A 57974-nucleotide genomic window follows, 5' to 3' on the forward strand; every position below is an offset into this window, starting at 1 on the left:
CTGCTTATTGGAAATGCGAATGCAAGGTTTAACTACCCCGTGTCACGTTGCGTTGACCGTTGCCGAGAACAGCGGCAAGTTCTCTGCGATTTTTTTTCTAGGCATACGTTACCTAATTGTAATTTTTGTCACATTTATAATCGTATACTGTAAAAATGAAAAAGCAATCTGTTTCTTTGATGCGGAAGTAAAACATAAAACATTGTTAACATTCATTGCACATCGAAAGAAGGTTAAGGAAGGATTAAAAAATACATGTTTATATGTCTGAGATCTTGCGTAATATTTATTTTGGACGTATGACGGTGGGTAAGGTTGGTCTCAATTGCAAATAAACATAAAAAAAAACTGACCATGTTCATATTTTTAGTTTTGTACAATCAAGTTATTTGCAGGTACTCAGAAGTGTCTTTTAGACTCTTGGACTTTTTTTATAAATTCTAATAAGGTGTTATAAGAAGCGGTGATAGTTTAGTGTCAGAAAGGACTAGGGTTTCACTTTAAGGAGGTCGAGTTTGATTCCCAGCACACACCGCTAAATTTTCCAAGTTATGTGCGTTATAAGCAATTAAATTGTCACTTGCTCCAACGGTGAAAGAAAACATCGTGAGGGAACCTGCATGCCTGAGAATTCTCTATAACCTTCTCAAAAGCGTGTGGAGTCCACCAATCTGCATTGGGCCAGCATGGTGGACTACGGTCTAAACCCTTCTCTTTGTGGGTGACCCGTGCCCGTGCTGTAGTGGGCTGGTGATTGGTTGATATGATGATGATATGTAATAAGTATTTAAAAAAATTTTGGAGGTTCTTAGCCAAGGTACTAAATAACATCCTTAGTGGAGTCGGGCATTTCAGGCCTTGATATCCACGAGGTTTTAGTTAGGAGATTTTCCTACTCCAAATTAGGAAAAAAATAATAACAAGGTATATGAAATACATTTGTCACCTAAGTTGTTCGAGTAGTTTCTGTGAGGATTCAAAGCGCTGCGTTCTGAATTCATCTTCATCAATTTCATACAATCATCTCAATTTATACTTTTTTAGTTTTTATTCGATAATTTTATATCTAACCCGCCGCCAAATTGTATACTTTTTGTTAAATTTTTATTCATAATTTTACTATATGTTTATGCGGTGTATAATAAAAGTGTATTCATTCATTCATTCATTCTAAATTGCATCGTGTAAGCCTCTAGCAGGAGACAATAATAATTATAGTCTTTGATTGTATCCCCCATCACGGCCCACTACGGGCACGGGTCTCATCCTACAAAGAGGTTAAGGGGTGGACAACAAGAGCCGATAAATAAGACAGCACTAACCAAGGCATCCAAAGAACTCGCCAGCAATATGCCGTCTCGTGTCTATCAACCTGAACCTGAGGTGTTAAGCCTTATGAGCCTGTAATTACACGGCGGTAGTACTTCCTCGGACGAGGTCTGTCACAAAAATCTAGCTCTACTACAGCTGTGGAAGAAGATACAATTCAATCCCTTCCCTAGGGAGGAAAATGCCATGCTAGCCGTGCTGATAACTTATCTGAGTGATAAGTCCTTATTCGTACAAGACACAAATATTATATTTCGTTCAAGATGCAAACACAATTTTTTTTAACTTTTTTTATACTTGCTTTATTTATTTTATGCTTTGATTCCGTGTATTTTGATTACGTCAAACACACGATTTTTTGCCCATACAACTTTTGAATCCAAACTGAATTGATCATGCATATTTGGGCAACTTAATTGTATTTATTGGTTATAAAAAAAAATCTCTTACGTCAATCTCGGTCATGTCACGGTCATGTCTATTAGTAGTGTCTAACGTTAGCTCAATGTCGCTAATGTTAAGCTAAATGTCGCTAAAGATGCATTCCGCATCATAGTTACAAAAGCTAGAAAAGATAAAAGTTACTCTTTTAACAAATTTTTTTATTATGAAAATTCAGCTTATTTTTTCATACTCCGCGAAAAGCAGGAGAATCTGTAATTTGTTAAATCTTTATACTCTACATCAGCAGATCTTCGGCAGTGTACCCTCCAGAGACCGCGTGTCGGTAAACGTAGTGTCGGGCGCCCCAACTAGATGAAGCGACGGCCTCCGAAAATTGGCAGGCATCGACTGGATGCAGAAAGCCAAAAAAAGGGAAAGTTGGCGCTGCTTGAAAGAGGCCTATGTCCAGCAGTGGACACACATTGGCTGATGATGATGATGATGATGATAAATCAGCATTTTAGCAGTGCTGTGTTCCAGTCTGTAGGGCGTTGTGGCCAGTGCACAGACACATGAGGCTTAACAGTTAGGCCGCAGGTTGATGGGCAAGGCAGGAGGTGTTCCTTGCACGCTTTGTGTTGGCCACCATTGATTTACTCTCAGGTGGCCATCTGCTTGGCGGCACATCTTTGCCAGTAGGGTGGTAAGAAGCCTCGTAGCCATCAAACCAGATTTGATCAGAGAAAATTCGAACTCACTGCTGCGGCAGTAAGGACAGCAATTTTTATACCTTCGTTAGATGAGCTGCTTTAAGAAGAAGATGAACTGGTTATTTTATTGATAAGCTGTAGCCCGCGACTTAGTCAATATAATATAAATCATATTAGTGTAGGGTATATGAAAACTACTTCATAATGTAAAAAATGCAACAGTACTTATGTTTAAGAAAGAAAAACAACAAACTCATTGTCGTATTTACAATATTTATGTATATGGTTTGTCGGGAAAATAAGTATACTGAGTTTTACTAATAGTAAAACCTACCAAAAAAAAAACCAAGAAACACGCTTGGAACAAAAAACCAAACTAATTTCTACCTTTTATTTTAGGTTTATTTATAAAAGCGCGTTTTCTTGGTTTCTCTTAAACTATTTTAGAGCAAAATTAATCGGTAACCCATTCACCATCAAATTTGATAATTGTAGTGAAATTGGCTAAAGAGGTCGCAAATTAAGATTAACATTCCTGCCTTATCGACAATAGAGGAAAATATAGATGTGTTTAATTAAGCTGAATTTTTATAGTAAGTGGGCCGCAAAGGTGTTGGTACTGATGTGAAAAAGGCAATTTAACTTTATAGTTTTTTTTTCGTAGTTATCCGAAAACCGGGCTTTTTAAGTGCAAAAAAAAACATTTTGTTTAACAAAATAATTGCTAAAATATTCACTTTCGTTCTCGATTAACGCAACTATCGACTTTTTATAATAACTTTTAAATGGCCGCTACCTCAAAGCTACACAGCCATGTTTACACCCATCATTTGACATGGGCGCGTTTTCCTCCCTGTATCACATATAAAAGATGGTTAGACGATATTGCACGCAGTATTAGCACAACCTAGGAACAAGAAACTTGAAACGTAAGTCTGAATCGTTTAACAAAAACTGATTGTTATTTATTTAAATTATATTATTGATATACCTATTATCTTATTACATCTTTATACTAAGTTAGGTACACTTGTATTTTCCCTCAGCTACGTTTGCGTTGGAATCGGTGTTTTATTTTGTTAATCAACGTATGAACTTAATCTAAGCTAATAAAAATGTAAACATAATTAATAACAGTAGTGAATAGACTTCGTGTTACACAAATATCGTGCACTATTGTGGCGTTGCAGTGATAACCTATTGGGAATTCGGCCCTCCTTTCGGGGGGATAAAGTTCGGTTCCTGATCTCATTAATCCTCTAACGTTTCGGTCTGTTTTACAATTGAATAGCACTTGTTAGAACGGTAAAGGTATCCTCGCGAGGAAAGCTGCATGCCTAAGAGTTCTTCACAATGTTCTCAACGGCGTGTGATGTCTACCAATTCGCACTTGGGTACCATACTGGTGGACTACGTCTTTAAGCCTTCTTAATTTGAGAGGTGATTTGTGCACTGTGATGCGTTCGTAATGGATTAATGATGAATGGCGTTTTTAAATTCAGAATAAACCGTTTAAAAAAAAATTTGCAAATCAGTCTATATATGACGGAGTTATGCCCGAACACCCATATAATCATAATTCATTGCTCTAGCTTCATAGCTTAATATAAATAAACTGTGAGATGCTGAAAACAAAAAAGTTTACCCGGCTAAGTTTGTTGTGGGCTCTCCTTAGACCAGGGCGCGTTTGGAACCCTCGTAGCTTTAGGTTTAAGATGGCGAACGAAGTATACCCATCCCCTTACAATTATGTAAACATATATGTATGAACGCTTCATAATTGAAAGTAGAAAATGTAGAAATTTTAGAAAATTACGCCTGTATTAATGTTCATTGAATATACTTATCGTTTTCTATGAAACCCGCATCGCGTTTTTGTCGTTAACGCTTTGCCGAAATGCGTGGTTAGAATAAACATCACGTGATAGGGTTAAAAAACCTAGGTAAGAAATACGTTTTTGCAGTTTGCAAATTTTATTTCGAAAACACTTTTAACCGGTTTACATATGTCCTTCCTATAGTACCTACTCTAGCGGCGGTTAGTGGTTTTTCTATCTATCAATATTATTTTGTTTTTTATCATCATCATCAATATTTTAGTATTTATGTATATATAGGTATATATGCAAATATATTTGTTTATTTATTTGCACCTCTTCTTGACCTGTGTTTTACGCCTTTGGTTGCCTGGAAGAGATCGCTATAAGGCCGCCAAATTGTATACTTAAATTTTTATTTACAATTTTTCTATTTGGTGTTAAATAAAAGTGTATTCATTCATTCATTCATCAATAGACTATAGCAGTTCCACTGCTGGACAAAATACCTTAAGGGAGGGTTTGTCTGTTATTTCGGTTTTCATTAATAAGTTGTATATAAAATGCAAAAATGATTTTTAAAATCCAACTGGTAGTTCCAGTGACTTAGTCAGTGAGTTTAAACTGCCAAGCAAAACTAAAAACTCTTCTGCATTAGTAACAGTTTATTGGAGTTCACACATAAAAAGACGGCGTAATCTTCTGGTCTGTTCTATCCTGTACGTACTCTACTTTACACTTGGACACCGCTCTTTGTCAAGGACCGTTTCATATTCCTTAGCCTTGTTATAGTACATTTCTTGATTCTCAGCGTTTCTCGAGGCAAACTAAACTTATGGTTAAATGTAACTTCCGGGATAATTCGGGTACAATTAAGTAAAGTAAATTATCTCATCAAGCTATAATTATAAGCTAATTGTATACATTGTTTCGTTATACTTTTCTTTTTGTTCTATGTACTCTTTGTGGTGTGCAATAAAAGTATATTCATTCATTCAAGCTATGTTTACTTAGCCTAGTGGGAGGGACTTGGGTTTTCTTTTTGAGGTGCTAAGTTCGAACCCCGGCACGCATCTCTAAGTTGCGTGCATTTTCAGAATTAAATCTCACTTGCTTTAACGGTGTAACATCGTGAGGAAACCTGAATGACTGGGAGTTCCCCATAATGTTCTCAAATACGTATAAAGTACTCCAATCCGCCTGCCACTCTAAGAGGCGACCCGTGGCCTATATATATATATATATATAGGCCACGGGTCGCCTCTTATACCATACCTATAATAAATTATATATACCATATAAGTAAACTTTAAATCAATCATCCCATTACCGGGCTGCTATATATATATATATATATAGGCCGTATATAGGCCGCGTATATATATATATATATATATATATATAGCAGCCCGGTAATAGGATGATTGATTTAAAGTTTACTTATATGGTCATCGCCATCATCTCATTACCATGTACACATTTCTCATGTAATGTACTAATCATAAGTGTCATCTATAAGCCTTCTTGCAGAAAGATATTTTCGACTTTGACTTTGCCTTTAAAGTTTTGTTTAAACGTATACATTGTTTGACAGGGTTTAAGGTTTAATACTAAACTAAGTAAGCGTTGCTTGTGTTATGGGTACTAAGATGACTGTTGAATATTTTTATGAATAATATACATAAATACATATAATATACAGAACACCCAGACACTGAAAAACATTCATGTTCATCACACAAACATTTTCCAGTTGTGGGATCGAACCCACGGCCTTGGATTCAGCAAGCAGGGTCACTACCCACTGCGCCACTCGGCCGCCAATCGGCTTTGTAATTATGAAATTAGAAATCATCTCAAATTCAAGTAATGTCATAGTTAAAATAGTTTAACTTGCGTGGCTAACACCGCTTAGCTTTTAAGTCAGAAGAAGAAGCTAGGCTGTGTGTAGTATGTAATGGAATGCGAATTGACATCTCAGATTCTAAATAGTTTTTAATGCTATTATTTTTCTTTATAGGATGAAGACTATCGTAGTATTTGCAACATTGGTGGCAGCGGCCATGGCTATCCCTGCAGACACCTACAACCCTACATACGACCACTTCAATGCTAAGGAATTGGCGGAAAATGACCGTCTGCTCAAAAATTACTTACTGTGCTTCCTCGACCGGGGACCATGCACGCGTGAGGGAACTGATTTCAAAAGTAACGACAGTTTTTGTGTTTTAAAATTTTATTTAAGTTCTGTAATGCCTGTTGAAAGAATGCGTTCCATTCAGCACGACCGACAATGAATCTTTGCAGTGGCGTTGCTTTTTTTTGTATTTCATAAGCTAAGCCCTTAACTGTAAACTCTCTTGGTGGTAAATTATGTCTTAGATGGTAGCGATCTAACCCGATAGTGGTGCGATATTTATATATGTAATCCTAATCGATTTCTACGCGGTATCGTACTAGAGTGGTTTCAGTTACAGAACGAAAACACATTTCTGAATGGATGTTGTCAGAAAACCGCTTGCCATACATATATTTGAGAGCGGTCCCAAGCAAGTACATGGGAACCGAGTATTCTTGCTTAGGGAACAAAATTTGGTTCCACATTCATTGAACCCACGAGTAGAATGAGTATGATCGTAAAAGTGACGCTTTTTTAATTGTTTACCAAAACGGATTTCGTTCAACTACAGACGGGAAATTTAAAATTAAATTGATTCGAGTATGCACGCCTACCTATAAACATTGGGAAAATATCAAGTCTTTCCGTTATTAATGACTCTACTAGCCTCCATTTATGTATTTGGAAAAACAAGAACACGGAATGCACTCAGTATTTTGCCTTTAATGAATGAAATGCCCTGTTCGTATATTGGATAGAAGCAGGCGTTACTTTGCGGAAATCCAAAATATATTATGAAAATTAAGCTTAATTTGCTATACCTACTCAGCGAACAGCAGGAGAATCTGTATGGTGTAATTTATAATTTCTTCAATCCGTATACTTCACACCAAACAGATCTCGGCAATGGACCTGAATTAAAACGAATGGTACATTGCTGGTAGTATACGGATTGAAGAAATTATAAACTAGACCATACAGATTCTCCTGATGTACGTGGAGTATAGCAAATTAAGCTTTATTTTCATAATTCCCCGATCGAGCGCCACATTGTAGCATTTCAATTAATAAGGGTGATGCTAAAGTGAAAAAGTACAGGCTTTTTAAGGGCAGCTACAATCAAAAGTACTAGACTTTAGGTCAAGAGCCATAATTACGCTAAGCTGGATAGACAGCCAGTCGTTGCAATGCATTCGGACCTTTGGTTCTAATGAGGTTCATTTACGCTGCATATTTTATTCTTAAGTCACTTTATCCAAAAAAAAAAATCATGGCTATTGAATTAATAATTGGACTTGCAGAATACTAACTAAGCTAAAGTCTAGCTCATCGCTAGTCTTGGGACGCCCACGCCGCAACATGAACATCATAATTTAGCTACATTCATTATTGTATTGTATTCCAGAGGTGATCCCTGAAGCACTCAGAACAGTATGTGCCAAATGTACGCCTAAGCAACGTGAGCTGGTCCGCATCGTAGTACGTGCTTTCCAGGAGAAGCTGCCAGAATTATGGGAAGAGCTTGTTAAGAAGGAGGATCCTACAGGCCAGTACAAGGAAAGCTTCAACAATTTCTTACAAGGAACCGATTAATTATTATTTATCACCAAAGCTGTAATGCAAAGGTTTCAATAAAAACTTTTTGAATAAAATAAATATAACCTTTTATTTATTTGAATAACTAAAGGAATATATAAGTAGGTACTTATATATTTCTTTAGTGAATGATCTTTCTCTGTCTATCCGGTTATCTGTTAACATCAGAAATCTAAATTCTTACTAATATTATAAATGGGAATGTGTATTTGTTTGTATATCGTTCACGTCCAACTAAGCGCCAATCAACTTAACTTTAAGAGTATATGTATAGTATTAAAGACCTGAAGCTAATCTGGATAAAAAAAAACGTGTGAGCCGTCACGGGACGCCTGGCAGATGTGAAACATCGAAATTTTTATTGTTACAAACGAATTACAAAAATTCAATCATATAGCATGGCGAAGCGGCGCCACGGCCTGTGTCGCCACGCCAAAAATCAGGTTTACCCTCCGCCTATAGATGTTTCATTCACATCAAAAATAAACTGATTGAACACAACATTGCAGCAGTTTCGTAACAATAGAGTATATATGCAATAGGCATTGAGTTAGTTGAAAGGAACGAGAATTATGTAAACTACTTTTTATTCCGGGAAAACGAATGGTTTCCACGAGATATGCCAAATAACCGTAATAACCGCGGACGAAGAACAATACTAGCAGACGGGCAATAGGCAACAGCTCTATTTCTGGTTTTCAAAAAATCGTTAATCAAACCGAAAATATTTTGTGATTGTTGTCTTATACCTATGTTACTATCGTTCCTATGAATTTGGTTTGATACCCTTCTTTGCAATTATGTGTAGGTAAAGTACCATATGTACTTTTATATATATTGGTATTGTTTAATTGCTAAATACATACTTTTAATGTTACTAAGTTTTTTATATAGTACTAGTGTCCTTCTGGGGTTACCTCATAAAATTCGTTGTGATTGAAATGATTTTTGCTATCGACTTATCTATAGTAAAATATCATGCTTAACCACGTCCAGTGGAGTGCATAGAGGGTATGCACAGGGTATGCAGGTGATATTAAATGAAGAAAACCTCCAGTACGAGTTGTAAAAAACTTACGGATAGGCATTGTAAGAGTTATAAAAAGCCTACCCATAACTATTTATAACTCCTATTGGAGATTTTCTTCATTTGATACCACCTGCATACCGTGTGCACACCCTCTATGTACGCAACTGACCACGGCCGTGCTCACCACAACGCCAGGAAGGTCAAAAAGCCTTTTGTATTTCAATCAATTGATAAGTGTATAAAGTAAAAATAAAACTAAAATTTATACTTAATGTTTCATTTTTAAAGCCGTAATATCAGAGTTGTCCAAAAATTGAGTGAATGCTTCTCTAAACTCGCCTTTTGGGTCCTCTTTGAGAACGAGTTCTTTCCAAAGATCCGGGAGTTTGCTTTGGAAGGCTCGAGCCACAGTGCGCACCAACTGCTGCTGTTTGGGCGTGCATTTTGCGCAACTCGTTCTTAGGGCTTCGGGGATTATCTCTGAAAATATATATGTACTCATTAATTTAAAAAGAGGAAATCTATTACAAACATATTATTCTATTACGCTTTTATCAGATTTGCCATCCAAATGCTTACGCATAGGTAAGGTAGCAGTAGAAATCAGCATGGCATGGCGGTTGTACTTCCCCGGAGCAGTTCTGCCATTAAAAGCTCTACTATTACTACGAGTATAATGCTGACTTTCTGCTGCCAAGCAGCATTGCTTTGCTCTGGTATGAAAAGAGTTGTTGCCGGTGTAATTAGAGACACATGAAGCTGCGCCTCAGCTTGACACACACAGGGTGGCAATTTATAGGATGTGTTCTTTACATGCATTGCGATGTGTAGCTCTGTAAGGCGATGGTTTTCCATCCGCTTAGTCTGTCAATTATAACTATAAACGAAACTTGCTTCAAACTCAAATTCAAAATTTCTTTATTCATGTAGGCCTATGAAGCACTTACGAAGCGTTCATACATGTATGTTTACATAATTGTAAGGTGATGGTGATAACTCCGTTCGCCAACTTAAACCTAAAGCTATGAGGGTTCCAAACGCGCCCTGGTCTAAGAAGAGCCCACAAAAAACTTAGCCGGGTGATTTTTTTTTTTTGTTTTCACCATCTCACAGTAAAATTATATTAAGCTATGCAGCTAGAGCAACTAACACCCAAGCTTTTTTATCCTTTAAGTAACCCTTAATATTATAAAAGGATTTTTCTGTAAGCTTACGTTTTATATAAACTTTGAATTTATTGAGAGACAAAGATTTCATTTGGTAATTTGTTATAAGATAATAATATACAATTGCCCTTGAATGATTTTGCAATTTTGTGTAGCACAACGAGTTTATTTTTGCTTCTAAATTTAATATTGTTACAGTCCATTTTCTTTGTGAATTTTGTTATATTTTTAATGGACATAAATTAAATTTTCAAATATTACCTAAACGGTGAAGGAAATTATTGTGAGCAAACTTGCATGCATAAGAGTATTCCATAATATTCTCACAGGCATGTGAAGTCAGCAATGGGCCAGCGTGGTGGACTGCGGCCACTGCCTTTTCCATTCTGAGAGTGGAGAAGTCTGTGACCGTACTACTGTCTGTGACGTGCCCTTTTGTGGGCCAGTAATGGGTTGGTAAAGATACTGATGAAGTTACCTTAAATATAATACCGATCATGACGTGCCCTTTGAGAAAATATGATTCCATGTTTTGTATAAAGCTATACTATATGTGAGCGAGGTTTTGATATTATAAGCCTTTATGTCCTGGCTTTTAGGAGAAACTTATATTTATATATGTTATATGTTATATGTTACCTCGTCAAGGTCTGTTTAATGACTTCAATGGAACTGTCATGCCGGTAAACTCCGTTTAATGGGGTTCTAGCAGTATTTCCACTGTCATGTATTTAATAATGTCATGTATCTGGTAATAGGAAGCTGGAATAAGCTGAACACAACTTAAAATTACTCTCTCAGTCCTTTAATTGGTTATAATAATAATAAATTTGTTAAAAAGGTATCTTACTTTTTATGTCGGATCCTTCAGCAGTGCACGGTCCCTTTTCGAGGAAGCATTTTCCGTAGCTCCTGAGTAGACGTACATTCTCCACCAGATCTTCAGCGTTGAAGTTATCATACTCCGGGTCATAGGTTTGCGAAGGGATGGCGAGCGCCATCGATAATAATGTCATCAATATGACGATTGACTGCATACTGACCTTTAAAAAAATACGCCATTATAACATACATTTCACAACTTCGTCTGTTGCGAGACTTCGGCTGTGGCTAGTAATAAGCATATCGACAAAGACATGCCAATGCATGCGAAAATTAAAGATAGCAGTCATTTGCCCCTAACAAGTTAACCTTTTGCCATCTTAGATTGTACAAAACTTAATTGTTTCTTCCACGTAAAATGTAGTCAATGGCTAGCTTGTAATTAAAAAAAAACCTTGATTGCTCTATTCGATAGGTACGGTACAGAAAATCTTACCTGGCCTGGCTAAAGTTGGTTCAAGTGAGGATACAAACACTGCGCTAGATCCTCACAATTTTGATTCACAAGTTAAAAATAAATCTACCTCACTTTATACTCTCTTACTATGCTCACTTTTAATTATTTGTGCGTGCTTCCCTGAGTTACAATTTAATAATAGCTAAAATTATTAGATTAAAATCTTTTTATTTACGTTAAGCAAATGAATCAAGCATTTTATCACGTACATATAAATTAAAATGGCCAGTAAACCGAAAGTAAGAATGCAAATATCTCCGATATCAAGTTAGCTGACACAGCACGATGTTTGCATGCCGGACATACTTACTTGATGTACGTACGCGGTTGATTCGAATAAAAATAGTTAAGTCGCTTTAAAAAGTTTATCTAATTAGTTGGGCATAAATAGAGTTGCATAAGTAGTTAGATAGTATGTCTTACAATAGATCACGAGGACCTGGATCTATTCCTGGGTCAGTCAAAAATGTTAAGGTTTTCTGTTAAGAAATTCTCATTTCTCATTATCTCGATTTTACTTAGGAAAGAACCTATATGCCGTCGGTCCCTGTTGTTATCACTAATATGGCGTTATAATATTCCGAAAAAAACTCTGTGATACAAGAAAGGCTTTTATAGCATAGAACCGACATTGGCTACTAATTGGCTTATCACACATTATAAGTGTCAATAACCGCCGGAGCTTGATGTGCTCTTTCAGGCACGGAGTTGGACACCACCAATTTCCAAACTCCGGGGCTGACACTATTTTTTTTTACCTGACCTGCGCATATAACTCACGACTGCGAGATCCGTGTTTGAACATGTCATGTGAACCTAGACCAGCAAGGAAGTACACGCTTTCCTTATTGGCCGGTATAATATTACAATGCCTCGTTGGTCGTTGGTTCGAATCACGGGTCAGGCCGATACTAATGTAAGGTTTTGTGTATTTTTTTTATAAAGAATTTTCTTATTATAAAGAATGTTCCAGTCTGGTAATTAGGAAATTAGCGGTGCGTACCTACCGTGCCTCGGAGGGCACGTAAATCCGCCACCGGTCCCTATTATTATCATTTTCCTTGCAGTAATGGTTTTAAAGCCCACCAACCCGCATTGTAGCAGCATGGCTATGCTCTAAAACCCTATGCCCAGCTGTGAGACGTTAAAAGCACTGATGATAATATTATTAAGTGATCCTGTCTTGCACCTATAGGCCACAACAAGCGCATCATTTCCGTCTTGCTACTCACTAAGTTATTTTATAACTATTTTCATGGTATTTTGATTCAAAGTCAAGATTTTCGTTAGGTACATCTAAGGTTTTTGAATTTGTTAATTTTGTATTATTAACTCATACCGTTAAAATAATCTGGATAAAAAAAAAAAAACTATGTCCGAACGTAACTTTGATTTGAAATAAATATAAATAAATAAATAAATAACTTTGCAATACCCCAAAAGTGGATGTGTATACTCTGTGTCCCTACGTACCCATAACTGCGCTTCAAAGTGGAGCAATTTTTTATACGTGACAAGCGGGCGATGACGCCTTCATGGCCGGTTAGGTTGCCTTTAGTTTCCTTGTGGTGCTGGAATTCCTTGTTGCACGGCTACTTAATACCTTATTGCTAACATATTTACGTACTTACAGTCTAACGTGGAAGGCTGGTAGGGGACGTACGCATCGCGCCAAACATCACGTGACGCGATCGCGTTACCTAATAATTAGCACGAATGCACAAAAATATACCAATTATGCTACGGTACCCATGCACGCTGGCCATATGCCAAATCGCTTCGCGCAAACTTAAGGCTAGTCGCGTCGCCGGTCGTCGCTGCACGGTAGCATGCTTGGTATATTTCCATACATTTGTTTCATTCTGTTTTCTGAGTCCAAGGCCGTGGGTTCGATTCTCACAACTGGAAAATGTTTGTGTGATGAACATGAATGTTTTTCAGTGTATGGGTGTTTATCTGTATATTATAAGTATTTATGTGTATTATATTCATAAAAAAAATTATTCATCAGCTATCTTGGTACCCATAACACAAGCTACGCTTACTTTGGGGCTAGATAGCGATGTGTCTCTTGTTGTAGTATATTTATTTAATTATTTTATATAATAAAAAGTAAAGTACATCTGCAGTCGTTGAAACGCTGTCGCTGACACATTTGCAACTTAAATTGGTGGACGGCTACCGTTGATATCGTTGTAAAGAAAGATTGAAAACAATAAAAGATAAAACTTTAAGTCTACACAACAATTAAAAGAACGATGTGATCCCAAAATGATCTTCGCTCAGCAAATTTGCTGTGTCCGTTGCCAGCACTTATCTTCCTTGAAGCCAGACGTGACGTTTGGACGATAGACACTGACAGAGCACTGCTTAAAATTGAGTAAGACTGTTTTCCACGTATATATACGATATACTAGAAAATACAAGTATTAAATATTAAAAATAGATGTACTTAAATGTTACTATTGGCAACTCTGGTATAATGTTTAATGCTTTCTATGAAAGAGAAAACTGCCCACAATCGTTACATCAATCCGTCCAACCCCGCAATGTGTATTGTCAGGTCCATTTTGCAACTTGCATACTTGGGCCCATATAAACCACATACTAGGGTACGTGGCCAATTCCCGTTAGGAGATAAGTTAAACAATCTTCATTTTATGCAGTAATAAGTTTTATTATAAACTAATTTTATTTTCGAAATTCGAAGACTAAAACAATTGAAAATAAAATAACACCAAGAATACTAGGCACTAGGATTTAGGTAAGCTATATCGAAGTATTTGGTGTCGGGGTTGTACAACCTGTTAGCTTCACTAATAGATACACCTCTCTTATATGCGTCGATCCACAGTGCCATGTTGTTTTTCTGCTCAGAACTACATTTTGGGCAAGCTTCTTCGACAGCTTTTCTAAAGTTTTCTGCGGAACAAAGAAAATCGATAAAATATTTATACACAGTGTTTATGTTTGTTGGTCATCCATAAGTAATCGGTTGAATGACTGCACCGATGTCGATGAAATTTTGTATAAAATAGCTTCTTGCATTCTGAAGTGACGTGGTGAGTTTGAGCTCTAAACCCAGTTGTCCTTTGAGTGAGGGGGCTTGTGTCTTGGGAAATGCTTCCTCCCTCAGTTTGAGAATGATGATTTAAGCTTTTAAAACTGGGAAGAATAGTAGTAGGTAGTAATTTATTATGTCATTTACCTCTGGTAGTTGATATTTTGTTTGCGCAATTTTCACCGGGACGGCATTCAAAAAGATATTGCAGAGAAGGAGATTTGGCAAGCGAATTAAGGTCCAGCGTTTGTGCTGTTACGAAAGCAATTAATCCAAAAAAGATAATGGATTTCATTTTGAGCGACACCGTATCTCCTGAAAGACGATAAAATGAATAAATTAATAACTACAACATTTAATAAATTAAAAGTATAAGTTACACTGGACCCAAACTGATTTAGCGAGCACTTGAGTCGAACATACCTTGCGCATCAGTAAAATGAATTCTCTATCACTGTCTACTCTTATATTTTGTGAGATTTGTTGGAAGTCTTTGTTGTATTTTGTTTTTATATAATTTTATAAGATAATAATACTAATTCACGAGACGATAATGCTAATTGCACAATTAACAATTAATGTTTAATTTAATTTTGTTTATCAAACTTAATTAGTAGTTATGTGAATGGGTAGTTCACACTAGCACAGTATAAGGCCGGGGACAAAGATCGTATCCAGTATTGTAAGATTGACAAAGATTGTAGATTGTAACACTGGAGAAGTTTACCCCTGTTTGATATTACACGTATATTATTAGGATATTATTTTCACCCGTGCTCTGTAGATAAAACTATTGGATAAACTATGGGAGAAGATCATCATTTTGTACTTTGAAAATATCTCATGCCCATGCCGTACTATTTGTAAAAAAATGTCTGTTTGTGAAAAAAAAAATCCAAGCGGATAAAGGTATCGAAGATATGAAAAAGGTTTTGGTTAAATAAGATAATATTCCGTAGTTTTTTTTATTATTAATAGCGGGCAAACGAGCAAGTGGGTCACCTGATGTTAAGTGATCACCGCCACCCATAAACATCTGCAGCACCAGAGGAGCCACCGAGGAATTGGTTTATCCGCCCCTTGAATAAACCCTAAATTGTATTTTTCAGGAAACACATCAGATGGGAGATTGTTCCATAATTTGCAAGTGGGCAGTAGAAAGGATCTGGTATTTCGAACAGTATTAGAATACCAGATGATGAGGGTGGAATTTATTTCTACGGTGTGAGGTGCGGTCAGAGAATAGGGAATGAGGTATCAACGCAAACGTAGTTACGTAATATTGTTAACATTAATCGGATAGACACCTAATAGGTTTACCATTAGCCAGTATCTTTGTGATTGGCCACCCATAAGATTTTTACTAATATCGTCTGACGTCATTAAAAAATAAAACAAAAAGAACAGACATAATTAAAAAAAAACATAAACATCCTAATAGTTAGAAATTACCTCGGTATGGTAACTGTTTACACCAAAATATCGCAGATCTGGCATACTGTATTTACCCGCCAGACTTTTCCTGCACCAAATGAACCTTTGCGGTCTATAACCTATGAGGACTTTATCAGCATCTTGAAATATTTACTTAAACTTAGCGGAGCCAGCAGAATTGCTCAAAAATTTGCATATATGGGCGATATAATATGATCTAGTCTAACGGGCGTTTGAGAATATAATCAGCTAGTTTAAGAATTTCAACGCCTGGATCGCCTATTGCCAACCGATCCATGCGATAAAATCTGTAGCTGTGACTCATTGTACGATCTATATAAGAGATATACTTTTTTGCTAACACTGCATCCTGGAGACTTTTATATACAAAGGATACTGGACTACCAAAAGAAAAAGAGTAAGAAAAAGGGGTTTTAAAACCATAGAAAGTAGTGATCTTGGGTATGGTCAAGTATTAAAACAGGTCGATTTTGAATCCAGTTTATGATGTATCGAAATATAGCTATCTCTTTCAGGCAACCATAGACAAAAATAGTTGCCAATAAAGTTACAAAGCAAAATAAAAAAACTGCATTTGCGGTTCACTAATAGTTGGCTCTTTTTCACACACTCATTATTAACCACCAATTGGTCACAGGTAAAAACCTTGGTCAAGGTTTGTGATTTAGTCGAATATATTATTTTATTTTAACTTTGTTTATACTTCGTACGAAAATAAGTCAACTATTGCCACTTTATTGCTAATTATAGATTTAATATCCTCCCCTGTTTAGACGTATGAAGTTCCTATAACTGCGGAAAAATTCTGGGTCACTAATTTAATAGCTCCCGAATAAAATTACTATAGGTACAAACAGATAGGCATGTGATAAAACTTAAAGGGCTCTTTGCACTACTGTAGATCGTTAAAAAGTGGTACCCAATGAGGAGACTAGTTAAGCTAATACTGGAAAAATACTCGGTAGCATACAAGTTAACTAAGCGCTATTTGGTGACAACGCAAATCTGTTTCAAAATTAACGTAATATAGGAGCAATTAGTAACACATTCCTATAAATATCTGGATAGCATTTAATTGTCTGTATTAGACGAGCTGTTTTCTCGTTACAACAAGCGCGGGTATGTATTTATATTTGTAAATAATTTATTCATCATAAATAATTCTTACGAGATAAAAAATCGTTAATATAATTATTATTTTATATTACATTTCAAGTTAGCCCTTGACTGCAGTCTAAGGTGGTTACGGGCTCACATGTTAGGAGTATAACAGGCGAGGGTACGGTGCCTAAGGCGGACGAGGAACGATACATTGGCAGCATTTTTTCGTTGGTAGTGTCCACCAGCCCCGGCCGTAACCTCCTACCAGACGTATATTATTTGAATTTGTCAGAAGATATCCTGTACTAAATTTCAAGAAGTTCGGCGGTTGATGACCAATAAAAAACTATACTTTAAGAATGCTAATGTTTTAATAGAATACGATATAAATTTGCTTAACCTTAAAAATCGATAGGTATACTTAAACAACTATAACAAAATAAAAATAAAAGGACATCAAAGTGATGGTAAATGGTTTTAATTATATCGCCATATAACACAGATCCCTAAAATACATTAATGATTTAGCAAAAAAACTAAGTAATATTTATGATTTGCTCCAGATCCTATACTAAAATGAAACTCGTACTTATACTGTTGGCGCTTGTCGGCTTTGCGATGACTGAGGATTTCTATACTACCGGCGATGACAACATTGATGTGGATGCTTTTTTTGCCGACCAGCCTAGAGCAAAGCAGTTCTTAGACTGCTATATGGATAGAGCACCTTGTCCCGAACTGGCAGATAGCTACAAAAGTACGTATTGTTAGAAGTTTGGGTTCCGGGGTTTGAATACTAACACTGAAGTTTGGTGCTGTTATGCCGAATTCTGTAGTTTTACTACTCCTGGAAAGAACTCCACAACACAAGTTACAGTTCCCCAAGGACTCCACTAATTCTTGGTCAGGTGTTTTAGACAAATTTAAATTTAAATTTATGATTTTGTATATTCAAACAAGTGATGTTTAAAATTTTTCGAGAAATCTCAGATTTCTGTAAAAGTTTGAAGGGTTGTTAGACCCATTCTCACAAGGATCCTTGTTATTTTCTTCTGATGACAAAATTTTTCTGAGCGTAACTTTTAAGGAAATTCTAGAATGTTCTGTATCTAAAGATTTCGTAATTTATTTTAAAACATTTCTTATCTTAAACAATACAATTTTATCTTTCCGAGGACTAACAAGATGTGTTGCAGCCCGATTTGAATAGCCTATAACGGTACACTGATGGACTAAATGCGTCTACCAAGGGGAGAGATAGCCCATAGTCACCCCGCTGGGCAGATTGGTTGATGATCGCAGTAGATGGTAGTAATAGCAAAGAGGACACTGCTACCCGTTCTCTGTTTTTTTCCCTTAGTCGTCACGTGCGACACCCGTGGGAAGAGAAAGGGGCGGTGGCAACTTTATTATGATCTGCCGTCATCTCGCGGCAAATATTTTAGAATATAACTGCATGTTATTCCGATCCAAGAATATTATTAAAAAGTTCGACACCAGCCTGTGCGAAGTGATTTTATTCAGAAAGGATACAAACACCCAACTTCCTTATACTCATTAAATCAAGCAGACACTGCGTATAAAAAAATGCATTTTTTCAGAAATATTTCCTGAGGCTATTGCACAAGCTTGCAAAAGATGCAACTCAGCTCAAAAACATATTTTCTGGAAGTTCCTGCAGGGATTAAAGGCCAAGTATGCTGAAGAATACCAAACCTTCAGACAAAAGTATGACCCTGAAAGCAAATACTTCGAGAATTTGGAAAAGGAGATATCTAAATATTAATTTATTCATAACAAATTGTTATGACCTATAAACTTGTAAAAGAACGATCGCAACTTTTTATCATTCGATATTATGCCTGCTAACGGAAGTCATTTTGGGTGTACTAGTTTTTCTAATAACTGTGTTCAAAGAATTATATGCTTAAAAAAAAATTAACATTTTTTTATTGTTGTCCCAGAATTTTTATAGACCTAAGTCCTTTTCATAATCGAAACAATAAATTTTAATTCATGTTGTAATAATATATTAAACCAACTTCTAAATGTGGAGAATTCCTCAATTATTTGCGTAGTTTGGTTTTGTTTCTACATGCGATACGTCTCACCTTTTGCAGTTTATTAATATTTATCATGAAACTAAATACTTTATACTATCATAGGCTGTTTCTCGATTTTAATGAAAAAAAAATCAAAATAAACCCTGATGTGACCAGGTAACATTTATTTAATATTAACTAGCTGTTCCCCCCGGTTTCACACGCGTATACAATGGGAAACGAAGTTTAATACACAACCTTAGTCGTAGACGAAAACTCCTCTCACATACATTTATTTAACTTAATTTATATTGATAAAGAAAACTGTTTTTTATAAAACAAGTATTTGTAATGTTTTCACCATTATGGATTAAATACATTTATTATGATTATTATTTTAATTGTTTAATATCTCCTAAACTAAACGACCTAACAACATGAAGGTTTATCAACATAAGAGCAAGGTGTATCAAAAAAAATTGCCTTAATAATAAAAATAGTTTATTTGTAAGGATTTAATAATTTATGCCTAATAATGACAGTTGAAAATCATATCTTTATAAATTGTTTTCCACTTAAAATTGCTGTTTATTTGTATTAGACAGGTTTATGGCTACACGGACTCCAGAAAAGATCGATTCAAGAACAATATTTTTGTTCTACATGGAATCTAATTTTATCAGAGCAAGCGAATAAAGCAGTACGTTAGCGCGTTTTGTTCGGGCTTGCTATACACGTATCTACTATTATTCCAGGCTGAAATCTTAATAAATAAAAATAGACAATAAGGAAAGTAGAAGCAATCAAATCTATTTCTCGTTTTCAACAAATTACTCGTATATTCTATTTTAAAAGTGGATATAAACAGTTGAAATGATCATAAATTAGTGTCATCTGCATATCGTCTGCGAAAGGTACAGAAGTCATTTGTGAGATTGAGCATACTCTTTTATAATATGATTCCTAAGGACCTTCTTATGCATAAGTTTATAGAATATGATAAAGCACATTTTTTACAGTGAGGTTACTATACAATTGATGGATTTCTTACTGATTAGGTTGCCATTCGGCTACGTTTTATCTCTTACAAGGTTGTAAAATGAATGTTAAAATGTAAAATGTAAATAGTTGATCAGCCAAAGGCTGTTGTAGAAAAGAGCGACTGCTGAGTTTCTTGCCGGCTTTTTCTTGGTAGAATCTCCCTTTCGAACCTTGCTTATATTAGGCCTACAGGAAATAAATGCATTTTTTTATTTTAAGACAAATTAAAGTTAAACTTTAATTATCATTTAATTTTTGAAAAGCTTTTTATATATTGATGCAGTTTTTATAGCCTATAAAATGGGCACCTTACATCTTTTCAACAAAGTCATCTTTCTCAAATAAATAGATTTAGGACAAAGTTACCCAAAAAGCGACTCCCCACATAAAATCCACTAAAAAGTATACTAATGCGAATTATATGATGATGATGTAAATTTGCTGTAAACTGCAGAGCATTTTTGAGAAAATATTTATGATAAAAGTTTAATTATCATCATCATATCAAACCCATCAACCGATCATTGCAGGGTACGGGTCTCCGCTCACAATAAGAAGGAAGTAGGGCGTATTCCACCCAGTGCGGATTGGTGGACTGCACAAGCCTTTGAGAGAATTATAAAGAAATCTCAGGCATGCAGGTTTCCTCACGGTGTTATTCTTCACCGTACCAAAAAGTTAGAGGTGCGTGTTGGAAGTTGTAACCATAATAATCTATATTTAACTATCTATATTTTTTGCTTCCTTTCCATTGATATCAGCCAGAATTTTAAACGTCTCACGCACTTGATGCTAGCAAGACATACTTTAGTCCAGATGTAAACTGCGCTGACGGAGGCCAGTCTACCAGAGATAATTGTCTAGCAAAGTGGGTAGTAATTATATAGCTTATACTATTATAGTCGAAGCGGTGATGGTCTACTAGTAAGGGCTTCGACTTCACTTTCAGGGGGCCGAGTTCGAATCCCAGAACGCATCCAACTTTTATAAATGATGTGCGTTTTAAGCAATTAAAATATCACTTGCTTTAACGGTGAAGAAAAACATCATGACCTGCCTGAAAGTTCTCCATAATGTGCTCAAAGGCGTGTAGAGCCCACCAAACCGCGCAGGGCCAGCGTGGTGGACTACGGACTAATCCCTTCTCAGTGTGGGAGGAGACCCATGCACCGTCGTGGGCCGGTAATGGGTTATTGTGATGACGATGACAATTATTATTCTGTAATTATTCACAGAAAGACAGATGTATCTTATAATTTCAAATGCTGTTTGATGTGGAAAAGCAATAGGCAGTAGGTAGTGTTCATTCTGTTTTACAAAAGGACTTAAATAAAATTTTCATGATTAAAGTTTATGCTATCTTTTTTTGCAGAAACGATGTGATCTATTAGACCAGTGAGTAATTCAGTTTAAGTTTCGTGTATATTTCAATTATCTGAAAACTCTTCCAGAAATCCTCAGAATTGGACGTAGTTAAACGAAATGGATCCAATGAACATTAAGATAGTGTTGAGGAATTTAGGGTCTTACAAATTAATTACGCAATAATTCACAAAATTATAAAAAATAAAGTTTTCTGATTTTAATGAAACCTATTTTGGATACGGTGGTCGAACTCCAGAGAGATTTTCTAACTACGCGTGAGTTATTAAAGTACACAAGTGTGTGCGCAAACACTGTATTGTACTCTGTATTCCCTCACTCACTTAGTCGTTACGGCACTCTTAATACATTTTTGAGAGACTCTTTTGCAGATAATCAACCAAAGGCTGTTGTACCGGAAAATTAAAAGGGTGAAACGACTTACATTTTTTAATCCTTTAAAGGTATATTTTGTAAAGCTAAATATTTCATTTCAATGAAATAAAAGATTATACCTATTAAACGTTGTTTTTTAACACATTTTCGAAATAAAACATTCATAACATACCTAATGGCCGAGATTTAAAAAAAAACATCTATTTAAAATATGACTTACTTTATTTCTAGTGATAGTGATGAAATTGACGATAATGACACTAAAATAGCTTTAGTGATTAACGAATTTAATTATAGTTATTAAATAAATGTCAAAGGAAGTATAAATTGAAAGGCAATCTGATATATACGTTTAGAATCATATATCTCTTAAGAACCGTGCAGTTCTCCCGTAAGTATTTTAACAGACTTTCAAAAATTTTATACTCGGTGAATTTTGAATATTGATTAGTGTTACTATGTGTATCGGATAGATTAATAGGGCTCTCGATGTTTGGCGATTAAAATAATCAGTAGGTATATTTACAGTGTATATCACATTTTAAGACGGGTTAATCTGTTATGGGTATATATTAGAGACCACGGCTAACTAGTGTCTACGCGGCATCGTAACGGAACGAAAATTCTGAAATTATAAATTCCCGAATTGCGCCTATAATGGATCGAAGCCGAAACCACCGACTTACACCACCACACGATTTGCTCGCTATTTATACTGAAAACATGTTTTAACTTTTAAGTTAGTAATAATTAAAGGATTCAAGAAAAGCAGAACTCCCTTCTCTTTATAAGTGGAAAAACATAATCGCCTATAAACAAAGCAACACTTCACAGGTCATGAAAGGAGCACGTCTCCTGCAACATGCCGCCCTGTGTCCACCAATTAGAAACGCAGGTGTTAACACCTACGTGTGCCCGCCTGTAATTACACGATATTATGTATTCTTTTCTAGGTTCTGAAAAATGAAGGTAATCGTAGTCTTCGCGTTAATCTCCCTCGCAGCTGCTAACGTCGAGTATTATACGACAGCAGATGATAATCTGAACATGGAGGAAGTGGTTGCTGAAATAGAAAGATTGCAGCGCTATGTGGACTGCTTTTTGGACAGAGCGCCTTGTTCGGAACGGACGGCAAGTTACAAAAGTACGTATTTGCCATCATCATTAAGTAAATGAATGTAATGTCTTAAAACTTAGTCTTCTAGCACGGCTTCCATAGACCGTAGTCAATATTTTTAAATAACCACTGATACGAGATAAAATTTACTTTTCCACCTGCCAAAGTACGTCAACAGGGAAAAGAAGAATTTTACCCCCGTTTTAAACGTAGATATATTCGGCTAACATAGAACGGAGACAAATAAAAAATACCTGATTATATCCACTCACAAGGGATAAAATTTACTTGTCCACCTGCCAAAGAAAATCAACAGGGAAAAGGAGATGTTTATTCCCGTATTTCCGTGCGCCCATGCTCGGAACTTGAATAAAACTGTGGGCAAAGATAATTAAAGGTCTTCTTTCTCCATGGAGAAAATGTGCCCACGCCAGCCTTAAAAGTAATAATTCAATAAATTCCAGCCATAAAAATCTTACATATCGAGTGTAAAAGTACTTTCTGCCTCATTGGTCTAATGGTAAAATTTTCGGGCATGTTAAAAATTGTGGGGTATCGAGTTTTACTTTCAAGATAACCATGTGTAGAATTTTGTTAATATTTAGATATATTGCACAGTTTTAGTAGTTATCATTTAGTATATTGTACCTTTATTTGACCTATACCCAAATCAAATCATCTTACTCCCACCTGGGATAGCTGGAAGAGATCTCTTATAGAGATAAGCTTTCCTTTGTACACTTCATGTATCATATGTTCACAATCACAATTTATGGTACATACATACACTATAAATAAATAAATAAATAAGATATTCTCAGAAGCGCCCTGGAATTAGGAAATTAGCGTTGTTGCGCACATTAAGCTGGTGGTGAAGCTTATATTCTTTTTTTAATGTTTGTTATTTTTAATACCTTCATATAAAATAAACAGAACCATGTGCAGTACACAGACGAGGCAGCAATTTAAGCTTTGATACAAGAAATGCATTTATATAAAAAAGGAAGATATCTTGATCCTACGACCATGTGTCTCTTTACTTTCTAAAACGTGCTTTTAATGTTAGAGTATTTAATTTTACATTACATTTTAATTCCAGAAATAATTCCCGAGTCTCTTATGACCAAATGTGAAAAGTGCAACGATGCTCAGAAACATTTGGCACATGGCTTTCTTCGGGGACTTAAGGCTGCTTTACCTGAAGAATACATCAGCTTCAGACTGAAGTACGATCCCGAAGACAAATACTTCGACGATTTTGAAAAAGCGGTTGACGCTTATTAGATTAAAATGTTATAATTACTTTTATAACATTCTTGTCATTTGCTATATTTTATTAAACATAATTTTTCATTCATCTTTATTTTATGGAGCAAGATCTATGGTATTTATTTTATACTATTTATCGAGTGTTTTAGTTTTTAGGTACGACAGAAGATCCATGACTGTAAGTCAAATAAGCAAAAACATTTAATTAATATTATCAGAGATGGTAAAAATGCCTAAAAATAAACAACAAAATTAAGCTTAATTTGCTATACTCAGCGAAAAGCAGAGGAAACTGTGTGGTGTAATTTATAATTTCTTCAATCATTGTACTCCACACCAAACAGATCTTTGGCAATGTACCCTCTACCCACGTTTCGCCCCGAAACCGGAGCATCCTCAGGAGATGTTGACTTTACAATGAATAATTATTAAGAAGATCTGTTTGGTGTGGAGTTAAGCTTAATTTTCATAATATATCATGGATTTCCGAAAAGTAACGACAGCTTCTATCCAATATTTGAGACAGAGCAAAATAAAGAATACTAGAATAATAGAACTGTATTTATAAAATGGCAATACCCTGTGGTTTCAGTCGCTTTAAAAAATCGTAGGTAATCGTTTGTCAGTCAGTATCGTCATTACGAAAAGCGGTGACACTGCTGCAAGAAGGCCTTTTTTTTAAATATAGAAGGAGCGCCTCGCGGGCGGCGGCGCACTTCTGTACTTTCTATTGCGCCCAGGTTGGGAAACCCTGGTGTATTTCTTATTTAATATAGTCCTCGGGTGACCAGAAAGTAGGCAGGTATTTAACACTGTGTTAAGCTATTATATATTATTCGTTTTTGTAAGTTAATTTCTTAGTGCAAATTTTTCTTGATTGTTCTAAATTTAAGAATACACCGGTTCTTGTTCCATTCTGTTTGCTATTCCAATTCCAAACAAAACGAACTCAGACTGGCTCGAATCAAAAGGCGTGGCACATTCAGTATGCGTTACTATTGTAATTTACCTACTTATTGACAATTATTAGAATTCATTATTTTAATTATTTTTATTCCAACACAAGTGGCTCTTGTCTACAATTACAGCTATTGGTATTTAGGGCAGCTAAAGAGTCCCGCAACGCTTAATCGCTTTCGGCAGCACGTCTTTGTCGGTAGGGTGGTAAATAGACACCAAAGCCTGCCGCTAGACTGGCCCAGAAAAAATCCTTCTTCATTATCAAATTTCCCCAGCGGGGGACCTCCTGCTTACAAGACTCGAGAACCGTCTAGTTAGCCTGAAATTAAAATGCGCATGCACAACACGTTTATTGTAAAAAAAAATTAACCTATCAGCACCAAGCAAAAAAACTGATTTAGACAACAATGGAATTCTCTTAACGTATGCACACGACCTCACAGATGCACGGGATTGTATAAAAGGAATAGTTTTAATGCATGTGAAACATTTAACTTTATATTCTGCGTTGGTCAGACTGAGCTCGGCTGATTTAAGGTATTATTTTATATTTTTTATTCGCTTTTAACCTTGAAGACTCATATTTATAATATACCTCTAAACCCTGAGAGCGTGGGTAAAATAAATTGGTATCGATGTATTATTATAATAGTAACATTGACCTTCCTTTAAGTGCATTCTTAAAAAAACAATTTTTAGAAAAACATTTTATTTTTATTTTATGATCTCATATCATTTTTAATTTCAATTAATACCTACTTTCAACTTTTTTCAATTCATACCTACATTCAGATGATTAATTTTACTTAAAACTTATTGTATTTGACAAGAAATTGTCTATGGCTGTATTTTAATACAGCTATATGATTTATCATATCGTAGGGTCCATGGAGGTTTCGTGAAAAACGCTCTAATCTCTGGGTCTACTACGAGTACTTAGTCGTATATTGTTTTGAAAGATTTTTTTTTATCCCAGCCCAAGCTTTAAAATTCTTGGGGAAGGTTATAGGTTGTTTGGTTGTTACAAACAAAGGGTGGGCGCTGCAACGCAATTTGTCGTAGAATTAAAGTTAATATGGGACACAGGTACTTATCAGAAATTGTTAGCAGACGAACTCGCGGGTATACGCTAGTAAACAATATGTCGACATTGAGTTATAAAGGTAAGTAACCGATACGGTGATAACCTATAACCTAAGTAAATCAAGCTTGGTTTGTAGGTATTTCAATATACTTTCAAACCTGATAATTGTATTATATCTCTGACAGGGTTGTCACCAGCCAAAAACCCAAAGGATGGATAATGCACCCTTAGGAGGTTTCCACAAGCAAATATTTACTATCGTTACACACACAAAATAAGAATGTCAACATCATCGCTATATTATTAGGAAACTTCTGCCTGTCTGCTTTTTAAAAATAAATAGTTGGAATTTTAACATCGTAATTAACGAAAAAATACAAAGAAATTGCAGTTCTACCGTAAGTACTGCGGTTAGATTAACCATCAAGATTGTAAATAATGCTCACTTTCTATTGAAAAAAAAAACCGACGTCTGCTATAGTTATCCATCAAAAATATAGTTCCATATAGTTAGTGTAAGTGGCCCTGCCGTACTAATTAGATGTTTTATTAAAAAAAAAAACCTGTGCAATTTATTCACACACGGCGGAAGTGTAACTTCTAAAAAGTAGCCTACGAGAGATTGAGGTGGATGTAGAGTATCAGAACTATTAGGATAAATGTAAGGTTTATTAGTTAGTTTCCATGGTAACTAGAATAGGTAAAAAAATGTATAATGTTTTCTATCTTACTCTGTCCTATACATTTATGTGTTTGTTTCTTAATCTAGATATTATTCGGTTTCCTTGGCAACTTAAATAGGAAAAAAACAGATAAAATAGTATGTTTATTTCTGTGTCATTCTTTGCCGGCTTCATCCTACACATTATTGTATTTGTGTCTCTTACCTGTCGTTTTTTCCGTTGCATCCAGTTTGAAATCACAACGATTCTAAAGAAGTTTCACTTCAAAAAAATTGAACGAAGTAGTGATTTTTATATTTATGATTTTTATATGAGGGGTAGCCCTACATTATTGTTATTGTAATTAACTTATAAGGTACATAGCCGTAAGATAATTCATTTAAATTTTGCGGTTCAGCTTATAGAGACGACTCAAGAGTAGGTAAGATTATATTTATAATAATTTATAAAATATAAATGAGTCGGCCGATTGGCGCAGTGGGTAGCGGCCCTGCTTTCCGAGTCCAAGGCTGTAGGTTCGATTCCCTCAACTGCGACGTTCGTGTTCGTGTGACGAACATGAATGTTTTTCAGTGTCTGGGTGTTTATCTGTAAATTGTAAGTATTTATGTATATTATTCATTAGAAAAAAATATTCATCAGTTATGAATGAAGACACTGGTGAATTTTAATTGAAACCGATATTTACCGAATGTAGTGTTGCCCAAATGCAAGAACAAGACGAGACTTAGCCAGTCTTGGTCTTGGTCTTGCGCCAATACACCTGGTCTTGGTCTTGGTCTTGGTCTTGCGCTCCCAGTCTTGGTCTTGGTCTTGGTCTTGCAGCAAGAGTCTTGCAAGTCTTGCAATTACCTATTAGTCTATTACTATTTATTAAAGTTTACTTTAAATCTTAGAAAAACGTATTAGAATTGGAACATTGTGAGCTTGAATTAACATAGCCATAGTAAAAATCAAGCAGATTAATAAATAACTGAAGATTTGATAAGAAATTCGAAAAATCAACTGACCTATATGTCGTTTTCCATGGAAGTAACTGTTTCTTAATAAACATTTATGATTTATAAGCTTACATTTGCTAAAACATGTAAAAAAACAAATTAATTACAATAACTTGACTGTATTTTAAAGAACAACAATAAAAGAGTTTTACGATTTATCATTTATTTGAATAAAGCTGAAGAGTTCGTTTGTATGTTTGATGACAGAAGTTTTAAAATAAATAAATAAATCCTGAACGTCACTATACCTCCAAAGTTACTATTCCTCGTGGACGAAGTCGCGGGCACAGCTAGTAAATACTTACTCTCATCATCTCTCTCAGAGATATTCGAACACTTTTTTGCTATTTTTTCTTGTAAAAACTTAAGAAATATAATGACTAAATGTACAATAATAGTACCTAAGTAATTAGTTTAAAACCATATAAGTAATCAATATTATAATTACTTACTAGAATGAATTATTATGACATCTACTACCTATCCTCACCATTTTATCCTAATCATAATACTACTTGCGTGATCAGTATAATGTATTCATTTTCATTCTAAGCACTCTGAAACTTATTTATTCTTTGGAACACCTGTAGGTACTCTTAAAATTCGAAATTATTTTGCATGAATAGTGTCAAATGTTATGATTTCGGCGCGGCGGCAACGATTGTTTTAGATTTCAAAAGAAGCCGCCGGCGCGTGTATCATAACCATGTACTTCCGAAAAGCGGCAAATTTCTTTGAGAAGTAAGTACAAAACCTTTGATGCCGCATTATCAAAGTGCCGATGGTTAAAACATAACTATGCATGCACTCAGTTTGATTTTAATAGATATTTTTTTATTCGCTATGTTTATGGTATTAGTCGTAATGCGCATAGGTCCAGTTTCTCATATTCTTTGATATAGTTTTTTGCGTCTCATAGAATTCCTAAGCGTACCTACCTACCTATACACCGAACTGTTACACCTAACTACTCCGTGAAATAGCGCTAAGTCCTAGCTGCAAGACGCAAGAGTCTTGCAGGCTATGTCTTGTTCTTGCTCAAGTCTTGCACGGTCAGTCTTGGTCTTGGTCTTGCTAAAAATACGCGGTCTTGTTCTTGGTCTTGGTCTTGCAAAAACGCAAGAACAAGACCAAGACTGCAAGACCAAGACTGAATTTGGGCAACACTAACCGAATGTCTTTCCGACTGTGTAGAAGTAATTTATGATTTTTTTGGTTGCAATGCTGTATTCCGGTATAAAGGGCGTTGTTGCCGGTGTAATCACAGGCTCATGAGGCTGAACACCTTTACGCCTCTGATTGAGGGTCACAAAGATGTTACAGGACGTGTTCCCGGCATGCCCTGCGAAGTGTTGTTCTCTTCTCAGTGGACTCTACCACCGGTTCGGAAGGCAGATTCCACTGAAAAGAGCCGGCAAGAAACTTAGCAGATTTCTCTTTTCCAACATCATTTTATAGTTTAACAATCTTTAGAATTTTACTGTTTTGTGAGAGATGAGAGCGCAGTGGCCTGTTTTCAAGCAGCCTTGTCGTTAAGGAATTCATCAATCGTGTAATAACCACAATTGGTTAAATGTGTTTTAATATATTGTTTAAACTTAGTTAAAGGTAGATCTAATATTACCTTCGGTATCATGTTATAAAAGCATATACCCATCCCCACAAAGGATTTCTGTACTTTTCTCAGACGATATGCAGATATCACTAATTTATGTCCGTTCTAGTAAGTCGACTGTTTATATCGACTTTTTGTTTAAAATTACTTATGTTTTGTTTAATAAATATACCATTATTATAAATATATTAAAAGTATACCTATTTCTTTAAATTTGGGACGAAGGGATTAGCGTGATCTAATTTTATATATTGATCGAACAGCTCTTTTCTGTAGTATAAATACAGTTTCTATATCAGCCCCAAAAGATCCCATACGACATTACACTATCTTATCATCCTTAGATACATTAAAGTGTCAATATTGATTATTACATTGTAATTTGCTGTAATGAGTGGAGAATCTATTGGCTTATCCTACCCTACCTACCGTAAATATTTGAAATTTCAAATTACTAACAAAGGGTAAAGAAGATTTTGCCATATCTCATTCCACTATCCGTCCGTTCATTTTATTTCAAAATCGCATTGTCGGTTTTTTTTAAACTGATAATGACACCATTAAAAAAAAAAACATAGTAGAAATAACTCCTTACGTATAACATTCAAGATAAAAGGTTCAGCATATCAACCCATTACACGCCCACTACAGGGTGCGCGTCTCCTGTTTCATTGTCTACCACAATGAGAAGGGGTTAAGACCGTAATCCACCACGGAGTCCACCAAACCACACTGGGCCAGTGTGGTTTGGTGGACTCCACACACCTTTGAGAACATTATGTAGAATTCTCAGGCATGCAGGTTTTTTACGATGTGTTCCTTCAACGTTGAAGCAAGTGATATTTTAATTACTTAAAACGCACATAACTTGGAAAAGTTAGAGGTGCGTGCTGGGATTCGAACTCAGCCCCCCAAAAGTGAAGTCGAGCTCTTACTGTCTTACTTAAGTTGGGCTATCACCGCTTCTATAAATAATGTATCTTTTTAAGTCATAGTAAATACTGACTTTGAAGATATTACACACCCGCGTTAAAAAACAATAAATTCTAACAGTCTCTTTATAAGAGAGCAACGGGGGTTAAAAAGCCCTTTGGACGGAAACAAGGTAGAGGCCATATTCAGTTTTAAAAAAGTTGCCCAACTTACGCAATCAACTAATTTGCTGCCTCCTTAAAACCTAATGTTTCCTTTGTTACAGATTTCAAAAATGAAGTGGATTATCGTGCTTTCGGCTTTGACGGTATTGGCAAGAGCAAAAGATCTGTATTCAACAGAAAATGATGATTTGGATATCGATGGCTTAGTAAAGGATGTAGGCAGTTTAAAGGCATTCCTTGGATGTTTTAACGACATAGGTACTTGCAATGCAGAGGCTGCTGACTTTAAAAGTGAGTGAGATCATCTTCATCACTTCAACCGATTGACGTCCACTGCTGGACATAGGTCTTTTGTAGGGCTTTCCAAACTCCACGATTGTAGCGGGCTGGTCTGTTAGGGATAAAGTATTTATAATAAACCCACACCTCTAATTGGTTTCTAGGCGGCATCGTACTGGATCCCTATATCGCTCAGCCGCACGACTTTGTCGCTAGGCTGGTAACTAGTAATGCCCAAAGCCATGCCCACCAGAGCAGAGAACATACAGAAAATCATTATTTCCAAATTGCCTCCGCCGGGGATCGAACACGGACCTCCCACTCATAAGACCGCTGCGTCCGCAATTGCGCCAGGGAGGACTCAAAAAATAAGTTCCAATTCCCACTTATCTATGAGAGACGAAGCCCGTGCCTAGCGTGAGATGATGATGTTTGAAATGTTTCTAATTTTTGCAGAAGATATGGCGGAAGCAGTTGCTCAAGCCTGTGAGAAATGCACAGAGGCACAGAAGCACATTTTCAAAGTGTTCTTGGAAGCAATCAAGGAGAAGGACCCAGAGGGTTACAAAATTTTCCAACAAAAATACGATCCTCAGAATAAATACATCGCTGCTTTGCAGACTGCCATCGCGAGTTATTAAAGACAACGCGGCAAATACTTTCGATACACAAGTGTTGTCGTATTGAAATAAAAACACAAATTTAATATTTGCTGTTTCATTTTGTAAACATTCCTATATTATTTAAGATAATATGTTCATCTTCAATATGTTCACTGTACAACATCCACTGCTTTACTAAAGGTCTCTTCCAACGGTAGGGCTTGCCCATAATCCCCACGCTGGTAAAATGGTTCTGTGATCGCAGAAGAAGCCAATGCGTCGTGAGTCGTGATTAACAATTAACCTTATTCTAATTTCAAGTTAAAGTGTTTTATTTGATTAAGGTTTTACCAAACAATCCCAGAATCCGCCTAAAAAGAGATTCTTGGAATTGGAATATTAGCATACTATTGATATTGACAAAATAAACTTTGCAGTTCTAAAATACAAAGTCAAACCTTGATATTTGTTCTGCGTCATAAACTCACCTCTTGTGATTTTGTTAAAAAATATTGACACTATATCAGTACACTGTAGGGTCGTCATCTTAAATCATCAATATCATATTACTATGGACGTCCACTGCTGGCCACAGGTAATTTGTAGGGAGTTCATAATTCCATAGTTCTATACTGCTTGCATCCAACGGCTCCATGCGACGCGCTTGATTTTGGATGTTCCACATACTTGGTGTTCTACTAACTACAAAATATACTATGAAAAGGGATATTCCGATATTGATTCCGTTGCAAACAATTTAAAAAACTATATTGGTTACTCTTGGGTAAAGGTCCATGGAGGCATGAACTTGTATTTACTAACATGGCTGCTTGGAAGCAGGCCGCTCCACTTTCATCTCAAACAAGATGGTAAAATGATTGTAAAGAATAGTTTTGGAAAAGAGCATCTGATGAGTTTTTGTTGGCTTCTTCTCTGTAGAATCTGCCTTCCAATCCGGTAGTAGAGTCCCTGGAAGTATACATACTTGACGTTTATAATAGCAATTTCTTATAGCACTTTGGCAGTTGGATTTCCGGATGTTTAAGAGATAAAAAGAAATAATGAAAAAAGTTTTGTTTAAAAAATACTATGTTAATACATATATCGGTTTGCGAAAACTCTTTTTAGTTATCCTATCCAGCTCCTAGTCTAATGCTTAGGAAAAGCTCGCCTTCCGAAGATGTTATAATATCTGCTTTGATCTGCGGTACAGGAAGCTAAGATATTGCTTATGTCACTCTTCAAATTCAATTCAAAAATTCAATTTCGAAATTCATATCTTTAGAATAAGCTTACGTTATAAGCACTTTTAAAACGTGTCTCAGCACCGATTCGGTAGACTACTGATCCACAGCTACAAAACTATCCGTATGCAAAAATCAATGAGATAATCACATCAACCTGTTGTTTGATAGGCGGACAAAATAACAAACTGACAAACTTAGTTTTGCGTGTATAACATAAGTAAGGATAAAGGTTTCCGTATATTCGACATGTTAGCACAAATGGCGGCAAAAAATATTAGTGTCACTTATTTTTTACCTTCATTTAACGCAGCATCGCGTCGTTGCGCATTGTTAATTTGTTTAACACATTTGTTTTTCAATGTTTGTCCTGTCTATAGTCTGCCTCATTAGTCCAGTGGTTAGCGTGTTGGACTGCGGATAGCATAGTACTGGTCTCGATTTTAAGTGCTAACCAATTTTATAGTTTTATAAAACTTTTTTTTTTACCAACTTATTACTAAAAACACATCGGTAAAAATGTAATGTAAATTATAATGATGGATGGATGGACTATGTTACTGTTTCATGCAAAAACTTCTGAACCAATTTGACTGCATTTTGAAATGAAGATAGATTAAACACATAGGTTTTTATCCCGGGAAAATGTATCGTTCCCGCAGGATTCATGAAAAACCAAAAAACCGCGTATTAAGCCGCGGGCAACAGCTGGTAAAATTATAAAAAAAGCAATGTCATATCTTGTTTCAAAAGTCTCTCATTTTGAAAAGTAGATCGAAGCTTCAAATGCTTCAATGTTTCCCCCTGAATGGCGCTACAGTCGCTATAAGACTGATATAAAAGCTCTACACTACACTCACTATACCTACACTAATTTCGACATTGGCGTTATGAGCCGTAGCTTAGTGGAAAAGCGGAATTTCCAGAGAGTCGCAGGTTCAAATCCTATGGGTTCCAGAATTTTCATTAAAAGTGGTGGACTCAGGACTTAACGCCTTCTCATCGTGGGAGGAGACCCGAGCTCTATCTATTTCTTTATTAATGTTGACCATCAGACTTTCTACGAATACTGTTAAGATAACTGTTTAACAGCGTAAGTTAGTTATCTGGGTACCTGCTGGTTGTTACGGAGCAACTTCTATTTTTTTTTATTTTACTGCTAGTTACCCTTGACCCTAATCAATCTATGATGGTAGCGGGCTAGCATATGAAGGGGTATGGCAGCAAAATTCAATCAATACTCCTAGCCTTTTTCTTTCTTTCTTTCTTTCTTTCTAGCCTAGTTGGTTTATAAGCGGCATCAGACTGAAACCGCTTGACGGCACGTCTTTATCGGAGGGTGGTAACTAGGCTCCCAGTTTCGGCCGTGTCAAAATTCAGAAGTTTTAAATTTACAAAATTCCGAAGATCCTACTTATGGATCGCTTACCACTTACGACTCGTTTAGTAGATAATATTAAAATTTTGGCATACAACCATTGCTTAAAACAGTATTATTTTAATATTGGTAACGCTCTTGTTTTAGAATTCTCATATTTATTTTAAAGGACTCTATGATGTCATATAAAATATATTAAAATAATATCTTCTTCAGCGGTGTAAGCCCATAGGTAGATCAAGATTCGAGAAGAAAATTTTAAAAAGCGATCTTTTTAAAATTTTGCTTTAAAAATAGTCTCTTATTGGTATCGCATGATTAGTGTACGTTAAGGTTATATAACACCATGTCTAGGTAGACCTTTGCGGAACAGTCGTTGCGTAAAAAGCGTAATTTGTTTTTGCGCTAGCTGAGCTCGATATGTGTGTATCTCGATCTATGTGCGATCAATTTTAAAAAACAAAACATTTCAAAAGTTAGTGTGACAATAATTGATTTACTACAACAATCATTTAAAAAATAAATAAGTAAAAAATTTAAAGAGGTGTAGATAACTTATTAAAGTATACTATAATTTATATTTCATTTATTTATTTTCATTTATTTCTCATTTCTTTCTCCATTTAACTTAAACACTTAAATGTTAATCCTGACTATAAATGCGAAAGTGTGTTTGTATTTTTGTAAATTTCTTTGTATCCATTGTACTTGATTTTTGGCATAGAGTTAGTTAAAAGGACGGTGAGGTACTTTTAATTATATAGGCCCAGGAAAACGAACGGTTCCCACGGGATTTTAATAACGTCGACAAAAACCAGGGCAACAGCTAGTAAATAATAATAAAAAAGCGTTCATCTAAAACAGACGTCCATCACTGGACGTCGGACTTCTTTAGTAGCAAGCCATATTCAACAGTCTTGTGCAACTTTGGCTCCCTGCGAATCTTTGATGTCATCCGCCAACCAGTCACGGTTTATCAATGCTGTGTCACAGTGTCTGTTGCCATTCCAGCACTTTTACCAAAGTCCAACGTTCCTCCAGTGCTTTGTACCCCTGTGGCTGAGTATTCTTATGACGCCCACAGTTAGCAACTAAGTTTTTTTAATAACTGGTGACTTGTTTATAAAAAAGAGCAACTTGAATGAATTGTAACTAATGTTTTTTGTGCTATTTTAAATTAAGTTACCCAGTCGGTAGGACATCTACTTCACTTTCGGGGATGCGAGTTCGAATCCCACCTCTAACTTTTCTAAGTTACGTGAGATTTAAGCAATAAAAATATCACTTGCTTCAACGGTGCAGGAAAACATTGTGAGGAGACCTGCATACCTGAGAGTTCTCCATAATGTCTCAAAGGTATGTGAAGTCCAGCAGCCAGCCAGCGTGGTGGACTACGGCCTAAACCCCTTCTCATTGTGGTAGAAAACATTGTGAGGACACCTGCATACCTGAGAGTTCTCCATAATGTCTCAAATGTATGTGAAGTCCAGCAGCCAGCCAGCGTGGTGGACTACGGCCTAAACCCCTTCTCATTGTGGTAGAAAACATTGTGAGGACACCTGCATACCTGAGAGTTCTCCATAATGTCTCAAAGGTATGTGAAGTCCAGCAGCCAGCCAGCGTGGTGGACTACGGCCTAAACCCCTTCTCATTGTGGTAGCAAACATTGTGAGGACACCTGCATACCTGAGAGTTCTCCATAATGTCTCAAAGGTATGTGAAGTCCAGCAGCCAGCCAGCGTGGTGGACTACGGCCTAAACCCCTTCTCATTGTGGTAGAAAACATTGTGAGGACACCTGCATACCTGAGAGTTCTCCATAATGTCTCAAAGGTATGTGAAGTCCAGCAGCCAGCCAGCGTGGTGGACTACGGCCTAAACCCCTTCTCATTGTGGTAGAAAACATTGTGAGGACACCTGCATACCTGAGAGTTCTCCATAATGTCTCAATGGTATGTAATGTCTCAATGGTATGTATTGAAATGATGATGATGATGATGATAATATTTATAATACCTATAGATACTTTTTACGAATTCGTTTGCACAAGAAATAAGGACTAGCAATTTATTAGTGTTGAATGTAAACTGTGTACTCTTTTATGTAAATGGCAAGGACAAATATTGTATCATACTTAAGAAATATTTGAGTAAACAAGCGTTATATTTGTCTAAATCCGGATTGAGACCAGACGTAATTAAAAGGACAGATTTGTCCGGCCCTAGCGAGAAGAAACTTAAAATTCATCCTAAAGCATGGTGCAAATAGATTCAGCGATCAAAAATCAAATGACACCATACATGTAAATAACACCGGAAATTTAAGTTTTAAAATAAAAATAAAAGTTATATGTCAACTTAATGATACCAGAATCATGCAGCCTTGAAGAAAATAAGCTTTTACGACAAAAAAGTTAAACCTTTGTGCAGTAAAAACTCCTTAAAGCATGAAATAAATATATTATGTTTAATGATCTTATCACTCCGAGTCTAGTCAGAGTTAAACTATAAGATCAATGTTGATAATATGTTTTTAAATAATAAGCAGCATTGTTGCAATATTTGTGGTAGCCGGTGTAATAGGCACATGATGATGGCGACTGTGACGGTGACTAGATGGCGATGTGTGTATTGTCGTAGTATATTTATTTATTTATTTTTTTATGATGCCTTCAATTGATGGACAGAAGGCAGCATGTTGAAGGACGTGCTCCTTGCGTGTGGGTCATCTCCAAGCGGCCAATAGGCCGGTCGGGGGTACGGGCCTCGAGGCAGCGCCTCCTTACCCGGGTCATATTCGCAGGGCAGCTATGCTGCCCTGCTATTTGTTGTTTTAGCCCCTGTCTAGGGGCTAGGACCCGCCATCATTGGCTTTGGGCCTGTTGGTTTGTCGTGTCCGTGAAATATCAGCGTCACTGTCAGCGTAGTCGTCGTCACCAAGACGTGCTCCTTGCATGCGCTGTGAAAAGTTGCTCTGTTTATAGGAGACAGTTTTCGTCTTACTATCAAGTAGGTCATCTGCTTAGTCCGTCAATTATAAATAAACCCAAATTACTTCTTTATAATAAGACATTCCATTTTACTTGGCAACGACTTAAGAATATTGTAGAGAACATTTATTTCTTCCTTTTTAGTTGTTAGTTTACAATGTCGATTCTTTATTGCCAAAAATGTTTTACAGAACAATTACGCCATTGAGTAGGGGAGAGAGGGGCTAGTTGTAACATTTTTTTCTTTTTTCGATATAGTGACTAAACTATTTTATTTGAAAAGAGGTTTTAAATGAGTAATCATGTATTTGGGAATGTATTACTACAATATTATTTCCTGAATCTTTAATAAATTAGTATTTATGGCACTTTTTGTGGAAAGTTTCGCTTGTTACAACTTACTATTGAAAAAATTTCGTGAAACTAGCATGGGAATGAGAAATTGACTAGCACGGGGATAGGACTAAATGTTTACCATTTCCAATAGTTTTATCCACTCCCCGAGTATGGGCGCACATCATCAATAGCCTATAATACTGATGCACTGATGACCTCTCCCAACGGGTAGGGTTTGTCTTTACCACGCTAGGGAAACGTTTACATATCAGTCGTAGCACAGAGGACACTGCTTCCCGTATGCTTTATATTCCTATTTTAATATTTTTAGTCGCCTCGTACGATATCTGCGGGAAGAGGAGGATTTGTGACAACTGGATTCTGATCTGCCGTCACGGATCAAACGGATCGAAATAAGTGATTTGATAATATAGGGGTGTTTTTTCTAAGGAAACATAACCTCTTAACTGTTCGATATTTCAGGATCTGCCAGGCGTCCCGCAACTGTTTAAGTTCTTGTTTTGCCTGTATCTCCGTTTGTCCGCGTTAATCTACGTTACAGCTTCGATACGGCTGACGTGATTGTTACGGTACTTCATATGTAGACAGCTTTTAAGGAGATTACTCCTCAAAAATTCCCTCTTCTATTGTGTGAGGAAATCCTCATGGATGTCCGCAGGCCAAAACCAGTTGCAAGCCCGACTTCACTAGGAAGGGATAATTACTCAGTGCGCTAAGGAAAACCTCCTAGAACCGTCTTCCTTAGAACCACAATACGCATTACTTCAGAAAAGAGCTGTCAAATCAAGCTGCAATCTCTTTTGGCTTGAAGATTACGTAATCATCTTCATATATATAGTATATCATATAGCCTTCATTTTACCTTAGGTGACCGAAGAATAGATTTTCTGCGTGGACAAAGTCTCGGGTAAATGTTATTCCGAGCTTACGCTTGTCACATTTGAATAATAAGTAATATTATTTGTAATAAATTATAATGCATTATATTTCATGCTTGTTATTCTTGACCTATGAATGGGTTTTAAACTTTGATCGTAATTGTAAAGAGTAATTGAAGGCCGTATAGATACTTGCCATACAGACGTACCTATTTGGAGCAACCTCAGGTAAATAAAAACAACAACCTATAGCGTGAATTACTTCGGATTCCGTAGTAATAAACAAACAAACGAATAAGCAGAACCCAACAAACCTTTTAAATGGCTTAGCTTGATTATGCTCCATATTTTTCTTTGGAGGAGAGAGTGGATCTACGCCCAGCAGTGGGATCAAAGACGGCACAAGAAACCCTTAGAATAAGAAGGGCTTGGACTGTAGTTGACTACACAGGCCAAGTGCAGATTGGTAGTCTTCTTTTCCAGACCATTATTGAGAACTATCAGCCATGCAGGTTTTATTACGATTCTTTCTTCACTTCCATAACGAAATTTCCATCATCAATTCATCAATATATAAAAATGTAACTATTATTTATATAAAAAACTATATACATGTTTAATTACTTGAATCGAATAGTATGAAGCGTGTGCCGGAGATAGGTCTAGGTCCCCCGAATGGGAGTTAAAGTCATACCACTAGGCTAACACCCAATCACCGCTTATTACTCCTTAGCAGGTGTAATAATTACGGACTTAGACTTTGAACAGTAATTTTTAGCAAGCACTTGCTAAAAATCAACATTTACTAATGTTTAGAATTTTCCAGATAAATTACCAGAAGTTGTATGCAGAGCGCTAAGTTTTTCGTATTCAAAACGATTTCCACGTAGAACATTCGAGGCTAAGTGCCGAATTACTTCGATGAACTTCGACAGAGGTTGGACCCGAAAAAAAAAATAATTATGCAATTTCATAACCTGTTATATCAAGCTTGAGTTAATTTTTATTATAGCTGAGGTAAGTAGGGTAAGTACCTATAAACTTTAACTTTCTTAAAAAAATATAACAGGCATTACCCACTAACAGAATTTTATGACTCCATTGTGCATAAATATACCAGTCTTGTGCAGTAGTAGTTAGTTATTCTTCGCGTTATTTTTTTTGTGCAAGAAGGTGCACCTTCGCCATGTCGTTCCGACACCGGACCATCCTTAGGAGACGTTGACTTTACATTGAATAATTGTTATTATATTGCCAAAGATCTGGTGTGGAGTATAAAGATTGAAGAAATTATAATTTCATAAATCTTTATGCTCCACACCAGATCTTCGGATCATTCGCCTGCTTTTCGCGGAGCATAGCAAATTAGGCTTAAAATTTCTATAATATGCCATAATTTTGATAAGATAGTGTATATTATATAAATCTCCAATACAAAACAATTTAAAAAGCCGATAAAAATTTAACTGTCGAGCTTTGCGTTTGTAATGCTAAAATATTTGTTGGATAAAAAAAAAAATTTAGTTTTTTGAATACAACATTTTTGTCTATACAGCATCTAACTCATCAAATCAGTGGTTGACCTACTCCAAGGCCGGGTCAACATGTATTGTTATAATATAGGTAAGGATTCTTTATAAACTCTTTTTCTAATTTAAATCATGATACAAAGACTTCAAAACTGGAAAGTATTAACCTACCTTTAGACCTTTGCCATAGAAAGGCAACCCCTTTATGTAGGAAACTATAAAAACTGGGTAACCTACAAGTAAGGACTGGCCATATTGTTCAAATAAGTTAATTTTCAATGTGATCAGAACTGTTTATATCTTTTGCACCCGATCTCATTTGTGTGTCCCCATAACACTTTGATGAAATCACACTTCATTATACCTACACCAATCATAAAGTAACAATAAATGAAATTAAAAAAAAAACCTTAATGTACAGGCGGCCTTAGCGCTTAAAAGTTATCTTTACCAGGTAACCTACCAAAGGAGATTATGAAGTCTTAGAGTGTATCCAAAACAATATTTAATTATATAAGACAATAATACCCCGAGTCACGATTTCTTAGAAACCTAGGGTCCTTCTTTATTAAAGCTCACATTCTCAATCTTCACTCACCATACCTACTGTTCAGAATCATACTATTTAAGTCCTTAACTCATTGTCAAGCAGCATTTATGCTTATTCTGATATATCTTGACATGTTATTTTTCCACCTCCGCCAATCAGTAATATGATAAAAGCGGGAAAATCAAGAGCTTCATTCACCTGGTACACCAACGGCTCAGGCTTCGTTCGCTTGACCATTTTCCATTTCTTGAATAAGAAATGCGTTCCAAAAATCTCCTTTTGTAATACTAATATTGAACATCTATTTCGTATGTAAACCAGTTATGAATGAAGACAAATCTTTCATAAGTTCATAATTGTTCGTTACATAAAACGCAATAATTTCATGATCATATGCATGTTGTGTTATGAGTTTTCTTAATAGTATTATGTAACTAATTTTGTTTTTAAAATTAACTAAGTAACACTACCTACTAGAGGAAACCAAAGCTAGCTTTTTTGCTGATTTTATTTACTATGAGTCAATACATTAACTTATAAAAAATGCACTTTACACAAAGCGTATAATAGGATTTGCGTTCGTTAGTCTTTGGTAATGACCGCCACAAAAAGAAGTGTCATTAAAGTTTAAATCCTTACTAATATTATAAATGCGAATGTGTGTTTCGTTGTATGTTTGCCCTTCCTTCAAGCCCTCTCAAAGCAACCTTCAACTCGGTTTTTGGTGAAGAGTTATTTCACAAAACGGTAATAAACAAGAATGCGATCCGCGGGCAACAGCTAGTTTGTCTTTATATTATGTGTCTACTGTGTATGTCATTATCGCGCTCAAATGGATGAACCGATTTCAATATGGTTCTTTTAATAAGGGAAGTTGTTTTTAGCAATTTTTGATGAATATCTGTTGGTTCATTTAAAGAAGAACATGTTCTATTTTCAACTGGTTTATACATTTTAGTCGTAACGTTTCTAACCTTTCAAGCCAGTTCGATCAGGATTCTTGATATGGTGTTAGTAATAATGAACGTCGCCATGGAAAAGTTAAAAACCAATTTTAGATCGTCAGTTATTCCCGATGTAACGTCTGTGGTATTAAGTTACTTCCACTTACCTAAAAGAACTCTTAAATATGGCGGTTAACTTGACCAACTAGGATCGTCTGCAAGACGAGCGTCGCAGAGGAGAGATCTTAGGAGTAGTTAGGAAATCCTGGAACTTTGTGTAAACAAGTATGTGCTGAGGATGGCTACTAAGGGGCTTTTAGTCGATAAGAATCCCACTTCACCCAAGCTTTCCCTCCCAGAGGTTGGGTATCACAGCAGAAATTTTCCCCCTCTCGTAATTAAAAATGGACCGTCTGCAGACTGACCAACTCCTTGATCGATTTGGTCTTGACATATATGTTTACAAATTAAAAATGACCTAGAAATATTTAAAAAAATATTTTTTGTTTCTTGTCTTTACTTAATTTAAGGATAATAAGCAGTTTATACATACGCTTTTCATAATTCACTTCACTTGTCATAATTTTACCATCAGAAACAATTTACTAGCATATTCAATCTAAAAGGTGGTTGCTATTATAATCTTCCTTATTTACCTGCGTCAGGGGATTTCGAATTGCTCAATTCAGTTTCCTGGTAATGTTCAGCAACAAATCGTATATGATATATTTCGACAACAAAGAGGGCCTCAGTATATGCTAATGTCTACCAAATATAGGGTCTTATCTACATTAACAAAAGGCTTAGAATTCAATACGTTCACGTCACTGTATTTGGTCTGTGAGGTGGCAAAGGTGGTGGTTTAATGTTCGTCAATATAAAAGCACTGTCGCTTTCTGCGGCGGCTAGTTCTTTGGGTCCTATAGAGAGTAAAAGGTGGGTGAACGAACTGCATTATTGCAATCAGTGTCAACGGCAACCGATCTGTGATTCTGTTACGTAACAATCAGCTCAATATTCTCGTAACCCAGTGTGATACTTAAGAATAATCCAGATTATGTTTTTCATGATTCTACTTAAATGTGATCGCTTCCTTTTGCTTTGTGTTTTATTAATTTTTTATTTATCCAAAAATGCGTTTTAGAACTTTAAATTTTGACATCACCAATTGTGGTTACGAGTGTATTGCAATGTGAAATTCTTAGCGAGCAAAGGCCTGATAAATATAGGGCCAAAACAATGTTATCGCCGTTAAAATAATATTATATTTGATAATGGTTCGGTTATTTGGCCTATTTACGTATTATTTGTGACAAAAACGTACCTACAAGTTAATGCAAAAATTAAATAATAATAATAGTTTTTATGTGATCAAAAGAATAAGACTTCTTCATTTACTATTTTTGCGACAAGTACCATGTTAAAATATATTTTAATATTTTACTTTGTTGCGTTTATTAACTAAATATCTATTTACGATAATTTCATAGTTATTGAGAATATTTTTAAATAACGTAGTTATAAAATAAACACCGGGATATTCATTTAGAATGTAAATTCGTAAATTTTTTTAAGTTCATAAATTAAATCATGGCATTAAGCCATCGATGGTAGAGTATACAAGAACTTACAGTTATGTTTTATATTGTTATTATAATTAATTAACATTTGCTTTTCTGTTCATGTTGTGACGACTACATTCAAATGCATCAGTATTCAAACTGCGTAGGTACCTTATGAACATGGAACCAGTCGTATTGTCACGAAACAGATCGCTTTATTTAATATTCGGTAGGGTACTTCTATGATTTTTGTCGGGTACCGAACCTTAATCAAAGTTGTTTACCTAACTTAACTTTTATTTAGTTATTCTAAATTCACAAATATTTGATATTTCTGTTATATCTACGTTACATATTTCTCTTAGTACCAAGTTTTAATGGTGGTATGTGTTTTATTTTCAGAATAATAACAATGAAGACTTTTATTGTTTTGGCTTGCATGATCTTGTCGGTTTACGCCGCAGACAAATATAATTCAAAATACGATAACTTCGATGTGGACACATTGATAGAAAACGATAGACTGCTCAAATCATACGTCAATTGCTTCTTAGATAAGGGAAGATGTACTGCTGAAGGAACGGATTTCAAAAGTAAGTAATGAAATGATATTATCCAAACCTCTTAATTATTTAAAAAGAAAGAAGAAATGTAAAAAGCACTTATTATTTATTACAATAGAAAAAAAATATTTGGTTACTATTCGCCCACCGACTTCATATAATCAAAATGATCAGAAGACATATTAGGATTACAAAAAATCGTCATCGTCAAAAACACAAAAAATAAAACTTTATTATACTATGAAAACCTGAAAAGTTGATAATTTATACTGGTGATAAAACTTAAAACTTTACTGTAGAGTATTTTCCACATTATTCATACAACATAATCCATTATAACAGCTTAATATCCTTTAAGTATACAAAAGTATTTATACGAATGTAGGATATAAATACTCTATTGGTAAAGAATTATACCTCCTTCGAACATTATCCTTTCAACACATCCGTTTGTAATGCTAACGAATACAGAATACCTACAGGCCTTATGTGTAATGTTTACAAAGTGCCACATATTTATTCTGCATGAGCTCATGATAAATGGTGTCTGGTTACATGCTAAAGGTCGAGGTCAAGGCCTTTGTCCCTTGCCCATACTATGTAAATTGCGAAAGTGTTTATGTCACATGAAATTTAATTAAACAACTTTATAATTGACTAAAAGGCACCTTGTCACACATAGTTATGTAGGACGTTGATGTCACGTAAAAAGGGCGCTGACGGTCGACCTGCACAGAGGCAATTCATACAATTACATGCAAATTATATTAGTGCCGCGCAAATTTTCTGTTTTCCTGTTTCTTGCAGTATCCGAGACTCTTTGCCCCTTCCATTATGCGGGTGAAAATTACGATAGTATGCAAAGGTATAATTTTTACAGATTAAAAAAATTGACAGACTGATTATAAACTAGATCATCTTGAATTTAATAGGTTTGCATTCGCATAGTTCGTATATTTTCAATAAATTAAGTGTACCTACACTGCGCTAAAAAGGAGGGTCTTTATTATTTGCGTGTTTCTTAGGCACCTTTTATTTGTTTATCAATGAAAATACAATCAGCTTATTAAAAAATGTAGAGGTTGCTGATTTGTTGATTTGAGTTATATGTATAAAGTACAAGTTTACATATACCTATGTAACGTGTTATCTAAACGTATTGGTAAATTGTTACAATATCTGTTAATTGACGCCCTTCCCAATAAAATCTCCTGTATATGAAAAACTGATGAACTCAATCATGTCCTATACAAATACTTATAGTATTTGTCAAAAAACTCGTGTTTTTTCACTAACTGACGTTTAAGGGGTTGAATGTGCTCGCTGGGGTGAAATTTACAATAATCCCATTGCAAGAAGTGGGAAAGTAATAACAAATTTATCTCCTATAGCTTCCAAAACTAGGTCTTTGATTAATAAATAAATAAATTGAGAAAGATTACTTAAGATTACAAAAATCAATTGCTAGTGGTCTCCACACTAGGTAGCCTGTATCGTGGAGACCATGAAATACTTCTCTTTTAGATTAACATAGGACTAGGAGACTTCCTTTCATGATCTAAATATTTATATATTATAGATACCAAGATACAATTAGATATATACATTGAGGTAGGGTATAATAAATAAATAAATATATATACATATATATATGTATGTTTGTTCGTAATAAATAAAATAAAAAGAAAAATATACTAGTATGTTGTAAAGGGTAAGTAAAATATTCATAACATATTTGCCATAAGTATTTCCTTTGTGTCCTTGTAAGTAATATAATCTTTATCCATCCTAATATTACTGATGCGAAATTGTTTATATTTGTTTTTTCTTTCTTCGACGTTCCAACTAAGCCGAAACCGGTCGACTTGATTTTTGGAATAGAGTTAACATAGGCTACTTTTGCTCCTGGAAAAACATGAATTTCCCAAAGGTTGGTTTTAGGACCATTCATTTTTTTACACCAAACGTAATTATAGTCCTTCCTTTGTGCCACGGGATGCAGATAGTAAACATATGAAATGTATGATTTTTATCAACATTACCATCAGTCTATTCACGTCAAAATTTCTGGGCTCATTTCTCATAGTAGAGAGGATTTATAAAGAAAAGACCCGTAGTTATTAATACGAGTTAGACCCATAAATATTTATACGAAGTTAAACTTTGTAAAATAATCTTGGTTATAATATTTTTTATCCTTTACAATTAACATATTTAAAAGCACGCGAGTTTAAGTTGTTGAAGAAGACTATGTTCCTGACGTACTAATAAATAAGCAACAATAAATAACATTGAATTACATTATGTGGTATTAACAAATATGTGTCACTTTTTAGAAGCCCTCCCAGAAGCCGTAGAAACGACCTGCGGAAAATGCACCGATAAACAAAAGGTGAACATCAAGAAGGTTATCAAGGCTATTCAACAGAAGCACCCGAAGCAATGGGAAGAGCTTGTAAAGAAGAACGACCCTACTGGCAACCACCGTGCAAACTTTGAGAAGTTTATCCAGGGTAGCTAAATCGATCTTAGTTATCCTTATCCAAATTAGAGATATAAATATATTTTAATATTAGTTTTAAGAAGTTAATTTCACCAAGTGATTATAATCGTTAGAGAATGGGAGCTGTTTATGGAAAAATCTATTTCATCGTTTATCGTCGTCTCCGAATAGTCAACCTTCTTAATCACTCTTTATGTTTCAATTACCCAAATATAAAAACGATTATGTAGCCTATCTTACGGTAAGAACCATACTGAATGTTATTTGTTGTCCACAAAATGCCTGATTAGGGATCATACTTTTCGCTACTTACGTCACATTGACGATAAATATTATTTCGATCTAGAATGAGAATAAGAAAATCATCAGTTTGGTTTTAGTATAACGAGAATCAATATAATTATAAGGTAATGCATTTGTGATCTGTTAAAGGAAATGGTGAAAAACTGTTATTTATTTAATTAATTTGTGTTGACTGATTTAAATAAATGAAAGTCTAATACTAAAGTTTTTTTTACTTATTTTATGTCACCAACTTTTGTTCATCATCCTAGGTAGTCTTTAATCGAACATACCTACCATACTATATTCTAATAAAATGTAAAGAGGGAAAGAAAGGTAAGGTAATGAGGAAGTTGAAGATGATTTTTAGATAATAATATATATAGATAATAATAATAGTAAGTTGAATAATAAATACTAAACTATTAAAGTATCAATTAATGCAATTTAAAATCAAACTGGACAACTTATTTTAAGAAAATTCATGATAATTGATAAAATATATATGATTTGCCTAATATAATCAAAATGTTTGTTCTTTTACTTCGTTCAGAAACCAGTGCCATCATCATTATAAATGATAAATTTTGCGTTGTAAAGTCAACATCTCCTCAGGATTCTCTCGGTAAGGGAATGAAGTTTGTATACAGAGCGTACGTTTCGGAGGATCTGTATGTGTTGCTTAAAAGAAAAGTATATAAGTTATAAACTAACAAATCAGTCTATTTATTTGATAATGCAAAGTGTACAAACTATATATTTATTTGCATTTACTTATTTTAACTGCACAAACACTTTTCTTGTATTTCGAAAATATATTTTTAACTAAAAAGTAATGAAATTTTTTTTAACATTGTACAATAAATAATCTTTAAAAAATGGACTACGTATCCTAAACATACATCCCACTGTTTAGATATGATAAATTTCCGTAAATTAATGTATAACAAAACAGGGTTAAGAGCGTGTTACGATTAGAATGTAACAGAGAATCGGGGCCCAACTGTTATCGCACTCTATTCAACTCTGATTGCAGTTTCTATCGTAACAGTCACTGATGCATATAATTTTATTTCAACACGCGATTCAATAACGTCTGAGCTCACCCTTAGACGGCCAAAACGGAAAGGTTGGGCAAGTCGAGGTAAGCAGCTGTTGTATGTGTGTTTGTGTGCCGGGCGGGTCAGTTGCGCAGTTGCAAAGTGAGCCGTGACGTAACCACAACATTGCTTGTATAACCATCTCATATAATCTGCTTTTAAACTTTATATCAAATCGTGGACTTCTCGTGTTTAGATTTTCGTTATTAATCTATTTATTTTACACAACCTAACCAACCTTTTGAGATAACTACTTACAAATCTTTTACTAGCAGCAGCGTTCTCCGTGCTACTATTACAATCTACTGCATCACCAAACCATCTGCCCAGCCCCACGCTGGACAATTATTATGGGCGTACCTCATAGTTAGGCGTTAGGCGAGGCCTTTAGTCCAGCAGTGGATTTATATAAGTATATATAGTTTCAAAAAAAATTTGAAGTCTCATCTATTTAACGTATGACACGTTAGTGTCTCTCTCAAATCAGCTTACAGATGCCCTCTAAAAATGTTTAGTCAATGATATAAAAATACCTCGTTACTCTAGTAGTTAGCGTGTTGGACTACGGATCAGGAGGTCCTGGATCCGATTCCTGGCTAAAAAAATTAAGATAATGACTTTTTCTTTCTTAAAATGTAACTATATTTAATAGTAAGGAGATTGTTAATGCTAATATCTAAAAAACCTGTTTGTAAAAAGACGGTTTTAATATTACTTAAATGCACAAGGCTATCATAAACCTACCTCCTACCTATCATGAAAACTTTTACTTATATCGATTTAGAGAATTGATTATAATTCCAAATATCGTAGACACACGTAATCTAGTTTTTCATAAGAAATTAAAAAAAAAATTACAACCTTCACTAATTGTAATGAACGGAAATCATATTTACACGTATAAAAGTGTGCATGTGTGTGCAAATAAACTTGTGTTTGGATTATTGTTACAATATTGTCTAGAATAACCTTTTTCTGCTGTTAATCCGTAACGGATAATTATTCCCATTTGACCTTGAACATAAACAAAATTGATATTAAGATTGATTTTATTCAGCTATTTCTCAGTAGGCAGTAGTATGGATTACTGGATAAAGTAGTAAGACAAAACCTCTTTATTATTCACACCATATATCTTCACACCATATATCTTCACTAGATTAGTATCTACCCCCTTCTAGGCCATAGGTATTTACTTACTTACAATTATTAAAAAAAATATATTACACAGAATTGTTTTGGAACGAACAAAATTAATGAAGTAAAGGTTATACCGGCCATAATCTTTTGACCCCATATTAGAATGAAGATTCGTTCATTTCGGGTCCTTTTTGAAAAGAACTATGCTATTAAGGGAAATGGTTTTATTTCTGTGTAATGTATACACTAATTACAATCAACATAATTCGTGTTATTATAAGCGTCGAGAATGTAATTATGATCAATGCACACGCGTTTTATAGCACACTAGTGTCATAATGGCCCCTCTTTTCTAGTATATCCCCGTAGTATCTCAATCTAAGTATCCTTAAATGTCCTCTTCCTAGGTTTTGTTTTTTAGATACCTACGTCTGAGTTACAAAAACTAGGAAGAAGAAAAACAGGGTTATTAAAGACAGATTTCAAAACACTAGTCACGCGTTGAACCTAACTTTATAATTGATTGAAGCTTCTTATAAAGGAAAGATGGATCGCATGATGGCAAGTTGTTTCTGCAAGATTTTCATGGTAAGCGGTCTATATTTTTTTATATGGTAGATAAGTCTGCTTCTTTAAGCTTGATCTACCCTTACACATTAAACCTACCTATCTAATGATATGATTTATTCTTAAAAGATAATTATAATTATTGTGTGTAACTCGAGACGAAAGTTTTTTTCAAGTCCATTTTGTTCTTCGTAGATCGTTTGGTCGAACTTTGTATTTCGACAAACATAGCTACTATAGTAGCTCTTTTTTACTGAGAAGCAACAGGACGTAACGAAAATCATAAAAATATGAAATGATCGTTAATTCAGAAAACCATATATTAATAAATCTCTCAGACTTTAAATCAAAGTCAAATATTTCTTTATTCAAATAAGCACATTGATGACACTTTTTATGCTTACATTACATGTGAAATATGACATATGAGTAGAAACGAGTTGATGGCGATAACTAAATTCGTCAACTTGAAACTATAGTTACGAGGGTTCCAAACTCACCCTGGTCTAAGAAGCCCAGAACAAACTTAGGTGGTTTTTTTTTGTTAAATACTATTTAAGAAGCAACTTGGTTAGTGCAATAATTATTTAAAACCAAGCTATTTTATGTGACTTTTCTAGATAATTATTAATAATTTTTTTTTTTTACACTTTATATTTATAATCTACCTGTACTTTTTTTAAAGCACTAATCTCCAGAGTTTTTTAATTTAGTTTCTATTTCTTTACAGATGTCAATAAAACATATGATTGTTTTGTTCCTTTTCACCTACGTAGCATTAATAAACGGTGCCAAAATTAGCCTAGAAACTCTGGATATAGAACAACTACTCAGCAATGAAGAGCAGAGAAAATCTGCATTTGCTTGTCTTATGGACCAGAAACCTTGTGGAGAGATGCAGGGGCTAAGAGGTACGTATAAGAGTTTCTTAATACTGGTCGACGGGTTCAGGCAATTAACTCATATTCTCCTTTTCCTAAGTACCTAAGCGTAAAAAGGGTGATATAAATCAAGTATATTTTCCATTACATTGGCGTAAATTCAAAATTCAAATTTAATAAAGTTTTATGCATTTAGACCTATCACAAATGCACCATAATGTAACATATTAAATCTATGAAGCGTTCATACATTTAATATGTACACATTATGGTACATTATTGTGCCAAGATCTTCTTCTTCAGCAGGATGGAATAAATTAGAAGCTCATAATGCTATAGATATATCGCACTTGTACGCATCTAAACAGTAAATTTCCTTATAAAGTTTTAATGGCAAATACTTTGTTGGATTCAATTGCGGCTGACAAGTTATAGGAGCAAGCAATTGTTTTTAAGATTTTGTTTCAATAAGTATACGAGCTCTGTTTGAATTTGGAACTCCCTACAAAAGACCTATGTCCAGCAGTGGACGTCTATCGGTTGATGATGATGTCAATGTCAGTGTAAATCCTTTTCAAATTTTGGTAGAGTCAAGAATGAAACTATTCTTCATGAATATTTATAGGTAAACATTTTGAAAATGTTTGCATGTGATTAATTTAAGCATATTTTTTGGGAATGTTACTCCATATTTATTGAATTAGAAGAATTTTTTTTCATTACGAATAGTTTACAGCCTCTAAATACCAGTTGTTGAAAATTTTTCATGGATCGTCAATATATGAAGTTTGTCATCATCATTATAATCAACATATTACTGGGTTCCCAAAAGGCCCTGGTCTACTCTAAGAATGAGAATGAGAAGGATTTAGGTCGGAGTCCAACACGTTGACAAAGTGCGGATAGGTAGATTGATGAGATGAGTGAGATGTATATTTTTTATTTATTTGTCTGTCTGAAAGTTTGTCCAGTAGTTGTAAAAATAATGCATGAATAATTATTATTTTTTTATCAATTTTGAAATAGAAATAGTGTTTTGTGTGTAGTCCCCTACACACAAAACACTATTTCTACAAGAACCGAGGTAGACAAATGTTGGACTTTTTTATTTAATTTAATTTATGTTATGGTCATATGGTACATACACGAGTTCTTTTCTCTAAATCGTATAATTAATTCTTTTTCAGATACAATCCCCGAACTAATAAGAACCAAGTGTGGTGATTGCTCTCCAAAACAGAAGATGAAGTTTGATCACATCTCCAAAGTCCTTTTAGAAGCACAACCTGTCATTTTCAATGCTTTAGTATTAAAGTATTCCGCTAAAGACAATTCATATGAATAAATACTTTAACTGCTATTTTACTTTTATTGCTTTACCGTTATACTCGCTTGGGTAAAATGGATTTTTTTTAATCACTATATCGTAATTTGGTTTTCACCAATTTACCAATCGAATTACTGGTGATCATTGAGATCTTTGTTACGCATTATACCTAACGTAAATTGTTCACATCAGGAACTGTCAACAGTTAGTTGTGGTTTTACAAATCGTGGTATAAAGTGCGGTTGTCATAGAGAATAAGAGCCCGGTCAAAGTCCAGTACTACTAAGGACCATATAAAGAGATTCCTCCGCAGTAAAACATCGTAACGATGCATGAAATGTGTTCTGTGACGTCAGATTTTAATGCAATACAAAATTGGGGCTGATTTAGCTGGCTACTCTTTACCTTGGAATACACTATATTATGTAGGTAAATAATTTTTAAGTAGGTACTTTTTGGGAAAGAAAACATTATACATTCTGTGACTCTACGCTGACAGGGAGTAACGGTTGTTGGTAGGAACGTTTTACTATTTAATGCCTATAGTCAAACTAGCTGTGCCAGTGGCTGTGCTCACATGTGAAGCTTGGGTAATTGACCCAATTTCAGTAGGTATAAGCTAATAATACTCGTAAGTAACATATTACTTTATTCAAATACTTTTGAAGAGTAAAGACATACAAAATTTGTAAATGGTTCTTAAGAACCAGTAGTAGTTTTGACGTTTTAAGCAGAAAGCAACAAAAAGGCAAAAAATAAAAATACATGAAAGTAATGAATTTGGATATAACTGACTAATTTTATGTAACTGATAAATAACTGGATTTTTCATTACAATTTTATTGCGATTAATAAAAACAACCAGGTTAATACCATAATGGAATGTTTTATAACATGCATCGCTTCTGAGAAAACATTGAACTTGTTTGTGATTCATTTATAAGGAAAAAGTAAATTATAAAGTACTAGGAACCAATGAAAAAATTAAACAAAAGTCTATTAGGCGACTGAAGTGAGGTCTCGAGTATGTAATTGTCCATACGTCTGTCTGTCTGACCACTTGTCAAAATCCTGCAACTTCGGAGTTAAACATATTCTGCAAACATCATGAAACAGGGCAATTTGTTACCCGTTGTAAGATTGTGCTCGCATGATTTTTCAACTTATAGAGATTTCAGAAAACTGTCAACTCATCGAGCTAATTTAGCGGTCAAGATGTCTGCCCTTATTAGAGCACACATTATTTTTATATTTTTGTATGCACAAATGTAGACACACACACACACACACAAACACACACACACACACACACACACACACACACACACACACACACACACAAACACACATACACGCTTGTACGCACGCAAGCACACACAAAACTCCGCAAAGCCGGGGCGTGCTGAGGATCCAAATCGGTCGGCTATCACAACTTTGCAAGCTATATATATATACCTATATGTGTGCGAATTTTATGAAGAATGGTGAAACAGTTGGGCTAAACATATTTAGGTTTGTTACCTATGTTTGGGTGAAACTAATAAGCAAATGGACATACAGGTGTAACACATCACATTATCACGTGGCTTGTCAGTGACGCTAGTCCATAAGGAGTGGGTCCTTAAAAATCGCTCAATCGCGTTGAAAAGAAGTTTCCACTTAAAAATTGAGTTTCATTTTCCTTTTGTCACGGATATCAAAAACTTGGTTGGCAGCATTTACCGGTTCACATCGAGGCAACATACTCAGAAGAAATTAAAATAAGGAAGTGTGTATGTAGACCAGAGTAAAAACGCTTTACCACTGCAAACATCGTTTTATTATACGCTAGTTGACCCGCCCTGGTTTCGAAAGGGTGGCAACACCGTAAAGCTAACTTTAGCAGGACTATTCTAAAAACAAAGTAAAAAAAAACAATCAACTGACTCCAATGAATGAAACACTGAATAATTTTATATTTGAATTAATTTAAAATAGTTCAACGGGCACGGTATCACGTAAACACTATTAAATTACTAATAGTATTCCTCATAAACATCTGTATTAAAAATAAGTGGGTTTGTGAGGGGTAAAATGATTAATTCATTCCTTTTTTAAAGTCCATTAATAAATCAAATAAATTTGACATTTCCAATTTCATTTGTCATTCAGCTAATATGAATGGTGTTTGGATAAATCAATTCTTTATGAGTTGTCTCATCGACGGTTAGGAGTCATTAACTAAAACGATGTGTCTTTACCGCCTTTTTTAGTAGCCGTTCTTCTACTAATCGTTTGATTATTTACATCTCATTCTTGGTAACTTTTGTAGTTATATCATGACTTGCCGAAGGACTAATACCTATTATAGAACTCAGCACAGCAATCAGTTATGTTAAGCGGCCTACTAATAATGTACTGCGTACCTACTTAATAGGTGATCATAGGAAGTACATCGTCCCTGAGAAGTCATGTATCGTACGCTATACGTAACCAATATCAAATTCAAATTCAAATTTAAAATTTGCCTATCACAGGCACTTATGAAGCGTTCATACATATTTGTTTACATAATTGTAACGGGATGGTGATAACTTCGTTCGCCAACTTAAATCTAAAGCTACGAGGGTTCCAAACGCGCCCTGGTCTAAGAAGAGCCCATAACAAACTTAGCCGGGTAAATTTATTTTTTTGTTATCACCATCTTCCAGTAAATTTAAATTAAGCTATGAAGCTAGAGTAATTCACACCCAAGCTTTTTTATAGTTTAAATAATCCTTAAAATTATCCAAACTAGGAGCTGGTAAATACTGGACTCGACAGAATAGCACTCGAACCGGTAATTCAGTCCGAGACCTCTTGATGAGTAAATGTCATTATCATTATCATTATCAGCCTATTAACATCTTACAGGCTTCCTCTTTCATAGGAGAACTTAATGCACGACGCTGGATCAATATGGGTTGACGGGCTTTAACGACTATTATCAATTGGCGTGTGACATGTTAACCACTTAACCAACGAGGCTTGTCTCAGAGAGCACGATAAGAACTCCCACCGGTTATTTCACTAACTTCTTTTAATATTTCTTTTAAGTATAGTTCAACGGGTACATACAACGATAATATCTTATATTATTTTTATAGTTCGTTAATCATACCATCCTAGTCAACAGGCGTGTAGGCACAAAGCTCTAATAGCTCTCTGAAATGAAAGAGGTCTGCGCCCAGTAATGGGATATATATCGGTGTGTAATAAGATGTTCAATGGTATTCGATATTTTTAGTATCTGTACTTAAGAAATTTATACCGGAAGGCGTTGATTGATTAATTATTAATTATTGGTGACAGGTAAACACCACAAGCTTCAAGAATTATTGCTACTTGTCAAATGTAACCTTATCTCCGTTCTAAGGTGTAAAATATTGAATGAATAAATAAATAAATATACTACGACAATACACACATCGCCATCTAGCCCCAAAGTAAGCGTAGCTTGTGGTTGGTACTCAGTTGACCGATAGATATTTTTTAATGAATAATATACATAAATACTTATAATATACATATAAATACCTACACTAAAAACCGTCGGAATCGAAACCCACGGCCTTGAACTCAGAAGGCAGGGTCGCTGTCCACTGCGCCAATCGGCCGTCGTTAACTTAATAGTCATAGCTTTAAGGAGTCTAAAAATCAAACTAAGTACATAATTAGAATAGGGTTTTGCGGCGGCTTCACAGCTTGAGTCTAAAAATCAAAGTCCTTTATTACTTATAGAAGGGTCTTTTGGCACCTTCACACCTTGATAAGTTTGAAAAAAAAATCAACAACTTCCGAAATCTCCTTTGCAACTGAGCGATTATTGAAATGTTAGCAGCAATTCGTAGATGTACCTACTGATATATATTATATACTAGCTTCTGCCCGCGACTACGTCTGCGTGGACTCCACAATTATTTCGTTCGTTAACAATTTTTAATCTACCACCGGAACTATATGAGAGATCGGTATAGAAAGTACTTGTCCTCTTCCATAGCACGTAGGTGACATACTGATACCAAATTTCAAAGTTGTCTGCTCGCAGCTTAGCTTGTAAACAATTTTCAATTTTCCCTTGAGAAATTCTTAAGGAATCGGGATAAAAGGTAGCTTACGTTCTTTACCATGTCAAAGTATACATGCGTGCCAAATTTCATCCAAATCCGTTCAGCCGTTTTTGCGTGATGCACATCCACACATCCACACTTTCACATTTATAATATTAGTAGGATTTTAATAGGAATAATTGATTGGCCACACCAATGGCCATTTTTGGATAACTATCGCATTTAAAAAGAGCAACACATCGCAGGCCATTTGATTTCCGGTCACTACGCACTTTAGACCGGAACACAGCAATGCTGTTTGGCGTACTGCTACAAACAAGCTTCTATGAAAATGTAGCCTACCTCGTCGTGCCACCGGGGTGTTGACGGTTTTGTGGCTTTAGTTAAGTGACTCCAGGAACTCTTAAAGCTATTCTCGTTAGGCCCGAACTGGAATTGAAATCGTCTAACTCAAAACCTGTTACAAAATTTGAAAAATTTAATGTAGGTCACACATATATTTAATTTGTTATGGGATAAGGAGTTTGCCAGTTATGTAGCGGTGTTATGCTACAAAACCAGTTTTAAATGTAATTGCTTGACTTGAAATTGAGGTTTTACAAACGCCTTTTTTTTGTCTTAAAAAGCAGCATTTGCGTTAATTCAGGATATAATCTATCTCTATCACAAATTTCAGTCAAAGCCGTCGAATAGTTTTTACGTGATAGAGTAATAAACATCCATAGATTGACATATGGATGATGTCTATCCATTAATCCTCACTAACATTCACGTTTATAATATTAGTAGGATAGAATACAGCGTTAAGTTTGACATATCTGTCTGTGTGTGTGTGTGTGTGTGTGTGTGTGTGTAGCATCGTAATTCCCCAACGGATGACCTGTTTTTTTTTTGTTTTTCTTTTTTGAAACATGAATTAGTCAGGAATGTTCTTATCTATGTTTGATGAAAATCAGCCCAAGATGGCTGCCACCACAAAATGACGGATTACATATTTTCCATAACTCCCTCAATATTAATAACAAACGAAACAACTTGAACAACTTGAGTAGTAGAATCCTACAAACTATGAATTTTTTTAAATCCAAGATGGCCGCCTTCAATTCGATGAAAGGGCTTCTTGAATATTTATAATACTACTAGAATATTTTATATTGTACATCATATTGAAAGTCCTCGACATTCAATATGGTTTACAGTGTATAGTGTTGTATAGTGTAGTAGATTTTGTAAAATTTTAAGTTATATTTTATTCTTCTCCTTTTTCTATAAATTATTATAATAAGGATAATTTTGTCATAATAACTTATATCAAAGGTAGGTAGGTTGAACTCTGTGCTAGTTGGGATTCTTGTACAAAAAATAAACTCCGAATAACTAGATGAAGCGGCCTTCCGTTCACTACTTTCTTCGGTTCCGGGCACAGTTTATTTTGTATGCAGCCCGGAGGCCCGTTACATCGACCTGGGACTGGTTTAGAGAAATGTTCACCCCACTCGAAACGGCCCACAACGACACTGGCCGTGGCAATCGAAGGACTCGCACAGACTTTCTCACTTTCTTCAAACAGTAAGTGGCATTTTTATTTAAAATGTTTTTTCGTTGCCTAGAAAGTGTCGAACTTCAAAAACATTGCGGCCGGGTCAATGTTAGTTTTGTTACGGTGTTTTGTGTTGAATAGTGATAGGTGATTCCATACTAGCTGTTGCCTGCAACTTGGTACACTTTTATTAATCGTTGAACCGGTTGTTTTCTGGTACTACCGCTTATAGGAAGTTATATCCGGTTCCAGCATGCAAGCTTTATATTACAAAATTTCGTCAAAATCGGTTTACCTGTTAACCCTTGCATAGAAATATCGTTTTTAAAGAGCTATTTGGTTAAAATAATTCTCAAATTAAAACACTATTTACTATATTTTAGGATTACCCCTGTTACCTTGCATAGGCAAAAATTATTCTCTGCGATAACCTTTCCGGGATAAAAAGTTTCCTATTTCAGCCTACAGTTTAGTATATTTCATTAAATATATCTTTATTTTTTATTGAATCGATCTTGATGAGATTTTTCATCGAAATAGCTTCAATTCTGGAACAGACATAATAAACTATTGTATCTCAGATAAAAAACTTTAATTACCCAAGTAGGGTTTAACAGCTGAACCGATCTTGACCAAGCTTTGCATATGGATAGCATACTGGATTTATTAATTACGAAACGAACTGGCGATTCAGCGGTTAAAATCTAGTTGTTTTAAATAACAAAACTAATAAATACAAATAGAAAGAACCTCTCTCGAAGATAATTCTTATATCTACTGATATAAGAATTATCTTCTTTCCATTGAAATCTGGCCAAAAATGGCGGACGACTTAGTATTTAATTAAATGAACATAATTTGAACGCTAAATAGGTACCTATTTAGCGTTCAAATTATG

The 57974-nt window shown here is 35.1% G+C and overlaps 6 protein-coding genes across 6 annotated transcripts; 5 read left to right on the forward strand and 1 right to left on the reverse strand.

The window, feature by feature from the left end:
- Positions 1-3305: 3305 nt before the first annotated feature.
- LOC120633073 (allergen Tha p 1-like) lies at positions 3306-8015 on the forward strand. Its single transcript, XM_039903166.1, has 3 exons — positions 3306-3352; positions 6261-6448; positions 7765-8015. The coding sequence occupies exons 2-3, from the start codon at positions 6262-6264 to the stop codon at positions 7950-7952; spliced, it is 375 nt and encodes a 124-aa protein (XP_039759100.1). The 5' UTR covers positions 3306-3352; position 6261; the 3' UTR covers positions 7953-8015.
- Positions 8016-9246: 1231 nt separating this feature from the next.
- Positions 9247-11615, reverse strand: LOC120633069 (allergen Tha p 1-like). The gene is made up of 3 exons (XM_039903162.1): positions 11470-11615; positions 11002-11194; positions 9247-9465 (listed from the first exon to the last, which is right to left on the reverse strand). The coding sequence occupies exons 2-3, from the start codon at positions 11186-11188 to the stop codon at positions 9254-9256; spliced, it is 399 nt and encodes a 132-aa protein (XP_039759096.1). The 5' UTR covers positions 11189-11194; positions 11470-11615; the 3' UTR covers positions 9247-9253.
- Positions 11616-17104: 5489 nt separating this feature from the next.
- Positions 17105-19010, forward strand: LOC120633076 (ejaculatory bulb-specific protein 3-like). Its single transcript, XM_039903170.1, has 3 exons — positions 17105-17125; positions 17671-17864; positions 18709-19010. Exons 2-3 carry the CDS (start codon positions 17684-17686, stop codon positions 18891-18893), a joined length of 366 nt encoding a protein of 121 aa, XP_039759104.1. The 5' UTR covers positions 17105-17125; positions 17671-17683; the 3' UTR covers positions 18894-19010.
- Positions 19011-22314: 3304 nt separating this feature from the next.
- On the forward strand, positions 22315-31759 carry LOC120633423. Its single transcript, XM_039903631.1, has 7 exons — positions 22315-22339; positions 22902-23092; positions 24165-24340; positions 26564-26612; positions 27459-27478; positions 30876-31065; positions 31510-31759. Exons 2-7 carry the CDS (start codon positions 22912-22914, stop codon positions 31692-31694), a joined length of 801 nt encoding a protein of 266 aa, XP_039759565.1. The 5' UTR covers positions 22315-22339; positions 22902-22911; the 3' UTR covers positions 31695-31759.
- A 10629-nt stretch (positions 31760-42388) lies between these two features.
- LOC120633067 (ejaculatory bulb-specific protein 3-like) lies at positions 42389-46646 on the forward strand. Its single transcript, XM_039903159.1, has 3 exons — positions 42389-42459; positions 43488-43678; positions 45985-46646. Exons 1-3 carry the CDS (start codon positions 42389-42391, stop codon positions 46167-46169), a joined length of 447 nt encoding a protein of 148 aa, XP_039759093.1. The 3' UTR covers positions 46170-46646.
- Positions 46647-49224: 2578 nt separating this feature from the next.
- On the forward strand, positions 49225-51481 carry LOC120633075 (allergen Tha p 1-like). The gene is made up of 3 exons (XM_039903168.1): positions 49225-49261; positions 49971-50151; positions 51309-51481. The coding sequence occupies exons 1-3, from the start codon at positions 49229-49231 to the stop codon at positions 51464-51466; spliced, it is 372 nt and encodes a 123-aa protein (XP_039759102.1). The 5' UTR covers positions 49225-49228; the 3' UTR covers positions 51467-51481.
- Positions 51482-57974: the final 6493 nt, after the last annotated feature.

This window comes from Pararge aegeria, chromosome 21 (genome assembly GCF_905163445.1).
Source record: "Pararge aegeria chromosome 21, ilParAegt1.1, whole genome shotgun sequence".
Taxonomy (NCBI): domain Eukaryota; kingdom Metazoa; phylum Arthropoda; class Insecta; order Lepidoptera; family Nymphalidae; genus Pararge; species Pararge aegeria.

Coding starts and splice junctions, on each gene's coding strand:
- LOC120633073 (XM_039903166.1), top strand. CDS start 6,262: ATGAAGACTATCGTAGTATTTGCAACATTGGTGGCAGCGGCCATGGCT. Junction 6,449..7,764: donor TGAGGGAACTGATTTCAAAA/GTAACGACAGTT, acceptor ATTGTATTCCAG/AGGTGATCCCTGAAGCACTC.
- LOC120633067 (XM_039903159.1), top strand. CDS start 42,389: ATGTTCGTCAATATAAAAGCACTGTCGCTTTCTGCGGCGGCTAGTTCT. Junction 42,460..43,487: donor GGTCCTATAGAGAGTAAAAG/GTGGGTGAACGA, acceptor TTTTATTTTCAG/AATAATAACAATGAAGACTT. Junction 43,679..45,984: donor TGAAGGAACGGATTTCAAAA/GTAAGTAATGAA, acceptor GTCACTTTTTAG/AAGCCCTCCCAGAAGCCGTA.
- LOC120633075 (XM_039903168.1), top strand. CDS start 49,229: ATGATGGCAAGTTGTTTCTGCAAGATTTTCATG. Junction 49,262..49,970: donor GTTTCTGCAAGATTTTCATG/GTAAGCGGTCTA, acceptor ATTTCTTTACAG/ATGTCAATAAAACATATGAT. Junction 50,152..51,308: donor AGAGATGCAGGGGCTAAGAG/GTACGTATAAGA, acceptor ATTCTTTTTCAG/ATACAATCCCCGAACTAATA.
- LOC120633069 (XM_039903162.1), bottom strand. CDS start 11,188: ATGCAGTCAATCGTCATATTGATGACATTATTATCGATGGCGCTCGCC. Junction 9,466..11,001: donor TGAAGGATCCGACATAAAAA/GTAAGATACCTT, acceptor ATATATTTTCAG/AGATAATCCCCGAAGCCCTA.
- LOC120633076 (XM_039903170.1), top strand. CDS start 17,684: ATGAAACTCGTACTTATACTGTTGGCGCTTGTCGGCTTTGCGATGACT. Junction 17,865..18,708: donor ACTGGCAGATAGCTACAAAA/GTACGTATTGTT, acceptor GCATTTTTTCAG/AAATATTTCCTGAGGCTATT.
- LOC120633423 (XM_039903631.1), top strand. CDS start 22,912: ATGAAGGTAATCGTAGTCTTCGCGTTAATCTCCCTCGCAGCTGCTAAC. Junction 23,093..24,164: donor ACGGACGGCAAGTTACAAAA/GTACGTATTTGC, acceptor TTTTAATTCCAG/AAATAATTCCCGAGTCTCTT. Junction 26,613..27,458: donor GGATAATGCACCCTTAGGAG/GTTTCCACAAGC, acceptor TTTGCGGTTCAG/CTTATAGAGACGACTCAAGA.